The sequence below is a fragment of the Thamnophis elegans genome, chromosome 3 (genome assembly GCF_009769535.1).
Source record: "Thamnophis elegans isolate rThaEle1 chromosome 3, rThaEle1.pri, whole genome shotgun sequence".
Taxonomy (NCBI): domain Eukaryota; kingdom Metazoa; phylum Chordata; class Lepidosauria; order Squamata; family Colubridae; genus Thamnophis; species Thamnophis elegans.
This window is the reverse complement of record NC_045543.1, coordinates 59,018,272-59,090,360: the sequence shown is the minus strand read 5'-3', so window position 1 is coordinate 59,090,360 and position 72,089 is coordinate 59,018,272. Positions and strand designations below refer to the sequence as shown.

The 72,089-nt window shown below is 42.8% G+C and overlaps 1 long non-coding RNA gene across 1 annotated transcript; it reads right to left on the bottom strand.

Annotated features, from left to right (window-relative positions):
- Positions 1 to 56,941: 56,941 nt before the first annotated feature.
- On the bottom strand, positions 56,942 to 67,512 carry LOC116506645. Its single transcript, XR_004255058.1, has 3 exons — positions 67,385 to 67,512; positions 66,007 to 66,069; positions 56,942 to 57,395 (listed from the first exon to the last, which is right to left on the bottom strand). It is a non-coding gene; the product is annotated as an uncharacterized LOC116506645 (long non-coding RNA).
- Positions 67,513 to 72,089: the final 4,577 nt, after the last annotated feature.

Here is a 72,089-nt window from a genome sequence, read left to right as displayed (position 1 = left end):
CCATTCCCACCCCACTCCAGGGGAAGGTTACTGCAAAATCCCCATTTCCTCCCGATCAGCTGGGACTCAGGAGGCAGAGAATAGATGGGATCAGAGATGGTATTTACCGGTTCTCCGAACTACTCAAAATGTCTGCTACTGGTTCTCCAGAACATGACCATTGCAGCAGCAGCATCCCCATGGTCATGTGATCAAAATTCAGACACTTGACAAGAGACTCATATTTATGACAGTTACAGTGTCCTGGGGACATATGATCCCTTTTAGCAACCTTCTGAAAAGCAAAATCTGAAAAGCAGGAAAGCCAGATTCATTTAACAACCATATGACTCACTTAGCAACTGCAGTGATTCACTTAACAACTGTGGCCAGAAAAGTTGTAAAATGCAATGATTCACTTAAGAAACGTCTCATGTAGCAACAGAAAGTTTGGGCTCAATCATGGTCATAAGTCGAGGACTATCTGTATTGCCTCCAACAATTTAGGCCCTCATTTTACCCACCTTTGAAGGATGAAAGGCTGAGTCAACTTTGAGCCAGTCAGGATTGAATTCCTGGCTGTGGGCAGAATTAGTCTGCAATATGGCATTCTAACCACTGTGCCATCAGGGCTCCTATGTCTGTGACTTTACCACTCATTCAACAGTTCAGTTTTTATAGTTACTTCTCCATAAGCCCACCCACCCCCTTATGTCACCCTATGACCTTATCCATATGACTTGAATTCAGCCAATATTGCTTAGACTAGCAACAGCATGTTCTAGCAGCATTCAACACATTTGTCCCTAATTTCTAGTAACATTTAGCATATTAGTTCCTCTTTTTCCAAGTTGTTGCCTTGTCCTATGACATACCTGGGGTTTCACTTGAGCAAGCATTCTCAGATTATTTTTGCTTTTGTAAGCATTCTTAACCATTCTTACATGCTAGCAGGTTACTAAATATAAAGCCCTAAATCAGTGAGTCTCAACCTTTCTAATGCCGTGACCCTTTAATACAGTTCCTCATGTTGTGGTGACCTGCAACCATAAAATTATTTTATGTTTTCTGTATTTTTTTCAAAAATATGTGTTTTCTGATGGTCTTAGGCAACCCCTGTGAAAGGATCGTTTGACCCCCCAAAAGGGTCCCGACCCACAGGTTGCGAACCACTGCCCTAAATGCTCCTAAAATTTAGCATCTTCATATAAAGATATTTCCATTCAAATTGACAGTTGAAAAAACTCAGCAGCTACTAAGACATCAGCACCCTGACAGAAATTAACCTGCTTCTGTCCATTTAGTTTTTCCCCTCAAAATTTTAAGTTGCCAGTGGCTGCTCTACAGGTAGTCCTTGACTTACAACAGTTCATTTAGTGACCATTCAAAGTTACAATGGCACTGAAAAAATGACTTATGACTGTTTTTCACAGTTATGACCCTTGCAGCATCCCCATGAGCATGGGATCAAAATTTGGAGGCTTGGCAATTAGTTCATATTTATGACCCTTGCTGTGTTCCAACCTTTGTGTGATCCCCTTTTGTGACCTTCTGACAAGCAACGTCAATGGGGAAACCAGATTCACTTATTACTAACTAATCAACTGCAATGATTCACTTAACAACTGTGTCAAGAGAGGTCATAAAATGGGGCAAAACTCACTTAACAACATAAATTTTGGACTCAGTTGTGGTCATAACTCGAAGACTAATTGTAACTGATTGCAAAAATCCATAAAATAAATAGGGGACAGCAGAGGGTTTAGATTTCTAGAATCTCTCTACTTCCATCCACCAGTAAGAAGTTATCACGATGTTTTAAGCTCAGATATGGTAGTTTTTATATAGTGAAGCCCCTATTTCTGTGGCTTTACTGTGTGAGAAATGTTACTTGACCCTTTTTGTCAGTGCTGTTTAAAGTTAAACTTCTGCGCCCTTCCTCCCCGATCACCAGTAAGACTACTGAGGATCATTGACAGAAGGGAAACTCCATCAGAGGCCCACCCTTTGCTCAAGATTTGGCATTAGCTTTTTCTTCCTTTTTTTTGAAGAGATGAGAATCTATTAAAGAATAATTTTGTTTCAGAATTAAAGGAAGTACAAATTTGTCTACTTTATAAGAAGATGCTTAATTTTTTTTCATTACCATCTGTAAAAGAAGGAAATATGCTTCTCATCTTCTTTTTTCTTCTCCTTTCCTTTCCTTTTTTAAAATAGCTATATATATATATGAATATATATATGGTTTGGGCCTTAGAGCCATTCTGGCTGTGTTTTTCGGTAACATTAAAATTCTACCAAATTACATATACTGTACAGACAGAAAAAAAAACTAGTGTGCCTCAGATATGTACTGTCAATTCAGCACAATGCCATAGAACCGACATTAGGAGCATCCTGTAAAAACATATTTCCCTTTCTTTTCTTTCTTCTCATGGAGACTTCCTTTTCTACTTCCTATTTTCATTAACTTGTGACATTTGTGCTGCAGTCTGTTACAACCTGAAGGGGTACATTTCTTATTCTTCATTGCTGAACTATAAATACCCCCCCCAATATGCAGTTATGTTCTATTTAAATCTCAGTATAAAATACAGTTGGGCGATGATAATTTGAGAAACTAAAATAATAATTTAAAATAGCAGAGGAGAGATAATATTTGATAAAGATTATCAAAGCCTCACAATATTTTGAAGCTTCAAAGGAAGCAAATTCTGCAAAAAAAAAAGTGATAGAAGGAGGCCAGGGAAAATGCAGCAGTGTGCATGCATACAAGAGATTATTTGGGAAGGATAAATAATGGGACCATCATGTTTTCTACAGCGTGTTCAAAACAAAGATGTTGCTATTGTATAACAAATCTGCAGGAAGAAAATTGAGGGTGCAATGGGGAAAAAATATCCCAATAGCTACACTGAATTACATATTGCACAAATGCTGGTAAGTATGGAAAAGAACTGATGGAGCTTGTGGCTTTGGTAGGCTACATGCAACATTCTTTATAGCATTACAACATTGAATTGATCTTGCTGTTTGTGGCCAATACATGTGGTTGAAAAGGTAGGCAATTATGAGGCTGTTATACAGAAGTTTTTACTTTTTTTATATAAACGTTTCCTTTGAGATAATTCCAGAGTCGTTCTTTGCACTTCTGGTGTACATTACATTTTTTGTGCTGTAACAGCTTTCTTCTAACATGGTGTGAACTTGTAGACTTGGTGTGAACTTGTAGAGAGGCTTACCCTGATACCTGCATCCTGAGCACTTGGCTCACTCCCACTAACAACTCATTAGCAATGACATTAGCCTGTTCCTTGACTATGTGCCAGGATTCTTTCTCTGAACAGGCTTGTCCTTTGAAGTTTTCTTTCATTCTGGTAAATCTAGACAAGACGAATTATTGTACTTTTCAAATGTCCCATATTGTTAGAATAATCTCAGGATGTTAGTTGCTCCTAGGATCCAAATACATTTACTTCTGGTTTCCTTGCAGTTCAAGTGCAACACAGCTCGTCTTTTTCTCTCGAAACGCTGTGCTTCAACGGAGCTTGTGGAGAAGGCCATTCCCCACTGGCTCAATCTCTCATCTCACCTCTCCTTTCCTTTTAATGCTCTACATAACATTGTGCTTCAGTATTATTGTGGAAAGGTGATCTGGGACTGGCATCTAAATGCTCTGAGTATCTAGGCAACGGAAATGTTGATGATGTGGAAGTGCCGTAAGAGCTGCCATTCTGTAAACTCTCATTGTATGGCCTTGACTTGTGCTTGTGCTGAGCAATACAGATAGTTCTCGACTTACGACCACAATTGAGCCCAAAATGTCCTTTGCTAAGTGAAACATTTGTTAATTTTACAATTACATTTTACAACCTTTCTTGCCACATTTGTTAAGTGAATTACTTAAAGTAGTAAATTAGTAACACATTTGTTAAGTGAATCTGGCTTCCCCATTGACTTGGCTTGTCAGGAGCTCACAAAAGGGGATCACATGATTTTAGGACACTGCAGCTGTCATAAATATGAGTCAGTTGTCAACGGTCTGAATTTTGATCATGCACAGAGATGCTGCAACGGTCATAAGTGTGAAAAACAGACATAAGTCACTTCTCAGTGCTGCTGCAATTTTCAACAGTCAGTAAATGAACTGTTGTAAGTCAAGGACTATCTAGTAGGTTTCAGAGAAGTACAAAGAAGTATTAGAGATGAAATAGTTTTTCTGACAAATTTGTTATTATCAAATGCAATCAACTGATGTTTCTGCTATAAACTTATTTTGGTTCTTCAAAAAGACTTTTTTTTTTGAGTTGAGCATATGCATCTGTTTGTGTTTTTCCTGAACATGTCTCTGGCCATATCAGGGAAGGTTTGGAATTCTTTTTTCTTGCTTTACCAACATCAAAGTGCGTCTATAGTACACTTTTAAAAAATCTACAGCTTTGTAGGAAAAGTCTTATATTGTGTATCAACTTTTAAAAGGTTTGATTACCACTTGAAGGCAGGTCTTCCTATATTGATAGATGAAAATGTCATCTTGTGAATGTTGTATAACAGCATAATCATTCTGAGGGCTGATAATGTTTGCAGAAGGATCCTTCTGATGTCATTGCTATAAGGAAGATCAGGAATAGTTTTTTTTATAAAAGATTTTGCCATAGAACATTAGGCAAAATCATTGTTTATATATTTAAAGAATGCAGCCTCCTAATACTCTTTTTTCTACGCATTTCTTCTCCTCCTTACCCATTTTACTAACTTAAGGAAGAGATCTACTATTCTTGCAATAAAAAGCTTGAGAATAAATCACACTGTGTACCACAAAACAGTATTTCATATTAAGAGTTTAAATATAGCCTCATGTATTTTTTTGTTATCTTTTTGAAGGCTGAGCAGAGAGAGAGAGAGAAAAAAGCGGTTGTGATAGACTACAACACAGATGTCACAGCTAACGAAAGTAGGAAGAGAAAAGGAAATCCACATGAGAGGGGAAAGGTGGCCAGTTGGTCATTCCTTTTTAGAGCATTAGTAGCTACTGTTATTTATGACACATCACTAATGTGTCAGAAAAATGAAACATAGACAAGCTTGTTTAGAGGAACAGTGCTGGCATGCAGTCAAGAACATGTAGAAACATTCCTGTCCATGTGCTGTTAGTGGGACTGAATTAAATATTAAGGTTGAAGGTTAACAGGGTAAGCTTTTGAGCAGGAGGTGTTTCTTTTTCTTCAGCATGAATGCCATTAACTTTCGTTGGAGTGAAGCAACCGGCTGAATCTAAGTAACCTAAATTTAGTGAGACAAAAGGCCTCAATGAGACGAAACAGTTGTGAGCAATGTAAGAGTAAGTCATAAGCCAGAATCCCTGAATTATGCTTGATCCTGACTAGAGGTGGGTTGCTCCTGGTTTGGCCTGGATCGGGTGAACTGGTAGTAGCGGTGGCAGGAGGCTCCACCCACCTGCCCTCATGCGCAGAAGTGTCACGCACGAGCCCGAACTGGTAGTAAAAAAATTAGCAACCCACCACTGATCCTGATTGCCCCTTTCTCGTCATCATTTGCCAATTCCTGCTCAATTCACTTTTTGCTTTCTTCTCAGTAGGGATTCCATCTCTTAACAGGACAGTCAGTTAATCAGCAGACTTCCTGTAGTGATCTCCTATAACAGGGGTGTCAAACTTGCAGCGTCACAGAGGCGTCATGTGACTAATCGGGACTTTCCTACCCTTCGCTAAACCGGGTGGGGATGGGGCCAGCACGCGATGCATCTGGCCCATGGGCCGTGAGTTTAACACCCTTGTCCTATAGCTAGTATAGCTAAATGATTAATTAGAATATCCCAACTTCCAAGTTTGTCACTATAAGTAAGACTATGAAGCCATTGAAGGAAATGAATTTCTTGGTTTAAAAAAGTGCTTGCATAACTGCCCAGTTGTCTGCCCTGCCCTGGAAGATTTGTGTGTTTCAGGTTGGGTAAAGCTCTTGCAATAAATATACTGAAGCAACTAGGTTATTTTAGGCCACAGAATTAATTAGGGAAGAGCCACAGACAGCTATGTGTATTCATTCAGTTGCAGTATGCATGGCGAGCATTTCTCTTTCCATCTGATTCATTCATTCACTCATTCATTCAGGTAATATTTGCTTAAGCCTTTCCATTAAAAAATTTCAAAGTGAATTAGCAGAGTCAGTTAAAACAATTAATAAAAACGAATTGCAACATGCTTTCATATTCCCACTGGGTTATATTTTTGCTTGCCAGCCTAATAATTTTTCCTTCTTTGGTAAGTATCACATTTTATATTCACTTATGGCACCATGTTGACCACAGGAACAAAATGGCACTTGTTTCTGTTTATCTAATATGAAATTTGCTTAAGAATAAATGAACTGTATAAAATAAAGGCATCTGTTTCCAGATGGGTAGTGAGTATTTTGTTATATTGTATTACAGTACAATATTGTATAGTATATTGAATTATAGTTTATTTTTGGTACCGTAATTATTTGCTTGCTTGCTTGCTTGCTTATTATTTATTTATTTATTTATTTATTTATTTATTATTTATTTATTATTTATTTATTTATTTAATGCTGCCCTGAGCTGCATCCTAAGTGGACAGACTTCTATAATGAATTCCATTTGTGGTAGCCTTGAAGGCTATCCAGGAACTTCAACTGGTTCAAAATATGGCAGTGTGACCAATGATGGGAGTGCTTAGATTGCCCGTGTAATATCTCTGCTTTGCAAGCTGCACTGGTTGCCTTTTACTTCTGGGTATAATTCAAGGAATTGGTTGTTACCTTTAGGCCAATGATGGGATTCAATTTTTTTTACTGCCGGTTCTGTGGGCGTGGCTTGGTGGGTGTGGTGTCGCTTGGTAGGGAAGGATACTGTAAAATCTCGAATCCCTCCCGATCGCTAGGACTCAGGAGGCAGAGAATAGATGGGGGCGGAGCCAGTCAAAGGTGGTATTTATCGGTACTCTGAACTACTTAAAGTTTCCGCTACCGGTTCTCCAGAACTGATCAGAACCTGCTGAGTACCACCTCTGTATTAGCCCAGCCTGATCTAGCATGTTTAGCACATTCTGGATTTCTTTACGTAAGTAATGCCATTGATTGGGGCCCTAGAAGTGCATTTATTTTCTGTAATACTTTTTTGGCCTATGAAATAAGATTTCCTCCTGAGATCCAGATAGCCCTTTCCATGCTGTTGGTTTGAAGGGGCCTTAAGACCTGGCTCTTTATCTAAGCGTTTAATAAAGATGACTGAAGGCTTCTTTTAATCTACGTTGTTTCCTTTTGTTTTTACTCAGTTTGTTGTTCTGACATTTGTACCTTTTTTTGTTTCTTGTTGTTTTTATTTATAAACTGCCCAGAGTCATTGGAAGTCAAGTAGCATATACATTTGGTAAATAGTAATAAAAGTAGTAAATAAAAATGTGTTAAACATCCCCTTCAAATGGGGTTACATCTGATTGTTAAGTAAGCTAATGTTGTTTGGACTTATTATTGAGTGAATTAAAGATGCTTATTATATAAATATTTTAAGCACTTTGCTCTTGTGTGAGCTCCTCTGAATCATACAATTTGTCTTCCAGCTTAGAAAATGAACAAACAGATGAATAAATGTATGCATGATAACAGCAGAAATGGTAATCAAGAGCATTCCTGGTAGCGGAATGTGGTGGCGCAGTGGTTAAATGCAGCACTGCAGGCTACTGCTAGATCAGCAGGTCAGCGGTTCAAATCTCACCGGCTCAGGGTTGACTCAGCCTTCCATCCTTCCGAGGTGGGTAAAATGAGGACCCAGATTGTTGGGGGCAATATGCTGACTCTCTGTAAACCGCTTAGAGAGGCCTGAAAGGCCTATGAAGCGGTATATAAGTCTACTGCTATTGCTATATTGCTATTGCTATTGGTAGCTTGAAATCACAAAATCACAAAAAGCATAAATTGTCAAAACATAGATTGCCTACTCTTTAGAAGGTATAGTGGCAACATCTGAAGGCAAGAACTGTTAAGAGCTATGTCAAATGTTCTCAATGATATTCTCTGTAGATGTGTTGATTTATAACTCTCTTAACTCCTGTCAATTCTCGCTCTTAAATTTTGAAGATTTTATTTTTTAAATACATTTTTATTAATAATTTTAACAACAATAGTAAGAACCTTCAATTTTCTCTTCCATAAAGTGTCAGCTTTGCCTTGGGAAAACCTTTGCCTGCATAATATGTCATGGCATATGAATATATTTTCCAAGACCTTCATTGCTACTCCATTGTGTGCTACTCTATAGCATATTTCTGGACTTCTGGTTCCTTTACTGTTGATGGTTGATCCGAAAAGGAAGAAGCTATCCACCACTTCAGTATCTTTTTCAATTCTAAAGCTGGTTATTGATTGTCATTATTTTGATCTTTGACTTTCAATACCGGACAATGCCGGCTGGTGGCTCCTCGGAGGAGGGCCTTCTCTGTAACTGCTCCAACCCTGTGGAATGACCTACCCGTAGAGATCCGGACCCTCCCCACTCTCTCGGCCTTCCGAAAAGCCACTAAAACCTGGCTATTCCAGCAGGCCTGGGGCTGTTGACTTCATGAATGAGGTCCAGCCCCACCCAGATTGAGTGTATGGTGCGTTGTTTTAAATTGTTTCTTTTTAAATTGTTTCTTTATTTTAACTCCTTATTTTAACTTGCTTCTGTAAGCCGCCTGGAGTCCTACGGGATTGGGCGGCATATAAATTTATTAAAAGTTAAAGTTAATACCAGAACTTTTTTTTTTAAGTAATCTTTATTAGTTATACATTTTTTAAAGAGTAAAACATACAAATACAATTTTAAACATACAACCCCCCCCTCCCCCCTGCGGTGACAGTCATTCACAGCCCAACTTTTTTTTCCTTCCTCATTGTTAGGTCTCTAAGCCACATCTTCTCATTACAAAATTCAGGGATCTATTACAATACCCATGTTCACTTTTAACTTTCCCCGTTTTAAGTCCCTGCTGTTCTCCTTGTCGCCCACATATACCATAAGTTCCAGCTAAGGTAATGTTCCGTTTCTCCTTTGTCCCTCAGCCAATCCGTCATTCTGTCTATTTCTGCACATTCATAGATCTTTTTAATTATAGCATCTTCCGACGGTATGGTAGTGGATTTTCAAAATTGTGCATAAGTTATTCTTGCGGCCACAATTATATGTAGGCTCAAATGCCATATTGAATTGCTCATGTTTTCTGGTTTAATGCTTAGTAGAAGGTTCTCGGGTCTCCATTCCATGCTTGCCCCGGTAACCTCTTTTAGCCATTTTTTAATCCTTTTCCAGTATTTCGTGGCCTCAGTACAGGACCACCAAATATGGTAGAATGTGCCATCCTTTCTTCCACATTTCCAACACAATGGAGATAACCCAGGAAACATTTTGGCTAACCTCGTTGGGGGGAAGTGCCACCTATAAACCATCTTGTATATGTTTTCTTTGAATGCTGTAGATATTGTAAGTTTAATGGTCTTACTCCATAGATCCCACCATTTGCCCATTTCAATCTCATAGCCAAAGTTTCTCTCCCATGCTATTAGAAGGCTTTTATCCATCTCTTCATTAGCATCTTGGCAGGTCAAAAATTGATAAATCTTCGTTAACATTCTCTTGTCTCCGCCAAACAAAATCTTATCTAGCCCCTGAGGGTTTGGGTAGATCCCAAACCATACCTTATCGCTTTTAAACCTGTTTCTAACCTGTAAATATTCCCACCATTCCAGATTCCTGCCCTGCTGCTCTAATTCCATCTTTGTTTTCATGTTGCCTTCTTCTGTCATGATGTCTTTATATGTTATGTTTCTTGTCCAATTAAATACACTGGGATGCGTTAAGGCCTCTAACGATGCCAACCAGCACGGAACCCTAAGATAGTATTTTTTCCTCATCTTTTCCCAGACCCCCATCAAAATCTTCTGAATATAATGTCCCATGAAGTACCTATGGGGGGTGTCTCTTTCTTGCCAGAGGGAGGCATGCCATCCCTGAGGGAGGTCATGTCCCTCTATAGCCAATAGGCGCCTTCTACTCAACATCACCCAATCCTTCACCCATGTCATAATTGCTGCATTATAATATGCTTCCCAGTTGGGTACTCCGAAGCCTCCCAGTTCTCTACGTTTTTGCAATATTTGGGCTTTCATTCGTGCTTTCTTGCCTTGCCATATAAATCGAGCCACTATTGTCTCCAAAGATTTTTTAAAAAAATTGTCCAATTTAGTTGGTGCCGTTTGAAACAGAAACAAAAATTTTGGTAATACATATGTCTTAACTGTCGCAATCCTGCCCATCAAAGACAGTTGTTTATCACTCCAATTAGTCATATCTTTAGATACCTGCTGTAGCAATTTCATATAGTTATCTACCTTGATAGAGGAACATCTCTCCGTGAGCCAAATTCCCAAGTATTGTATTTTATGGGCCATGTTAATCCCTAACAGGCTTTGTACTTCCCTTTTCTGGTTCAGAGTCATATTCTTAATTAACAGTTTTGTCTTCTCTTTGTTTATACGTAGCCCCGCTATCCTACCGTACTCCTCTATTTTACATAAAAGTTGTATCCCAGAAGCCATAGGATCCTCCAGGATAAAAACAAGGTCATCGACGAAAGCCTGGACCTTAAATTCCTGAGCTTTAGCTCGTAACCCTTTAATTTGTGTGTCACTCCTCACTATTCTAAGAAGGGGTTCTAATGTGAGGATAAACAGTAGCGGGGATAACGGGCATCCTTGTCTTGTGCCTTTACCAATCTCAATATCACCCGCCTCTTCTCCATTTACCAATAATGTCGCGGTTTGTCATACATAAATTGCCCGAATTGCATTTAAGAAGTTTTCTCCAAACTTCATATTTTCTAATTGTGACAACATAAACTTCCAATTTACCCGATCAAAAGCCTTTTGTGTGTCAAGAAACATAAAGGCCACTTGTTTATCCGGCTGAGCTTCATAATATTCTAAGGCATCCAAAATAATTCTAACATTATCTTTCAAATGCCTTGACGGCAGGAAGCCGTTCTGATCAGGGTGTATAAATTTATTAAGGAAGAATTTAAGTCTATCTGCCAGTATAGCTGCAAAGATTTTATAATCCACATTCAAAAGTGAAATGGGCCTATAGTTTTTAATTTGGGTACGGTCAGCTCCAGCTTTAGGCAAAAGGGTTATATAGGCCTCAGCCCATGATTTCGGTGCGATAGAATCCGTCAAGACAGCATTAAATATTACTATCATCTCTTGTCCTAAGATTTCCAAAAAAGATTTATAGATTTCAACTGGCAAACCATCCATGCCAGGAGTTTTGTTGTTTTCCATTTTTTTGACTGCCTTTTCTAATTCATCTATTGTTATCTTTTGGTTCAGTACCCCTTTTGCTTCATTTGAGATCTTGGGTAGATTTGCATTATCTAAAAATTCCTTAATTTGGTCCTCAGAAATTTCTTCCCTACTATATAGTTGCTGAAAAATACCTTGGATAATTTCCTGTTTCTCCCCCTTGGTTTCTACTAATTCCCCTTTACTATTCTGCAGTTGAGCTATACGTCTGCTCTCTCTTTCTTTTCAAAGTCTATAAGAGAGCCAACGACCCGGTTTGTTAGCATGCTCAAAAAAGTTTTGCTTAATCTCCCTAAGTTTCTGAGCAACATCCTCCTGGTCTAGAAGAGAGATCTCGTGCTTAATTCTAGCCATTTCTTCTTTTTTCCTATCATCTAGTGGGTTCTGTTGCAAGGCTTTTTCTACCACCTCCAATTTAGCTACCCATTTTGCCCTCTCTTCTAATTTTTTCCTCTGTATGCCTGTTGTATATTTAATAGCTAGGCCTCTCATATAAGCCTTGGCCGTATCCCAAAGTATTTGTGGAGTTACTCCCTTCCTATTTTCTTCAAAAAAAACCCTCATTTCCCTTTTAAACATTTGCTGAAATTCTTGTTCTTTCACTATCTCTGTATTCATCAACCACCTTCTCTTCCTCCCCTGCCTTACTCCTTTCCACACCAATAAGAGTGGATTATGATTGGCCCAGGTATTAACCTCAATTGCTGCTTCCTTAATCAAGTCCCCAATTTCTGGTGTCAACCAGGCCATGTCGATCCTAGAACAGGATTGATGTCTATGTGAAAAGAAAGTAAATTGTTGTTTCTGTGCGTGGAGTTCACGCCATACATCCTTTAATTCATATTCCTCCCTCATGTCTTCAAAAGTTTTGGGGAGAACTCTCCTCCTTTCTCTTAATTTCCCCCCCTTTTGGATGTTTCCTGGGTTATAATCTATTGTCCTATCTGCCTCCGCGTTATAATCACCCACCACACATATGTGGTAATAGCCTAACTCTGCAATTTTTAGATGCAACTTTCTAAAGAAAGTACTTTGGTTGTCATTCGGTGCGTATATGGCCACCAGCAAAATTTTATATCGACCAAATTTCAATTCAACCATTAAAAGTCTCCCATCCCCATCAGTATACACCAATTTAGTATCGATATGGTTTTTAACATACGACACAATGCCCCTTTTCTTTTCATCTGCTAAACTTGTATACATTATACCCAGCCGGGGGTAATACAACACATTTTGCTGGTGGTTCACTATATGTACTTCTTGCAGGCATGTCAAATCACAATTCTTTTTCCGTAGAGCATTCAGTATTTTATTTCTCTTTCTTAGTGAATTCAAACCATTTATATTTAATGAAATTAAGTGGAGTTCATCCGCCATGTTTATTTGTGTAAGGCTTTGGCTTTTGTTGTCTGCCTCGTTTGCGGTCTCTCATCTCTGCTTTGTTTCTCATTTCCCCCTTTCTCGTCTCCCGGGACACTATTCTTTCACTCCTCTCCTCGGCTCTTGTTGTCCAATTCTCCATCGTTATTCTGAGTTCCCCTTTTCAACTGGCTTTCCATAAAGTTTTGTGCATCTTGCAATGATTCAGTACAAAACCTCTGACCTTGCCAGAGAAAAGATATCCCTATACATCACCTGAAGTTTCCTCAATTGTGTTGTTAGGTCCTGATATTTCTGCCTCCTTTCCCTCACTCTTCTTGGTATCTGTTTTAGTACTATCACCATTTCCCCCGCATACATGGTATTCTGGTCACGTGCCTTCTGGTAAATTTCTTCTCTCAGGGATCGTTTAGTAAACCTCACGTGCACTTCACGTGGCAGTTTCTGTCTCCTAGTATAGGAAGTATAGACCCTATATACGTCATCAATGTCACTCTGTATCGACAGCTTATCTATCTCAACCATAATTTCTTTCAGTTTCTCCCCTCTTTCCTCTGGAATATTTTGAAATCTGAGAAAGAAGGCTGACTTTTCTAATTCCAACATAGCAATCTCATCTTCCAACCTTCTATTAATATGTAGCTGCCTCATCTCTCACCTCGCCATATTCCCTTCACTTTCCTTCATTTTTACTCCTAAATCTTGAATTTGACCCTCCTGTTTCTCCATTTTTGCCCAGATCTCCTTTTGCTGTGAATACAGCTGTTTCATTTCACCCCTCATGTCTCCCATTTCATTTTTAATGTCGGCCAGGGGCAAATACATCAACACAAAAAAAAGGAATCAAACCTCAAAGAGAAGAGAACAAAAAGAAGGGAAGTTCAGCTCAAAATATTCCCCTTTCAAGTGTCCAACTCCAGCTCCAAAAAAAGAGAGAAAACAATGCGCACAGTAGATATAATATTGACTGTCTCAAATGGAGCCTTAAACCTCCTATAGCAGGTTGGAAAACAACCTGCTATAGGAAAACAAATGTTTTCCAAAAATCTTGGGAGCAGGCAGGGCAAGTCCGCTGATTACTATCAGCTATGCCTCAGGGTAAAGACTCCACTCTCCTGTTTCCACCACCTAGGCCGCCTTCGACGACTCTTTATGATGTAAATCCTTCTTCAATTGTTAATTCATTTGCTCCTGTTTGTCTTAATTGCCGCTAAAAGTCCCATCAAAGAGGGGGAAAAAGATTGCCAGAGATGCAGTAACCAAATAGTAAATCCAACTTGCTCTTCAAGAAAGTTTAGGGCATCCAGATTCACACCAAAAATCCTATGCCAAACAAAAGTGCTGTGTCATGGCTTTGGGACCACCGTGCGTCCCTCTTCAGACGTCTGGGATCAGGGCTAAGCCTTTGCTTTGCTGAGGAGATCGCACTTCCCCCCGCCTGCAGAGAAGCACCTCTGTTCTTCGCTGAGTCCCTCCGAGACCAGCAAACGGCTGCTCTTTATGCCGCCAGACCCCTGGTTTGTCAGCTAGGCTTCAGAGCTATCTCCAAGCCTGCTGCCATAGCCAATGACATCACCGGAAGTTCCGTTAATACCAGAACTTTTAAATCAAATACAAATCAGTTGTCAAGAGTGGTGTCATCAACACAACACAGGTTACAGATAGTTTATTCCTCCACTTGAAAAAAAAACATTCATGTTTTCATCTTCCCATCAATTCAGCATATAGATTGAATAAATTAAAAGAGAATAGTTATTTTATTATAGCCTTGTCTCACTCCTCACTTATTTAGAGTCTTTTTTCTCATGTTCTGGCTTTTGTGTGGGTTTATTTTGGGAATAATAAGATATTCTGGGATTCCCATTTTCCTGAGAACATTTCATGGAATAACAGAAGGACAGAGTTGGAAGGGAGGTCTTCCTCAGGCAGTAAGCCCTATACCATTTCAAGTGGTTGCCCAATCTCACTGTGTTGGGTCACCTGCAAAAGCCATGGAATCAATTATAAACCAATCCATTACCCTCCACTTAGAGACAAACAACCTTAGAGACAAACAACCTAATCTCTAACAAGCAGTTTGGTTTCAGAAAAAAATTGTCCTGTAATCTACAACTCCTACACTGCAGAAATATTTGGACTACACAACTTGACCAGGGTAAAGCAATAGATGCGCTTTACATAGATTTCTGCAAAGTCTTTGACTCAGTGGTACACTACAAACTACTGTTAAAATTAAGCTCTTACGGCATTTCCGGATCCCTGCACAAGTGGATAGCTGCATTCCCGCCAAACAGGCAACAAGTAGTCAAAATAGGGAGCATCCTATTGTTGTTAGGTTAAGTTGTTAACCTAATTTTGCAAAGCTTCTTCGCCGGTAACATTGTACTGCAAACTAGGGCACACAAAACCTTTGCTAGACCAATTCTCGAATGAAGTTCATCTGTCTGGAATCCATACTACATATTGGACATTAATACAATTGAGCCAGTCAGAGGTATTTCACAAGAAGAGTACTCCACTCCTCTGCTCACAATAGAATATCTTATGCCACCAGGCTTGAAATGTTGGGCTTGGACAACCTAGAATTATGCCGCCTACGATCTGACTTAAACTTAGTACACAAAATTGTCTGCTACAACATCCAACCTGTCAATTACTACTTCAGCTTCAACCGCAATAATACATGGACAAACAATAGATATAAACTCAAGGTAAACCACTCCAAACTCGATTGCAGAAAATATGACTTCAGCAACGGAGTGGTCAATGCCTGGAATGCTCTACCTGACTCTGTTGTTACAGCCTCAAACCCCTATAATTTTAACCTTAAACTCTCTACCATGAAGTTCATTCCATTCCTAAGAGGTCTATAAGGGAGCATGCATAAGCACACCAGCGTGCTTACCGTCCCTGTCCTACTGTCCCCATTTATTTGTACTCATTTCCTTTGTTCATGTCCATGTTTATACTTATATCTGTTATCTCGTACATGTTTGATAAAATAAATAAATAAACAAATCTCTTCTTAAAAACTTCTAGTATTGGAGCATTCACAACTTCTGGAGGCAAGTTCAAATTAATTGTTCCACTGAACAATTGTTCTAACTGTTAAGATATGTCTCCTTAGTTCTCTAGATTCGTCTTCTTTTTCATTTTTTTTTAAATTTCTCAGTTATCCAGGGTACAACAGCAATAACATATTTTGTTCCTTGGCATTTTCTAAATCATCTTTGAATATTTGGATCTCCCTTTCTGTGTAGAGCAGAATTTGCATTAGTGAGATTTGAACCCAAAGCATTATTTTGCCAGCACATGAAACTAACAATGCTGTACAAGTCTCTTTTCATTGGTAGTGGCATGTAGGCTAACATCTTCAGAATTGAAAAATATGTTATGGAAAAGAAACAATCTTGGCTCTGAGGAGGTTTTCTGCTTGTAAATTACTGTAAATGTGGCTTTAGTACCAAACAAATCTAAATTGAAATTTATTACAGTAAAGTAGATTAGATACACCATAAAAATCTTCAGGAGCAGCTCTGAACTGCTCTATTTATTTGGCAACAAGTGCAGCTAACTTATTCCTATAGCTGCGTGTTTAAGAAATGAACAATTAAAAAGCTGAAATAACACAGCTATTGAATATGTACGTTCAATCATTTGTATTTTAATCTGATATTGAGACATTGTTCTGGTGCCAGTGAGACATGGCCAAGCATCAGTATCTGCAATGACCCCATTTTTGTTGTTGCAGTATTGGAATCATCATGCTATCTTCCTCAATTTAATTAATTAAATTTAATTTACATTTATTTTTTTATATTTCATCTTTCTAAAGAGGCTCAGCTATAATACCATACAGTATGTTTTGCATGCCTATTAATGTATAGACTCCTAGCTTTCGAATCCCTTTAAAGATTATCATACTGGATTTCAATGGAAGATTATGTCTGATCACATCATCTTTCAATTGCATGTCAGTTTGAACAATAAGCTTATTTGCGTAAAGCAAATTCCATTAAATTAATGGGATTTAATTACCTATGTTTCTTCTAGGTTGAAGTCTCAGAGATACAAGCGTTTCTTTGCATCAGGAACTCTGTGTGTGTGTGCGAGTGTGTATGTGGTTTGATAACTAGTAGAATCCTATTAAGAAAGGACAAGAAATCAACTCTCTGTTGCTGTGCTTTTGAGAAAAACCATTGTATGAAAAATGCAATTTGTGCTGGAAGGAAAATGTCTGTGGGTGAGTGTGTACAACTTTGCCTAATACAACTTCTACTTTAAAAGAAACAAAAAGTTAATGTCCTCATTAGCAAGAAATATAGTACAAGCTGCATTTTTTAAAAGTGCATCTTTCATGCAAATAAAAGTTATTTAATGTAATATAATTCAAAATTGTCCAGATTTTAATGGACTCCAGCTGTTCTCATACCCAGTCTGCTTGGCTATTTATTAAAGAAGTTGGAAGATATAGTCCAATTACTGGTGGTCAGTTAATTCCTCATCTCTGCTATATTGTTTGGCTCTCACTGGATTTGATTCAGTATCTGTATCATGAAGACGGATATTCCCACTTAATGGAATAATGAAAGCCTGAATGACTCTTAACAGTCTAACAACTTTTACAAAGAACTCCGATTTTGAACAAAGTAGCGCTCAAATTTATTATGTTTGCAGGACCTGTTTGTTTTCCTGCACACTGCTTAGAGAGTCCAAGTTGTGGGTTATTTCAGTCTGGTTGCCCTGAAACTGAGGAAAGACTTTTCCTTGGCCACGCCTCCAGGCGTGCCTAATCCCCAGAAATTTTCCTCAGTTTGGCCCGTTTGGAAGCTGTTTTGGGAGCTCCAGCTGAAATAGTGCTTTGCTTGGACTCTCTTTATTTCCTCTGACTTTACCTGCTGAGTACATTTTTCCCCTTAGGCATTCTTGCCTTTCTCTTTGTCGTTCCTTCACTAATTGCTGTATTCAAGCCTCCAGGAGGCAGGAGGTAAGCGTTTGGCTGGGGGAAGGGCCTCCTTTGTCGATCTCCTCAGGCCGATCTCGGAGGCTTGCTGTGCCTTTTAAAACGGCACGAGCGGTGGCAGGAAGGCTCCAGGAACCTGATTAACCCTTCGGGTTCCCTTTTTATTGTTTTCTTGTGAGTTCTTCGTTTTTTCAAGCCCCTCGCTTATAGGAACTGCCGCGGAGGCGCGAGTGCGATCACCCAGGGCTAGGGCGATCACCTCATGGCCCTTACTATTCCCTCATGGTGCGGCGGCCACTTTAGGCACGAATTTGCCGTTTAGGCCCAGCTGCAGGCCGCGCAGCCACGCTACAGCAGGGATCGCTGAGGGGCAGTAGGCCAGCAAGGGTTTCGGCCCTCTGGCCTTTGCCTCTCCTCTGTCTACTTATTTTTCGCCATTCCTGGGCGAGCGGAGCTGGTGCCTTGGCCTAATCAAAGACCTTCGCCCAGCCTGGGAGAACTACAGTAATCCTGACCTTCTCAAGGCCCAAGCCTCCCCTCATCCCTGCCAGGCCTGTCTATCACTGACTATATGCCTGATGTTAATAAACTCCAACTCAGGCACCTTTCTGCTCTTCGCTCTTTATTACATTATACTTTATATTTGCATATGGCCTGTTTACTGACTTTTCTCTCTTATCCTTTGTTACAGAGCAGAATATCATCTACTGCAGTTCTCTCTCATTTGGCCTGCGCTTGCTTGCTCGTGCAACCTAGGCATGGAGAAATCGGGACCTCTGTCCAGTAGACCGGTACCCTCCCAGGGCCTGGATCAGGTTCCTTCTATATCTTTGGGTGGGGGGGCTAGTGGAGACAAGACTCCCTCCCAGACCCCTCCCCTCAGAACTCCATCTGCTGCTGAGGCTAGGGACACTGCCAGGTGCCAAAGAGTGCTTGACAAGCAATTCGAAAAAGCTCATCGCAGAGCGGCTAAGGAGACTCCCTCAGGGGATTCCTTTGTCCTCCCTCTTCCCAGAAGGGATTTGACAGCCATTATGGCAGAAGAGGTTGACTCTCAAAATCTGTCCCCTGACCGGTCTTTTTCTGAACCTCCCTTACCTGCCAATTCTTGGTTCCCTGAACAAGAACCAGCCCGGGAAGCTGTTCCCCAGGAGGATTTTCCTTCCCAGGGGAAGGAGCCTTTGGGCGCTGATGGTGACTCGGACCAGGATCCCGAGCTGTCTCCTAGGATGCAGGTGATAGTGGAAAGTGCCATAGCCAAGGACATAGCCGACGCCATGCGGGCACGGGATAGGCAGGCGGCTCCTTCGATTCCCAAGAATCAGGGCGGTCCTCCCCCGGCCAAACGGGTGTGCCATCCATCCCTGGAGTCCTCCGTTGTGAGCGAGGCCTCGGACTTGGAGGCAGCGGATCCCATAGAGCAGGATCTGTCCAAGGACGAGGACCTCTCCCCGGATACCCCTTCTTACTCCGGCCTATTCAAGCCCACCTTGTTTAAGTCGGTCCTCCGCAAGGTGAAGGCCACCATTATGGTGGGCATCAAACCAAAGCCCACTACCACTCAGACTGATTCGGCCCCAGTAAGCCCGAATGCGGTCATGTTCGACGCTCCAACTTCCCAACAAGAGTTGGTCCCCATTCCCGGGTTGTTTCTAGACCTTATCCAGCATCAGTGGGTTCAGCCAGCCACCTTGTCCTCACCTAGCAGGGTAGACAAGAGACTGTACACAATGGAGCCTGTCCTGGAAGACCTCCTGGCTCTCCCGGCAGTGGATCCTCCCATTACGGCCCTTACTTCTAACGCCTCCCTACCTGCGGACCTGTCTGAAGGCCTCAAGGCGGAGGACAGAAAGGCTGAGAAAGTTTGTCACAAGACTCACCTGGTGGCTGCCTGGGCCATTAGGGCCTTTTTTAGTAGAGTGGCTGTAATCTGGTCACGCGACATCATAAATAAGATTCCCCCAGGGGACGCCCGGCTTCATCAGGACGTGACCAAGCTCATCGCGGCATCCCAGTACGCCGCTGATGCGGCCCTTAATGCCACTAAATTCGCTTCTAGGGCCCTAGCCGCGAATGTCACCTCCCACAGATTGCTCTGGCTTCGACATTGGCAGGAGGACCAGAAGCATAAATGGAAATTGGCTTCTGCCCCCTTCAAGGGGTCCAAATTATTTGGTGAGGTCTTGGATTCTTTCCTGATCGAATCAAAGGATAAAAGAAAGATCCTTCCCTCAACATCCAAGAAACAGGACCGCAAGTCCACCCCTTAGGCGAGACGGCAGTCCTTTCGGCCCTCAGAGCCCTCCACGTCTTCTTCCTTCTACCCCTCTAACAGAAACTCTGGGCAGCAGGGGGAGAGGGCTCAGGACAGGTCTTCCTTTCGAGACCATGGTAGGCAACAGTTTGGCTTCCGTAAGTTCAATCGAGGAGGTGCCTCCAACAGGCCCTTCCGGAAGTCCAAGTGACTCCCTGAGCTCATCTCCAATTGGGGGTCGACTGCAGCTGTTCGCCTCCCACTGGGCCCAGACGCCTCACGATGCCTGGGTCTTACAGGTGGTCAGGGAGGGTCTATCCCTAGAATTCCTATCCTCTCCTCCCAGAAACTTTATCAGGTGCCCCACTCCCTCATGTCCCACCAAGAGGGAGCAGATGAACCAGGAGGTCCTCCACCTCCTGGAGATCAATGCCATCGAGCAGGTGCCCCCGGACCAGGAGGGGAGAGGGTTCTACTCTTCTCTTCCTGGTCCCCAAGAACTCGGTGGGGGTGGAGGGCCATCTTGGACCTCAAGAACCTCAACAGGCACATTGCCTATCGGAGGTTCAAGATGCAGTCCCTCCAGTCCATTTTGGCGGGGATCCGCCAGGGAGACTTCCTCACCCCCATAGATCTGCGGGAGGCTTACCTACACATCCCAATTCACCCCGGACATCGGAAGTTCCTGCGCTTCTTTTATGCAGGCCGCCACTTCCAGTACAGGGCCCTTCCATTCGGCCTGTCCTCGGTCCCCAGGACCTTCACCAAGGTTCTGGCGGTAGTGGCGGCCCACCTCCGTTGCAGGCCCATAAGGCTCAAATGCTACCTAGACGACATCATTATTCAGTCGTCGTCCAGGCGGCAGGCCTTGCAGGATCTCCAGATAACCATGAGGACCCTCAGGCATCACGGGTTATCCCTAAATCTCAAAAAAAGTCACCTTACCCCAACCACTAAGATCAATCACTTGGGGGCGGTGATAGACACCATCTCCTGCAAGGTATTCCTTTCCCAAGGCAGGTTAGAGGCCCTCAGGTCCATGACCCTCTCTGTATGGCAAGCAAGGCAGGTTCCGATTGTCCTCCTTTCACAACTACTGGGGAAGATGATCTCCTGTCTGTCGATCGTCCCTTGGGCTCGTCTCCACTCCAGAGCCCTGCAGTGGCTGCTTCTTCCTCATCAGAGGGCCAACAGGAGCAACTCACCAAGACTGATTCCAGTACCTCAGTCAGTCAAGAGGTCCCTCCGGTGGTGGACTTCTCCAGCTCTGACCAAGGGACACCTGTTCAAGGAGCCCGACCAGCTGGTTATCACCACCGACGCCAATCTCGCAGGCTGGGGAGCGCACATGGATCATCTCGTGGTCCAAGGCAGGTGGTCCCCGGTGGAATCGCGTTGCAGCATCAACCTTCTGGAGCTGCGAGCTGCGAGGTTGGCCCTCCGTCATTTCCACCATCACATACGCCACCGTCATGTCCTATTGATGACGGACAACGTCGCCACGAAGGCGCACATCAACCGCCAGGGCGGCACCAGGTAAAAAAGGCTGATGGCAGAGGCGGAGGCCTTGGGACTATGGGCGGAGCAGCATCTGGAATCGATCCGCTCTGACCACATCTCCGGCGTGGACAACACCCAGGCGGACTGGCTGAGCAGGACCACCATAGACTCCGCGGAATGGCGTCTGGATCCTGCTCTGTTTCAACAACTTTCTCGCCGGTTCAGCCTACCGATGATAGACCTGTTTGCGACAAAAGCCAACACACACCTTCCGCGCTTTTTCTCCCGTTTCCATTGTCCGGGAGCGGAAGGAACGGATGCTCTTCGCTGCAGCTGGCCTCACGGCCTCCTCTATGCATTTCCTCCTCTTCCACTCCTTCCCCGTCTTCTAATCAAGATCATAGAAGAGGGGGCGGAAGTTCTACTCGTGGTGCCCCACTGGCCCCGGAGGTCATGGTTCGCTGACTTCGTAAGCCTGTCGGTGTCCCCGCCGTGGCGGATTCCCCCAGATCAGGTCTCCCTCAGCCAAGGGGCCATTGTCCATCCGGAGCCCCGATGGCTGCAGCTGGCCGTTTGGCACTTGAGGGGGACCTGCTAAGGGCTGAAGGTCTGTCAGATGATGTCGTCCACACTATTCAAGCGGCTCGGCGTCCGTCGACGACTCGGATTTACGACTCCACTTGGGCTACCTTCGCCCATTGGTGTGAGGACTCAGGACTTGATCCCATCACTGCTCCAGTGGCAAGGGTGCTGGACTTTCTGCAGGGGGGCCTTGAGGGGGGTCTCGCTCCGGCCACTCTTCGTCGCCAGGTGGCGGCCTTGTCCGGCGACCCTTCTCTTCCTCTCAACAAGCTTCCCAGGGTGTGCTGCTTTCTCAAGGGCGCCTCTAACATCCGGCCTCCCACGGTCCACCGTTATCCGACATGGCAACTTTCTGTGGTGCTACAGGCTCTCACGGGTCCACCATTTGAACCTCTCCAGACAGCGTCTCTCAAGCAACTTTCACTAAAGACTTCTTTTCTCATCGCCATCACCTCCGCCTGTTGGATCTCGGAGCTGGCGGCTCTGTCTATGCGCCAGGACTTATGCGTTGTCCATTCCGACAGGGTCGTTTTGCGGCTTGATCCGACCTTTCTCACCAAGGTCAACTCCTGGTACCACAGGGCGCAGGAGGTTGTGTTGCCTAACTTTTGCACGCATCCTTCGCATCCGAGCGAGCGCAAGTGGCACAAGCTTGATGTGCGACGAGCACTAAAAATCTACATCCATCGCACCTCCAATTTCCGGAAGTCCGAGGCTCTCTTTATATCTTTCCAGCCCGGATCGCTAGGGAAGAAAGTCTCTTCGTCCACGATTGGCAGATGGCTCAGAGCCTGTATTGCATCTGCGTACGAATTACAGTCGAGAGCGGTTCCTATCCGAATTACGGCTCACTCGATGCGCAGTGTGGTGACTTCTGCAGCTTGGGCCACGCAGGCGCCGATCGAGGAGATCTGCAGGGCAGCCGCGTGGTCTACACCGTCTCCGTTCATCAGACACTATAAGTTAGACACGTTTGCTTCAGCTGAGGCAGCCTTTGGCAGGCGGGTGCTGCAGGCAGTGACTACTTCTGTCGTAACCCGTGACTCTGATTCTGCCCGCCCAGATGGACATTAACTTGGGTATGTCCCACAACTTGGACTCTCTAATCAGTGTGAAGGAAAATGACCATTGGTCTTACCTGAAAGGTCCTTTTCTGCACACTGCGAGAGAGTCCAACCCACCCTGGTCTGTCCGGGGTTACGGATCGTCGTGTCAACACGGTTCCATTCTAAGGTTATCTCCAGCTGCATCTCCACGGCCAAAGTGTCTCAAATTTCTGGGGATTAGGCACGCCTGGAGGCGTGGCCAAGGAAAAGTCTTTCCTCAGTTTCAGGGCAACCAGACTGAAATAACCCACAACTTGGACTCTCTCGCAGTGTGCAGAAAAGGACCCTTCAGGTAAGACCAATGGTCATTTTCTGAATTCTAATTTAGGAAAGTTGGACACTTTCTACTTTGACGATTGTCAGTACAGGCCATTAACTTTATCTTGAGTGCAGAAATGGATGACACTGCCTTTAATTCCTAGCCCATAGCAAACACATTTCATTATTTGCAATCTTGAGTCAAAACTGCTTTTTCTGACACAAGCCATCTTTTGCCTTTCAAAGGAGACAATCTAATTCTGTTCTAGGGTAGTAACAGCCCCGGATGCATTCAAAAATGCATCACAAATACCATTGACTGGTGCCAATGGTTGTCAATGGTATTTGTGATGCATTTTTGTATGTTCTTTTGATCGAGGTTCATGTTTAATGAATAACGTTTATTATTATTATACAATTGTATCACAGCGGCCAGATTTAGCATTGGTTACTAGTCGGGCCCCCAGGGGCCTAGGACGTCGTAACGTATTTTCGTAATATGCGTGCAGATCCAAGCAGTGGGGCTTTTTGCATTTGACTGATGGTGATTTTGTCAATTTTTAACTGTTTTAAGTGTAATTCCAGTGCTTTTGGAATAGCACCCAGTGTGCCAATTACCACTGGAATTACCACTGCTGGTTTGTGCCATAGTCATTGAATTTCGATTTTTAAGTCCTGGTATTTTGCAATTTTTTCATGTTCCTTCTCGGCGACACTGCTATCACCTGGAATTGCGATGTCTATGATTGTGACCTTATTTTTCTCAACCAGTGTGATGTCCGGTGTATTATGTGCCAGTATTTTGTCCGTTTGTATACGTAAATCCCACAAGATCTTAACCATCTGATTTTTGGTGACTTTTTCAGGCAGTTTGTTGCTGTTTTAATATTATAATTTTTGCACAAATTCCAATGGATCAAGTATTTGTAGGCTTCATTTTTGTTGCATTTAATTAATTGGCCATTGGGCATTTCAATTCCCTCACATGCAGTGATTTTGCCCCTTTTTATGGATACAGTGGCACATTTTTCCATGCCAAACTGCATTGAAATATCGGTGCTGAATATTCGGACTGTTTTTGTCAATGATTGGATTTCTATTTCTGACTTTCCATAGAGTTTCAAATCATCCATATATAGTAAATGCGAAATTTTTTCAACTTCTTTGGCTGTTTGGTAGCCTAATTTCATTTTTTTAAGATTACTGATAGTGGGATCATTGCGATGATGAAGAGAAGAGGTGAAAGTGAATCACCCTGGAAAATTCCTCGCTTGATATTAACCATTCCGTAGATCTCATTCCCTACTGCCAACTCAGTTCTCCATTGTTTCATCACCTTTTCAGTAAACGTTGTAATATTTTTGCTAATGCCAGTTGTTTCTAAGCATTTTATGATCCAACTATGTGGCAGTGAGTCAAATGCCTTTTTGTAATCAATCCAGACCATATTCAAGTTCGTTTTTCTGTTCTTACAATTTTCTAATATCATTTTATCAATTAGGAGCTGATCTTTTGCGCCCCTGCTCCTTCTTTTGTTGCCTTTTTGCTCTACTGGCAAGATGTTGTTTGTTTCCAAATAATCCATCATGTTATCTGCAATAATGCCTGTGAGTAATTTGAAGGTTGTTGGCAAGCATGTTATTGGTCTGTAGTTTTCAGGTGTTGTTCCTTTAGTTGCATCTTTCTGAATCAAGTATGTTTTTCCAGTTGTCAACCATTCATCAATTTGGCCCTTTTGTAAAATTCCATTCAGTTGCCTGGCCAATATTGCGTGTACACTGGTCAGATATTTGAGCCAGAAACCATGTAATTGGTCCTTTCCAGGTGATGTCCAATTCTTTACCTTTTTAACTCGATTTTTGACCATCTCAGTTGTTATTTCTAATACTTGCATTTGTTTGTTGCCAATGCTTTTCTCAAAGTCATGTATCCACTTTGCTTCCTTGTTGTAGTCCTTTGCATTTTCCCACAATTCTTTCCAGAATTCAACTGTGGCCTGTTTTTCTGGTTTTTCACTTTTGGTGTCACCATTCACATTAAGACTTTGATAAAAACGCCATTGGTCTGATCGAAATTGCTGATTTGGTTTATATTGGTTGATTTGTGCCTCATATCTTTCAATTTTTCTAGCTGTTGCTGTTATCTGCTGTTTTACAATCTCTACAGCTTCATTGATGTTTCTTGTATCCAATCTATATCTTCTCATTAGCCGATCTATGATTTTATTGTTTTTAAGCCGTTGCTCATGCATGTTCTTTAAGTTATTAGCATCTGCCCTTAATTTTTTGACTTTTTGTTCTAATCGGATTTTCCACTTTGGCTTTGATGCTTTTTCTGTTGTGTCTTGAATATCAGTTATTTCTGCTTGTGATATTGTTTTTTTGGTTTTGCAATTTGCCTGAATTTCCTCAAGTTCAACTTCACTAAACACTTTATTCCGTATAATAAATCACCTTTGATCTGCTAGTCGTTGTTCACTAACATTTGAATCTGGATATTGTTTTTTCCATAATTCATACATTCGCTTTAAATAACTTCTTTTTTCTGGCTCTGAGTTGTAGTAACAGGCCATTATGGCACGGTTTTCATCTGCACTATATTTTTGTCGTTTTCTTGGCTGGTCCACTTGTAGCCCACTTGTCGACAGATGTCCAGGGACCCCAACATCCACTGTGGCCCTTGTTAATCCGCGCGACGACCGATGCGGTATAAAATTTTTATTCGTTTCTTTCACCATATTGTATGGGTTGGCGGGGTTTTTTTATGGGGCCAGTTGCCAACCTGACCCCAACCCTCCTCCTTTCTCATCCGGGCTTGGGACCGGCAACAGCAGAGTTGTTGTTGTTGTTGTTATTATTATACAATTGTATCACAGCGGCCAGTTGTTTCGCCGGATTTGGCATTGGTTACTAGTCGGACCCCACCCAGGGGCCTAGGATGTCGTAACGTATTTTCGTAATATGTGTGCAGATCCAAGCAGTGGGGCTTTTTGCATTTGACTGATGGTGATTTTATCAATTTTTAACTGTTTTAAATGTAATTCCAGTGCTTTTGGTATAGCACCCAGTGTGCCAATTACCACTGGAATTATCACTGCTGGTTTGTGCCATAGTCGTTGAATTTCGATTTTTAAGTCCTGGTATCTTGCGATTTTTTCATGTTCCTTATCGGCGACCCTGCTATCACCTGGTATTGCGATGTCTATGATTGTGACCTTATTTTTCTCAACCAGTGTGATGTCTGGTGTATTATGCACCAGTATTTTGTCAGTTTGTATACGTAAATCCCACAAGATCTTGACCATCTGATTTTCGGTGACTTTTTCAGGCTGATGTTCCCACCAGTTTGTTGCTGTTTTAATATTATAATTTTTGCACAAATTCCAATGGATCATTTGTGCTACTGAATTGTGCCGCAATTTATACTCAGTCTGCACAATTTTTTTACAGCAGCTGAGTATGTGATCAACAGTTTCATCAGCTTCGCGGGCCTCCGGGGCGGGACCTTGCTGATGGCGGCGGCTTAACTGAGCTGCCCCCGGGTTTTGGGTTGCGTTATCTGCCTAAATACCTGGTAGATACCTCATTCTTCAGGCAAAGAAGAGTGAGAGAGAGATCCAGCTGGTAAGAGCTTTTCTTTGAAGTTTGCAGCCTTCTTTTCTGCTACGAATAGAAGGGGGGGGGCAACCAAGGCTGAATCATATCTCCGTACCATAAATCTCGGCTGTTTTCATTACAGTGCAAAGTAAGGAACCTCCTCTTAGGACAATTTTTGAGATATTTATCTGGAATTAATACAAGCAGAGTCCGTACCTGAGAACCTTATCTGCTTTTCCTTAAAAAAAAATCCTAGCTTCATTTTTACAAGAGCTTCCTTCGTGCAATTGGTTTTTTCTCTAAAAAAATAAGCTCCTAAAATGGCGATTGTGCAGTCTCCGTAATTGTAACAATGCTACATTCCTAACTCTTCAGCAAAGAACAGTGATAAAAAAGATCAAAGGAACAGCCAGTCAGCAGCTTCTTACTAATTAGTTTCACTTCTCTGAAGAGCTTACAAGACTTTTTTCTTATCAACCTTTAAAAGTTTTAAAAGACTCTTTGCTAATATAGAGACATTCCAAACAGAGGTGAATATGCTGAACTGTTTTGGTATAATGCTAATCTTTTAAAACCTTCTGCAAACTTTCTGCAAAAAGGGAGGAACAGTTTGCTAGCAGTATCTTATTAATTAGCTTCACTTCTCTGAAGAGTTTACAAGACTTTCCTCTTATTAACTTTGCTAATATATATTTTTGATATAGAGAAGTCTAAAATGGCGCTGAATATGCCGAGCTGCTTTGTTACAACACCCTTTTCTGAAAACTTTTGAAAAACCCCCAAGAACAAATAAAGAGGTGACCTAAATTTTTTTTTTGTAAGTTGCACAACGGGCCAGCAGAGTTTGATTAATTGCTTGAAGAAAAGACATAATGGCATCAAAATTAAATCCTGGGAAATTACCTCCTAGGAGTACGTCCCCCATACCTGGCACAAAGTTGCAGCCTCCACCCTCTATGCCCCCTAGTGGAGACTTGCTAACGAAAGAGCTTTTTTTGGAAACGTTTAGAGAATTTAGAGAGCAGAATTTAGAAACTTTCAGAGAATTCAGAGAGGAAATAAAGAATGAGATGAAAGACTTAAATGATAAGTTTGATACTAGGATTGCCAAAATAAATGATGATATGGTGGGACTTGTAAATGTACTGACAGAATATGTTTCTGGAATGGAAGATAAGTTAGAGGTTCTTAATGAAGCCAACACTAATTTGACATCCAAAACTGAAGTGGTGCAACAAAAAGTTGAAAACGCTGAAAAACAAATTATTATGATACAGTACAGACAGATGGAGCTTGCATTAAGAGTCAGGGGGCTGCGCGAAGACAAACAGGAGAACTTGAAGCAGATTTTTTCAGAGGCTTTTGACCGTCTGGTGGAAAGACTGGGGTCCAACTTTGACTGGCAGATCGATAAAATTTATCGCGTTAACTCTTGGGCAGCAAAACAGAAGCAACTCCCCCGAGATGTAGTTATATACTTTGCTACAAGAGAGTTCAGAAACATGATACTACAAGAGTCCTATAACACCAGGCTTCAAATTGGCGGACAGGATTTGATTGTCTTGAAAGAAATACCACCTCAAATGCTAAGAGCCAGGAGAGATTATGCTTTTCTAGTGGAAGAACTCAGAAACCGTCAGATACAGTATAGATGGGATGTGCCATTTGGTATTATAATTACATTTGACAAGCAAAGATATCGTCTCAACTCTGTATGGAAAGCTCGAGATTTCTATCACAAGATTCTGAAGGTGGGACACCCTGAATCATCTGGATCTGGAGAAAGACCACGAGAAGGACAAGATAAACAGCAAACCACACAACTACCAGACAAAACGCACCATCTCCTCCTCCCGGAAGGGCAAGGGATCATGGAATAAAGACCTAGCCGTATGACTACCAGACAAATGGAAAAACAAGCTACAATGCAACAACCTCAACAATCACCAGCCATTGATCAAGGAGTTACAGCAACAAGCTCAGAAGCCGTGGGAGGAGCTAGGCCAAAGGTTAAACAGGCCATGCAAGAGGCTCTAAAAAAGCTTCAGGCAACCAAAAATGACAACTAAGATTTTGACATGGAATGTCAATGGACTGAACTCTCCACAGAAGAGAAAGAAAATATTTCACTATCTCAAACAGTTCAAGAATGATATAATTTGTCTGCAAGAAACTCATATCAAATCAACTGATCAAAAATATTTGTTTAACCCCAAACTTGGTCAACATTTTGTGACCTCTGCTATGGAAAAGAAAAATGGCATAGTTGTATACTTAAGAAAAGACATTAAGGCTGAACTAATTGAAGCAGATCCCTTTGGAAGATATATTGCACTAGACCTAATCTTAGAAGGGAAAAAGACATTACTTTTGGGAATTTATGCTCCTAATCAACAGCAAGATGGATTTTATAGAAATCTTCATGCTAAATTATTACAGTGGGACTTTAAGTCTTGTATACTATTGGGTGACTGGAACGGCATGATTGACACTAAAAGAGATAAGAAGACCTCTCGCCCAAATACTAAAATCCGAGCTAAGTTACCCAAATCTTTTTTTAACATGATGGACGACTTCGAATTGAGAGATGTTTGGCGAGAAAGAAATGCAGAGTAATATGACTTCACCTTTTTTCTGATAGACATCAATCCCTTTCAAGGATTGATTTTATACTAATCACTAATGATTTACTTTCTAGGGTGAAGAAGACAAAGATTGCGGCAAGGGTTCTTTCGGATCATAACCCAGTTTGGATGGAATTGGGAAGGGTAGTGCAGGCAAGAAGGTCTTGGAGGTTGAATGAAAACCTCCAATTTATTAAACGTAGCTTTAATTTTTGTTGATGCCCAGAAAGCCTTTGATAACTTAGATTGGAACTTCTTAATCACACAATTGAAAATGATGAAATTTGGCGATAATTTTATAAAGATCATAGAAGCTATATATTCACAGCAATCTGCAAGTATCATAATTAATGGAGAATTAACAGAGAGGGTACAAATTGGAAAAGGTGTTAGACAAGGGTGTCCGCTCTCCCCATTACTATTCATTATGTCCTTAGAAATTCTCCTAAGTCGGATAAGATTAAACCAGGAAATTAGGGGGCTGACTATAAAAAAAGAACAGTATAAAACACAGGCCTTCGCGGACGACATGGTCTTTATTGTGGAAGACCCACTAACCTCAGGACCATACTTGATGAAGGAAATTGAGAACTTTGGGCATGTGGCCGGATTAAAAATTAATAAGGAAAAAACTAAAATGATTATAAAGAACTTTCCCAAAAATCAGATTGGAGAACTAGAGAAAATAATGGAAATAAAGGTAACCAAAAAAATTAAATACTTAGGGATTTGGCTGACTGCGAAATGCTCTTCCATAAAAGAAGATAATTATGATAAACTATTACAAAATATCCAAAAAGATTTAAAAAACTGGTCGAAACTACAAATATCATTGATGGGAAGAGTCGCAGTAATCAAGATGAATGTTTTGCCAAAAATCCTCTACCTATTTCAAACGGCACCGGTCAAATTAGGGGAAAAATTCTATAATGAGTTAGACAAAATGGCACGAAATTTTGTATGGAATGGTAAAAAGCCCAGGATAAAATATAAACATCTTCAGGATAGAAGGGCACAAGGGGGAATGGGCTTACCAGAGTGGAAAACATATCATCAAGCAACAATAACTATGTGGACAAAAGAGTGGGTAATGTTAGCCAACAAAAGAATCTTAATGATAGAGGGCCATGACCTGCAATATGGGTGGCACAACTACCTATGGTGCGAGGGAAATAAAATCCATAATTATTTTGGTAGACACCATTTAAGAGGGGTATTAATCAAGAACTGGCTGGAAATCAGAAGGAAATTTTACACCCAACTTCCCAAATGGATATCTCCGACGGAAGCTCTGATATACCCGAATTTGATAAACTTTGATAAAATCGTTATTTACCAACAGTTGCTAGATGATCAAAATAGACTAAACTCTAGGGAAAATCTGGCCGAAAGGGGAATAAACATTGATTGGTGGCCATACCTTCAAATTCAAAATAAACATAGATCAGACTTAACACAATTTGGCTTCCAGAACAAGGACCAGGAACTGGACAAAATTTTAATTGGACCAGATGAGAACGTAATCTCGAAATTATACAACTGCTTCCTGATTCGAAAAATGGAAGCAGAAAGAGTAAAAGAAGTCATGGTAACCTGGGCCCAAAACATCGGCCACACGATAGATCTAGATGATTGGGAAAGGGTTTGGGAGTGGAATTTGAAATTGACAAAATCGACGGCCTATAAAGAAAATATATACAAAATGTTCTACCGTTGGCATCTTCCTCCGACAAGACTGGCAAAAATCTCCCCCAAAGCATCGGCCAAATGCTGGAAATGTAAAACAATGCTGGGCACGTACTACCACATGTGGTGGATGTGTCCGGTTGCCAAAACGTATTGGAAGCAAATACTAAGATGGCTGAACGGAATCTTGTCAATGAAATTATGTCTTAACCCGGAAACCTTCCTATTAGGGATAACAGATCAAAAAATATGTAAAATCAATCAATACCTTCTCGTCCATATTTTGACAGCGGCAAGGATTGCTTACGCACAGTGCTGGAAGAGTGAAAATGCCCCCACCAGCACTATGGTGATGAATAAAATCCTAGAATTAGCAGAAATGAACAAATTGACAATGCGGATTAACGATAAAGAAGATACAGACTTTTACAAAGTCTGGGAGAAACTGTACAAATGGCTTGATGAGACAGTGAAGATGTAAACTTAAAAGGAGATAGCTGACTAACTTAACACGATTCAAGTAACAACCCTAATGAACAACAAACAAAGGCTGAGAGATAAGTGAGGGGAGAAAAGTATTAGAGGTGAGGATTCACCGTTGACCAACTCTGCTAGACCACGACATCGGGAAAACCTGTAAAGCTGATAGGTAATCTGCCACAACTACCTGCATGGAATTAGCAACCAAGTTTTATTCTAGGTAAGGCGAGATGAGCAATGGGAGATGAAAATAATGCTTCATCTTGCTTCTTGTAAAGCTTGCCTTTTTTAAATAAGGAAAGAGAACCGGGCCGTCCTCAGTAGAGGAAAATATGTAAATGCAACAAAGGTTAGATTGGAGGGAGAGAGGGGTAGTAGGAAGGACAGGATGGAGAGGAGAAAGGAGCGAAACAGGAAAAAGGGAAAGGCAGAAGAAGGGGGGAAGGTTAAAAAGGAGGAAGAGAAAGGAGAGAAGGGAAGGGAGAGGTGGAAAGAAGAAAGGAGAGAAGAAAGAGAAGAAAGTGGGATAGGAAGGAGAGAGGGAAGAAGGCAGGGAAGCAAGGAGGGAATGAGGGAGGGAAGGAAGGAGAGAAGGAGAGTAGATAGGAAGGAGGGAAGGAGGGAAGAAAAGGAGGGAACTCAAGAGAAGAGAATGGAAGGAGGGAAGGAGGAAAGGAGGGAGGGAAGATATGAGAGAAGGAGGGGGGAAGAAGAGAGGAAAGGGAAGGGGAAGGAAAGGAGGAAGGGAAAAGAAAGGAGGGAAGGAAGGAGGGAAGGAGAGAAGGAGGGAGGGAAGGAAGGGGAGTGGGAAAGAAGAAACAAGGTAAGGAAAGAGGGAGGGAGGGGAGAAGATACCCAACCTTTGATGCCTATAAGGATTTTGATATTATGGGAATGTCTTGAAACACAGTCAAATGTAAAGTGAAACAGTGGATGTTGTATTGTCTTTTACCAGTTATTGGTTGTTGTATTTTTCTTTTACTAATAAAAATACTTTAATAAAAAAAAGAAAACTTATTTAGATATGAAAAGTACATTAATGATTGTAAAAAATTGTTATCTGAATACTTTGTTCTGAATATGAATAAGGGTACATCTATGGAATTTGTATGGGATGCAAGCAAAGCGTATATGAGAGGAGTACTGATGAATATAAACAAAATACATAGATATAAACAAGGGCAAAAACGAAAAGAATTGGAAGAGGAAATTAAAGGGAAAGAGTTGGAACTCCAGGCGATACAAAGGCTAAGGAAGCAATCACCATATTAAAATCCTAATTTGATATGTTGATCTCTGACCAGGTAACCACTAGTTTATTATATGCAAAACACAACACTTTTTGTAACGCAAAGAAACCCGACAGATGGTTGGCTTATCAGATTAGGAAAAAAAGAAAAATTCGAAATGTATCCAAATTGTGTTATAGAGGGAAGGAGGTGTTTCAACAGGAGGAGATTCAAAAGGCATTTCGGGAATTTTTTACAGAATTGTACAAAGGGGACAAAATTAAGGGTTTAGACATAGACAAATACTTAGATAAAGAGAAAATACCCCTAGTTAGAGAAGAGTACAGGCAAAAGTTGAACCAAACAATAACCTCTGGGGAAATCCTGCAGGTAATCAAACAACTAAAGTTAGGGAAAGCGCCAGGCACAGATGGCCTGACAGCGGTTTACTATAAAAACTTACAGTTAGAAATGGTAGAACCTCTTAGAGAACTATTTAATAAAATTCAAACGGAAGGTAAAGTGCCCCCATCATGGAAGACAGCGTTTATATCGTTGATACCCAAAGAAGATGTCATTGATGTTGTTGTTGTTGTTGTTGTTGTTATTATTATTATTATTATTATTATTATGTTAATCTTTGGTGAGATTCACAGCCTTTGAGGCTGGTTGGTAGCTCAACAGCTCGAGTCCTAACCAAGGACCTAGGAACTGTTAAGGTAACGTCAGAGGATATGAACTGTAGAGATTGTAAAACAGCAGATAACAGCAACAGCTAGAAAAATTGAAAGATATGAGGCACGAATCATCCAATATAAACAAAATCAGCAATTTCGATCAGACCAATGGCGTTTTTATCAAAGTCTTAATGTGAATGGTGACACCAAAAGTGAAAAACCAGAAAAACAGGCCACAGTTGAATTCTGGAAAGAATTGTGGGAAAATGCAAAGGACTACAACAAGGAAGCAAAGTGGATACATGACTTTGAGAAAAGCATTGGCAACAAACAAATGCAAGTATTAGAAATAACAACTGAGATGGTCAAAAATCGAGTTAAAAAGGTAAAGAATTGGACATCACCTGGAAAGGACCAATTACATGGTTTCTGGCTCAAATATCTGACCAGTTTACATGCAATATTGGCCAGGCAACTGAATGAAATTTTACAAAAGGGCCAAATTGATGAATGGTTGACAACTGGAAAAACATATTTGATTCAGAAAGATGCAACTAAAGGAACAACACCTGAAAACTACAGACCAATAACATGCTTGCCAACAACCTTCAAATTACTCACAGGCATTATTGCAGATAACATGATGGATTATTTGGAAACAAACAACATCTTGCCAGTAGAGCAAAAAGGCAACGAAAGAAGGAGCAGGGGCACAAAAGATCAGCTCCTAATTGATAAAATGATATTAGAAAATTGTAAGAACAGAAAAACGAACTTGAATATGGTCTGGATTGATTACAAAAAGGCATTTGACTCACTGCCACATAGTTGGATCATAAAATGCTTAGAAACAACTGGCATTAGCAAAAATATTACATCCTTTACTGAAAAGGCGATGAAACAATGGAGAACTGAGTTGGCAGTAGGGAATGAGATCTACGGAATGGTTAATATCAAGCGAGGAATTTTCCAGGGTGATTCACTTTCACCTCTTCTCTTCATCATCGCAATGATCCCACTATCAGTAATCTTAAAAAAAATGAAATTAGGCTACCAAACAGCCAAAGAAGCTGAAAAAAATTTCGCATTTACTATATATGGATGATTTGAAACTCTATGGAAAGTCAGAAATAGAAATCCAATCAATGACAAACACAGTCCGAGTATTCAGCACCGATATTTCAATGCAGATTGGCATGGAAAAATGCGCCACTGTATCCATAAAAAGGGGCAAAATCACTGCATGTGAGGGAATTGAAATGCCCAATGGCCAATTAATTAAAGGCAAAGAAAATGAAGCCTACAAATACTTAGGCATTCTGCAGTTGGATAACATCAAGCATGGAGAAGTAAAAACTATTGTCAGGCGAGAGTACACCAACAGAGTTAGGAAAATTTTGAAATCTAAATTGAATGGTGGAAATACAATCAAGGCCATAAATACCTGGGCAATACCGGTTATAAGATACACAGCTGGTATAGTTAACTGGACACAAACTGATTTGGACCTTTTGGACCAAAAAACCAGGAAACTAATGACAATGCACTACAGTTTACATCCACGTGGTGATACTGATAGACTTTACCTGCCCCGAAAATCAGGTGGCAGAGGATTATTACAAGTGAAGCAAACAGTTGAAGAAGAAAAACATGCACTGGCTGATTATTTAAAAGAAAGTCAAGAACATCTATTAATCAAAGTAAAGAACAAAAATCTACTGAAGGCCCAACAGACGAAACAAGAATACAGAAAAGATGTGATAAAATCAAGAATGGAGAGTTGGCAGAACAAAGCACTGCATGGCCAATTTCTGGAAAAAATAAAAGATAAAGTGGACAGTGAACAAACCCAGATTGTTGGGGGCAATATGCAGACTCTGCAAACTGTTTAGAGAGGGCTGTAAAGCACTATGAAGTACCATGTAAGCCTAAGCGCTATTGTTTTCTTTTGCATAAGTTCCTGTAACTCTACTCATTTCTTTAAATCGCGGCTCTTAATTTTAAAGGAAGTTCCTCAGTTTTAAAAATACTTGTAATATACATTAAAAGCAAAGTTCAAATCTTACATTTGAAATTTCACAATAATCTCTTTTGAATCACAGAGCCAGTCGATTATTTTTAATGCTTCCTCAATCATAGAAACAGCACATTATGTTAAGATTTTTTCATTATCTCTGTTCAGTTGTCATCCAAAAATAGTTTCGACTGGAATAGACAAGGCATCTGTTGCCCAATATTCTGTTTGTCTTAACTAAACTGAAACTTAGCAAAGCTGAAATGCAAGAAAATATAGTGGAAAGGATTTTTTAGAACAGGAATTATTATCTCATTTTCTCATCATAGTATCAAACTTACTTGGTTTTGCAAATGAATGAGGCATAACCTAAGGCTTTTAGACATTACTTTTTTTTTGGGATGAAATAGCTTTTTCCAATCTGGTGCTTTTTATAAGGAATGAAAGAAGATGGTGGGAACTGAAACCAGCCCCTGTTGCGGGGCACCAGACTGGAAAAAAACGTAGTAGGAAAAGAAATTAAAAGAAAAAATGATCAGATGTGTAATATTTCTTCTTTTTAAGATATTTCTTCTTTATGCTAATAGTTGTCCCTTCTTTATATGATCCTTTGAGTCAAGTCCATGTAGTTTTTGGGTAACATTTACCAGAAATGGCTTGCTGAAATCTTTTTCCAAGGGCTGAGTAAAATAGTGACTATCCTATACTCAGCCAGTTGACTTTTGTGCCTAAGCAAGATTAGAACTCACAGTCTCCTATTTTCTAAATTATGCCTTTAACTACAGCACTAAACTGGTTGCCAGTAGCAGTGTGAATAATACTTTTTTAAAGCAAGGTTCAAATCTCTAATTAAAAGCTAAATTTTGTATTTTTTACTATGTAATGACTTCTTAGTAAAGTTTAATGTGTTTAGAGCAGAAACTTGTAAAATTAGAAATAAGCAATGGAGCATGTTTTCAAGTAACTCCAATTTTCAGGATTGCAATCAAAGGACTTTTGTAACGTGTTATTGCCTGTATTTTATGATGAAAAAGGAAAGTACAGACAACAAAAAAGGAGAATCTGTGTGCCTAAGTGCAAACTGACATTTACTGTATAGACTTAGATGTGGCTGGAGTTTGAGTCATTGGCATTTTGCTGTATGGGCTAAAATTATTTTAGCCCATTTACTAATGAAATTAGTTTTAATGTCCCTCCTTTCCTATATCATCATCATGAAGATACCCAATGTGTTCAATATGATTGAACACATCTAATATTGAAGTACATCATCCAATTTTGTCTATACATCTTTTTTTCTTTTGTGAGAAATACAGTGATTGCACAAATGCATACCGTATCAATATTTAATCCCTCTTCCTCCTCTGCCATTTTGAAGATGAAATGGATTCAGTCAATTATATTATATAATTGTTCAGTGCTGTAGAATGCAGTGAGTTTAGTTGGAAAAAGTTAGATTTTATTCCTCTGTTCCTATTTTGCTTATGGTGAATGTGCTATGTGTAACTGTCATGCCTCTTATTGGAATCTGAATCTGCGGGGGAAGATGAAATGGGAGCAGAGGAGCAGAGACCGAGAGAGTGGTTGATGCTGAATGCAGCAGTATTTAATCTAGATCAGCAAATAAAAAGGATCTTGAAAATCCTGGCTTTCTTAGAAGCTCCTTTCTTTGAAATATTTTACATGAGAGACATTTTCTCTTGTAATTCTGTAAAGAATTTAGTCTTGTGGGTCAGGGAGTTGCTAGGGAAAGGATACCTTAGGTCAGTGTAGGAATCATGTTGCAATCCAACATAGCTGGGTGGGAATGATAAGAAAAAAAAATCCAACCAAGATGGCACCAGAAAAACAATGGGAGTCATTGACTAATGATTCTGGGTAGAAGATTTCCCTGTCTACTCTACATATTTTGATTATATTTCTCATTGGAGAAATGCTTTACTGTATTTTACTTACATTTTAAAAATGTAAAAAGAGATTAAGAAAGAACAATCTTTAAAATAGCACACCTTCTTAATTAAAACCCAGTGCTTGCAGACAAATATAAAACAGAGTTCAAAAATTATAAGAATCTACTTTGGTTGGTAATAGTATTTAAAATCAATTTCTGTGTAAAGAGAGATCGAAATGTGCTATTAGTGAGCTGTAAACAGTCAATTAATGATGTCCATGTAACAAGGTGGGGAAAAGTACACAACTGTTGCCAAATATTTCTAATTATGACTCTTATCTACCATTTATGACAAGTTATCTAGAAATAAATACACCGAAGTGAGGAGCAGAGGGAAAGAAGAGGGAGGGGTAGAGAGGGTGGGAGAGAGGATCGGAAGGAGGGTGAGATGGAAGGGAGGGGGAGAAAGGAGTGATAGAGGGGGAGGGGAAGTAGGAGAGGGGAATGTTGAGGGGAGAAAGGAAAAAAACTAATAGAAATAAACTATACACTATATCTTTAGAGTGACTCCTTATAATTTCTACAAATATACTTATCAATTATAGGAAACAATCAATTGGTCTAGATGCCAAATGAACACTAATCAGATGTACCCAGCCAAGTTGACTTGGAGGACAAAGATTAATTTACATACTCCAAGCAACTGGGGACACGAACAGAATAAGTAGTGTTGCATACCAGCACGTAACCATCAGAAAAGCATCCTGGATCAAATTATGCTAATTCATTTGATGATTCCTACTCAACTATGGTAAAAAGACCAGAGAATGGCCCTGTTCTTAGTTACTTATTATGGCTTATGTTTGAAAAAAAGGATTTTTAGATTTCTCTGGCTTTGTTTCTCTGCCTGCCAATGGATTGGGGGGGAGGGGAAATCAGCAATCACTCTTGCTTAGAACAGAGGGTTTAGCCACCTATCAAATTATGCCAAATAATAAAAGCTGAGGGTCACGTGGGATGAAGCAGCAGCAATTTCTCCCAATGTTTCTGACAGTGCCTCCTCATGCCTCTTGTCAGTTGGGCTGTTTTTGAACACAGAATATACTGCTGATCCCATATTCAAGTAAAAGGCATGGTAGAAGACACCGGCTGAAACACGATGGAGCAAGTGATAACAAGGGAGCTATGTGCTCAACTATTACTCCAAGGACATGACGCTGCCTACGTGAGTGATCAAGAATTCCAGTTCTGAATTGATAGATGGCAATATCTGGAAGGAGTTGTGGATGGCCATGAATAAAATGCAATTTTGATTGGCCCATGCGTAATATTAACAATCATCAGTATAACATTTAGTGTTGCAAAAGGCAGAATGAGATGGGCAAAATGACCCTGCAATGTTTTCAGGGTGACTTAAGTAATTGTGGTACATTGCACAATAGGAACTGCAGCTGCATGATACTGATCCTTTGGAACATTGACAAATCAAAGCAACAGTTCTATTGTTTGGGCAAAAAACCTCATAAATAATAAAAGGAGTAAAAATGGGAAGCATAAACATCTTATTTGTAGAATCAGTGGAAAACTCTAGTGATATAATTAGTACTATGTAGCTGATAGAAAGCTGTTTTCTTTCTCCATTCAAATCAACCATCTGTGCAGTGTAAAAGGCTTTTAAGAAAACATGAAATCCACATTTAAAAATCAGGTATAAGCTTTCAGTGGAGCACTAACCCTGTAATTATAAGGTCTGTACTCTTAAAGATCTGATAAGCATTATGAAAAACAACCGGCAAGAATTATGCAGGCAAATGCCCCTGGAAATCAGGTTGTGGTCATGCCTGAAGTGGAACTCAAAATGGCCATGAGGGACAGTGTTCAGTGAAGGAAAGGAAAGGGCTATGCTCAGAGCAGCCTAAAGTGACCCATGCAACTTTGTCACATTTCAAAATCTGACTGCATCAGAGGTGGTATTCATAAGGTGACCAGACGTCCCGATTTCAGCGGGACAATCAAGCTTTATAACAATTTATCCCGTGTCCCGGGGTGTTTTAAAAAAGTCCCAATTTTCTGGCTTCATGTTGAAAGCCCAGTGGATTTGCTTAAGAAATCCTAACCGGGGCAAGACAAAAAACACCCTGTCTAACCCCTCTCTCTGTCTCAGTACTTTCATTGAAGATATTAAAAACGTTAAAGCAACAAAACGGACCCCCCCGCGCCCCTTTTACTCACTTTTATAAGAAAAAATGACCAAGTATCATAGAGCTGCAGGAAACACTTTGCCTAGAGTAGTTATCTAGCAACTGTTACTTCCTGGATTTCCCGGGAGGGGCACGGAGGTTGGAGGTAGGCTTTAGCCCTGGTGAGGCACTTTTTAGACTTGTGGACTTCAACTCCCAGAATTCCACAGCCAGGCATGCTCAGTTCTGATTTAAAGCGACAGCATTTTCCCCCTTGCAAAATAAGTTTTCCCATTCTTTTTCTTCTCCCTCCCCCTCCTTCCTCCCTCCCTCTCTCCCTCCCTCTCTCCCTCCCTCCCCCCTCTCTCAAACAAACACACGGACACAGAGAACTTCGATCCCTCTCTCATTCACTCACTCTCAAACACAAACACAGAAGTTGGATTGGATATATTTTCCAAAGGCTTGAAAGCAGCTCCTCTGCCATACCCCCCCTTCCCCTGCTGCCTTCCGATCAAACTTTTTGAATTCCTCCCCCCTCCCCACACACACCTTTTCCAGCTGTTTCAGAGACGATTTCAACTCTGCTTCTCCCTGCCCTGCCCTGCCCTCCCCTCTTGAAAAGCCAGAGCTCTGTCAGACTGAGCTAGTTGCTCCCAGAGAACTCTAAAAAGCCTCTAAAAATGCCCTCTACAGGAGGCGAGAGAATACGTGCCTCATTTGCATAAGGAATTCTTTGCTTGTTAACCCTTGCTTAACTCTTAAAAGGCGAAAAATTCCTTATGCAAAAGAAGCCCCTAGTTCTCTTGCCTCCTCCTAGTTAATACTGAGAGCAGACACCAAGCCACTGTGACTTGAAATCTGGTAGCAACTACCCTGGCTTTAATTATTTTAAGAAAATTATTTAAAATCCTTTCCTTTCCCTGAGGAGACTGGTGAGGCCCCGCCTCCCTTGCCTCTAGTGACTGCACGTCCCTGGATTCACTTATGTTACTAACTTATCAGCTGCAGTTATTCACTTAAGAACTGTGGCAAGAAAGGTGACCAAAGTTACAATGGCATTGAAAAAAGTGACTGATGACCATTTTTCACACTTAGCGACCATTTTCACACTTAGCGACCATTGCAGCATCCTCATGGTCACGTGATCAAAATTTTGATGTTTGGCAACAGTTACAATTTATATTTGTAAATTGTAGTTATGTTGAAATAAAAAAAATTACAATACTATTTTTGCATTGTATGAAAATTTTTGTTGCTCCGTATAAAATTTTTAATCAAGCCCCCCCCCCCCCGGTCAAAGGTGTCCCTCTTTACCAATCTGAAAATCTGGTCACCTTAGGTATTCAGCAAGTTCTGGAGAACTGGTAGCGGAAATTTTGAGTAGTTCACTAAATACCAAACCTCTGACTGGCCCCGCCCCCATCTATTCTCTGCCTCCAGAGTCCCAGCTGATTGGGAGGGAATGGACATTTTATAGTATCCTTCCCCTGCCACACCACACTCCCACCAAGCCACGCCCACAGAACCAGTAGTAAAAAAAATTAAATCCCACCATTGGACTGCATTATCAATCACATCCTTAATGAAACATTTGGATGTTCCCACTGAAAAAGTTACTTCAGAAGAAGGCAAACGTTTAACTTAGCTTAAGAGTAAAGCTAAGAACTTGAAGGTTATTTTAAAACTATGGGCTGGTTTGAAAGTCATAAGCCTATGGCATAAAAAATACCAAGGAATGTTTACCACCACATTAGAGGGAAATGGGGAGGAGCCCTGTGGCCCCATAAATCCAGAGTTTGGAGAAAACCATCTGCTTATAGAAATATCAACAAGCTTCTAAACGAGTAGTCATTCACTCACTTCTGTCATTGACATTATAGATTGATGTAGGTTTTTTTAACCAATAAATAGTTATTTGATGATAACTAACAATTAGGTTATTTAACTAATCATTGACATTGTAAGTTGATGTAGGTTATTTAACTGATACCTACATTATTATATTACTAGTGTGGGAAGTTATCATCCAGCCCTCTCCCAGAAAAATGAAATATCCTAGGAAATATTGAAAAGGCAGAATATTTCTCTGGATGTGAAAAGAAACGACCATTGGTCTTACCTGAAGGGTCCTTCTCTGCACACTGCGGGAGAGTCCAAGCTGTGGGTAATTTCAGTCTGGTTGCCCTGGAACTGAGGAAAAGACTTTTCCTTGGCCACGCCTCCAGGCATGCCTAATCCCCAGAAATTTGAGACACTTTGGCCATGGAGATGCAGCTGAAGACGACCGTAGAATGGAATCGTGTTGACACGACGATTCGTAACCCTGGACAGACCAGGGTGGGTTGGACTCTCCCGCAGTGTGCAGACAAGGACCCTTCAGGTAAGACCAATGGTCGTTCTCCTGCACACTGCTTGGAGAGTCCAAGCTGTGGGACATACCCAAGTTAATGTCCATCTGGGTGGGCAGAATCAGAGTCACGGGGTATGACAGAAGAAGTCACTGCCTGCAGCACCCGCCTGCCAAAGGCCGCCTCAGCCGAAGCAAACTTGTTTAGCTTATAGTGTCTAATGAACGGAGACGGTGTAGACCACGCGGCTGCCCTGCAGATCTCCTTGATCGGAGCTTGCGTGGCCCAAGCTGCAGAACTCGCCGCACTGCGCGTCGAGTGAGCCGTTATTCGAAGGGGCACCGCTCTTGACTGTAGTTCGTACGCAGATGCGATACAGGCTCTGAGCCATCTGCCAATCGTGGATGAAGAGACCTTCATTCCCAGCGATCCGGGCTGGAAGGATATAAATAGAGCCTCGGACTTCCGGAAATCGGAGGTGCGATGGACGTAGATTTTCAATGCTTGTCGCACATCAAGTTTGTGCCACTTGCACTCGCTCGGATGGGAAGGACGCGGGCAAAAGGTCGGCAAGACAACCTCCTGCGCCCTGTGGTACCAGGAGTTGACCTTGGTGAGAAAGGTCGGATCAAGCCGCAAAACGACCCTGTCGGAATGGAGGACGCATAAGTCCTGGCGCATAGACAGAGCCGCCAGCTCCGAGATCCGACGGGCGGAGGTGATGGCGATAAGAAAGGAAGTCTTTAGTGAAAGGTGCTTGAGAGAGGCCATCTGGCGAGGCTCAAACGGTGGCCCCGTGAGGGCCTGTAGCACCACAGAAAGTTGCCATGTCGGGTAACGGTGGACCGTGGGAGGCTGGATGTTAGAGGCGCCCTTGAGGAAGCAGCGCACCCTGGGAACCTTGTTGAGAGGAAGAGAAGGGTCGCCGGTAGACAAAGCCGCCACCTGGCGACGAAGCATGGCCGGAGCGAGGCACCTCCCAAGGCTCCCCTGTAGAAAGTCCAGCACCTTTGTCACTGGAGCAGTGACAGGGCCGAGACCTGAGTCCTCACACAACTGGGCAAAGGTAGCCCAAGTGGAGTCGTAAATTCTAGTCATCGACGGACACCGAGCTGCTTGAATGGTGTGGACAACGTCATCTGACAGACCCTCAGCCCTTAGCAGGTTCCCATCAAGTACCAAACAGCCAGCTGCAGCCACTGGGGCTCCGGATGGACAATGGCCCCTTGGCTGAGGGAGACCTGTTCCGGGGGAATCCGCTGACCAAGTCGGCGAACCACGACCTCCGGGGCCAATGGGGCGACACGAGTAGCACTTCCGCCCCCTCTTCTATGATCTTGATTAGAAGATGGGGAAGGAGTGGAAGAGGAGGAAACGCATAGAGGAGGCCGCGAGGCCAGCTGCAGCGAAGAGCGTCCATTCCTTCCGCTCCCGGACAATGGAAGCGCGAGAAGAAGTGCGGAAGGTACGTGTTGGTTTTTGTCGCAAACAGGTCTACCAGCGGAAGACCAAACCTGTGGGACAGTTGTTGAAACAGAGCAGGATCCAGCCGCCATTCCGCAGAGTTGATGGTGGTCCTGCTCAGCCAGTCCGCCTGGGTGTTGTCCACGCCGGAGATGTGGTCGGAGCGGATCGATTCCAGGTGCTGCTCTGCCCAAAGTCCCAAGGCTTCCGCCTCTGCCATCAGTCTTTTGGACTTGGTGCCGCCCTGGCGGTTGATGTGCGCCTTCGTGGCGACGTTGTCCGTCATCAATAGGACATGACGGTGACGTATGTGATGGTGGAAATGACGGAGGGCTAACCTTGCAGCTCGCAGCTCCAGAAGGTTGATGCTGCAACGCGACTCCGCCGGGGACCACCTGCCTTGTACCACGAGATGATCCATATGCGCTCCCCAACCTATGAGACTGGCGTCAGTGGTGATGACCAGTCGGTCGGGCTCCTTGAACAGGTGTCCCTTGGTCAGAGCTGGAGATGTCCACCACCGGAGGGATCTCCTGACTGACTGAGGTATTGGAATCAGTCTTGGTGAGTTGCTCCTGTTGGCCCTCTGATGAGGTAGGAGCAGCCACTGCAGGGCTCTGGAGTGGAGACGTGTCCAAGGGACGATCGAAATGGTGTCTATCACCACCCCCAAGTGCTTGATCTTGGTGGTGGGGGTAAGGTGACTTTTTTCGCGATTCAGGGAAAACCCGTGATGCCTGAGGGTCCTCATGGTTATCTGGAGGTCCCGCAAGGCCTGCCGCCTGGACGACGACTGGATGATGATGTCGTCCAGGTAGCATTGGAGCCTTATGGGCCTGCGGCGGAGATGGGCCGCCACTACTGCCAGAACCTTGGTGAAGGTCCTGGGGGCCGAGGACAAGCTGAATGGAAGGGCCCTGTACTGGAAGTGGCGGCCTGCATAAAAGAAGCGCAGGAACTTCCGATGTCGGGGGTGAATGGGGATGTGTCAGTAAGCCTTCCGCAGATCTATGGAGGTGAGGAGGTCTGCCTGGTGGATCCCCGCCAAGATGGACTGAAGGGACTGCATCTTGAACCTCCGATAGGCAAACCGACCAGGTGGTTCCGCCCCAGGTGACTTATGGACCCCTTGAGGTTCCAGACGGAGCTTGGGGTTATTCCTGATACTCTCGCCCACAGTCCGGTGGAGACTCTGGTTGCTGCCTGGAACTCGGCAGCGTCGGAGTCTCTTGACCGGATTGCGCCACTACGGCCGCTCCGAGGCAGTGGATCCAGGAGGCCTCCTTGGTTTAGAGCACCTATGGAGGTCCAACAAATCCGAATCGAGCCGAGCACTTCTAACATCGTGCATCAAGGAATACATCAGGGCAATTAGGACGGCAAAAAGAGCTTATATTGCCACCTTGATCGCCTCTGGTGAGTCGCGCCCAGCCGCCCTGTTTAGGATAACCCGTTCCCTCCTAAATAGGAGGGTTACGGAGGATCCCCTGCAGGGTAGGGCTGAGGACTACGTCCAGTTCTTAGCGGACAAAGTTGCTCGGTTTCGGTCGAAGTTGGACTCCGATTCTGCAGATCCAGCCGAGGCACAAGGGGATAATCTGGTAGACCATCCCTGGGTTGAGTTTCAGGATGTTGCCCCTGGGGACGTGGACAAGGCCATGACAGCTGTGAGTGCCTCCACATGTGTACTGGACCCGTGCCCCTCCTGGCTGGTTGCTAACAGCAGGGAGGTGACACGGGGCTGGATCCAGGCGGTTGTTACTGCCTCCCTTCGGGAGGGGATCTTTCCCCCCGCACTTAAAGCGGTGGTGGTGAGACCCCTCCTGAAGAAACCATCTTTGGATCCAGCCGTTCTTAACAATTATCGTCCAGTCTCCAACCTCCCCTTTGTGGGGAAGGTTGTTGAGAAGGTGGTGGCCTTTCAGCTCCAGCGGTCCTTGGAGGAAGCTAGCTATCTTGACCCATTCCAGTCTGGCTTCAGGCCTGGTTACAGCACAGAAACCGCTTTGGTCGCATTGACCGATGACCTCTGGAGAGCCAGGGACGGAGGCTACGCCTCCATCCTGGTTCTCCTTGACCTCTCAGCGGCTTTCGATACCATCGACCACGACTGCGGGAGGTGGGGGTGGGAGGCACTGTTTTGCGGTGGTTCTCCTCTTACCTCTCGGACAGGTCGCAGTCGGTGTTAGTTGGAGGGCAGAGATCGACCCCTAGGCCCCTAACATATGGGGTGCCGCAGGGCTCGGTCCTGTCCCCCCTTCTTTTCAACATCTACATGAAACCGCTGGGCGAGATCATTCGGCGGCACGGGATAAAATACCACCAGTATGCGGATGATACCCAGTTGTATCTGTCCGCCCCGTGCCAACTCAATGAAGCGGTGGAAGTGATGAACCAGGGACTTGAAGCTGTTAGTGACTGGATGAGGGCTAACAAACTCGTACTCAACCCAGATAAGACCGAGTGGCTGTTGTGTTTCCCTCCCACCAATTTGGCTAGTATTCCATCTCTCAGGCTGGGGGGTCAAACACTACGCCCCTCAGACAGGGTCCGCAACTTGGGAGTCCTCCTGGACCCACAGCTGACTTTCGAACATCACTTGTCAGCTGTGACCAGGGGGGCATTTGCCCAGGTTCGCCTGGTCCACCAGTTGCGCCCCTACCTGAACCTGGAGGCTCTCACAACAGTCACTCGTGCCCTTGTGACCTCTAGGCTGGAATACTGCAATGTGCTCTACATGGGGCTGCCCTTGAAGAGTATTCGGCGACTTCAGCTAGTCCAGAATGCGGCCGCGCGAGCGATTGTGGGTGCACCTCGTTTCACCCACATAACACCTATCCTCCGCGAGCTGCACTGGCTACCTGTCGATCTCCGGGTACGCTTCAAGGTGCTACTTGCCACCCATAAAGCCCTCCATGGTAGTGGATCTGGATACTTGAGAGACCGCCTACTGCCAATTACCTCCACACGACCTATTAGATCTCACCGGTTAGGCCTCCTCCGAGTCCCATCTGCCGGTCAATGTCGACTGGCAACTACGCGGAGGAGAGCCTTCTCGGTGGCAGCTCCGACCCTGTGGAACGATCTCCCCGTGGAAATTCGTACCCTCACCACCCTCCAGACCTTCCGCACAGCCCTCAGAACCTGGCTATCCCGTCAGGCCTGGGGTTAAGACTACAACCCGCCCGAATAGTATGAATGTTGTGTTTTAATTATGTATTTGTCTTATATGTTAAAAGTTTGTTTCCCCCCCCCCCTTTTAAGTTGTAAGCCGCCCTGAGTCCCCCCAGGGAAAAGGGCGGCATATAAATAAACTTTAAATCTAAATCTAAAATCTAAAATATGCCTGTTGAAGTTCTTGAGGTCCAAGATGGCCCTCCACCCCCCCTGAGTTCTTTGGGACCAGGAAGAGAATGGAGTAGAAACCGCTCCCTTCCTGGTCCGGGGGCACCTGTTCGATGGCATTGATCTCCAAGAGGTGGAGAACCTCCTGGTTCATCTGCTCCCTCTTGGTGGGACATGAGGATAGGGACATGAGTGGGATACCTGATAAAGTTTCTGGGAGGGGAGGATAGGAATTCTAGGGATAGACCCTCCCTGACCACCTGTAAGACCCAGGCATCGTGAGCTGTCTGGGCCCAGTGGGAGGCAAACAGCTGCAGTTGACCCCCAATTGGAGATGAGCTCGGGGAGTCACTTGGACTTCCAGTTGGAGGCGCCTCCACGATTGAACTTACGGAAGCCAAACTGCTGCCTACCGCGGTCTCGAAAGGAAGACCTGTCCTGAGCCCTCTCCCCCTGCTGCCCAGTGGTTCTGTTAGAGGGGTAGAAAGAGGTAGACATGGAGGGCTCTGAAGGCCGAAAGGACTGCCGCCTCGCATAGGGCGTGGACTTGCGGTCCTGTTTTTTGGACGTCGAGGGAAGGATCTTTCTTTTATCCTTTGATTCAATAAGGAAAGAATCCAAAACCTCACCAAATAATTTGGACCCCTTGAAGGGGGCAGAAGCCAATTTAGATTTGTGCTTCTGGTCCGCTTGCCAATGTCGGAGCCAGAGCAGACGGTGGGAGGTGACATTCGTGGCTAGAGCCCTAGAAGCGAATTTGGTGGCGTTAAGGGCCACGTCAGCAGCGTATTGCGAAGCCACGATAAGCTTGGTCACGTCCTGATGAAGCCGGGCGTTCCCTGCGGGAATCTTATTTAGGATGTCACGTGACCAGATTAGAGCAGCCCTACTGAAAAAGGAGGCGGAAGATGAGGCCCTAATGGCCCAGGCCGCCGCCAGGTGAGTCTTGTGACAGACTTTCTCAGCCTTTCTGTCCTCTGCCTTGAGGCCTTCAGACAGGTCCGCAGGCAAGGAGGCATTAGAAGTAAGGGCAGTAATGGGAGGATCTACGGCCGGAAGAGCCAAGAGATCTTCCAGGACAAGCTCCATTGTGTACAGTTTCCTGTCCACCCCGCTAGGTGAGGACAAGGTGGCTGGCTGAACCCACTGACGCTGGATAAGGTCCAGGAACAACCCCGGAATGGGAACCAACTCTTGCTGGGAAGTTGGGGCATTGAACATGACCGCATTCGGGTTTACTGGGGCCGAATCAGTCTGAGTTGGAGTGGGCTTTGGCTTAATGCCTACCATGGTGGTGGCCTTCACTTTGCGGAGGACCGACTTAAACAAGCTGGGCTTGAATAGGCCAGAGAAAGGAGTGTCTGGGGAGAGGTCCTCATCCTCGGACAGACCCTGCTCTATGGGATCCGCTGCCTCCACGGCCGAGGCCTCGCTAACAACGGAGGATTCCAGGGATGGATGACACACCCGCTTGGCCGGGGGAGGGCCACCCTGAGCCTGGGGAACTGAAGGGGCCACCTGCTTATCCTGTGCCCGCATGGCATCAGCTATGCCCTTCGCTATGGCACGTTACACTATCGCCTGCATCCTAGGGGACAGCTTGGGATCCTGGTCCGAGTCACCATCAGCACCCAAGGGTTCCTCCCCCTGGGAAGGTGGATCTTCTGGGGGAACAGCTTCCTGGGCTGGTTTTTGTTCAGGGAACCAAGAATTAGCAAGGGAAGGAGGCTCAGAAAAGGACCGGTCCAGGGACAGGTTTTGAGAGTCAACTTCTTCTGCCATAATGGCTGTCAAAAATCCCTTCTGGGAAGTGGCAGGACAAAGGAATCCCCGGAGGGAGTCTCCTTAGCTGCCTGGCGATGGGCCTTTTCAAATTGCTTGTCAAGCACCCGTTGGCGCCTTGCAGCGTCCCTAGCTTCAGCAGCAGATGGAGTTCTGAGGGGAGGGGTCTGGGGGGGAACCCTGTCTCCACTAGCCCCCCCCCCCGCCTAAAGATAAAGAAGGAACCTGATCCAGGCCCTGGGAGGGTCCCGGTCTACTGGACAGAGGTCCCGATTTATCCATGCCAAGATTGCACAAGCAAGCAAGCGCAGGACGAATAAGGGAGAGCTGCAGTAGATGGTAGGCTGCTCTGTAACAAAGGACAAGAGAGAGGTTGTCATTAATCAGGCCACATGCAAATGGAAAACATAACATAATAGATAACAGAAGTCAGAAAGGTGCCTAAACTGGAAGTTTCTTGTCATCAGGCCTATAGTCAGTGATAGACTGGCCTAGCAGGTTTTGAGGGGAGGTTTGGGCCTTTGAGAAAGGCTAAGATTACAATAGGCCTCCCAAGGCCGGGCGATGGCCTTTGATTAGACCAAGGCGCCAGCTCCGCTCGCCCAGGAATGGCGAAAAATGCACGTTGACAGAGGAGAGGCAAAGGCCAGAGGGCCCCACCCCTTGCTGGCCTACTGCCTCTCAGCGGTCCCTGCTGTAGCGTGGCTGCGCGGCCTGCAGCTGGGCCTAAACGGCATAATTCGCGCCTAAAATGGCCACCGCGCCATGAGGGAATTGAAAGAGCCATGCGGTGATCGCCCTAGCCTTTGGGCGATCGCGCACGCGCCTCCGCGGCAGTTCCTATGAGCGAGGGGCTTGAAAAAGCGAAGAAACTCGCAAGAAAACAATAAAATGGAATCACGGGGGGAAAACAGGCTCCTGGAGCCTTCCTGCCGCAGCTCGCACCGTTTTAAAGGCGCGGCAAGCCTCCGAGATCGGCCTGAGGAGATCGAAGAGGGAGGCCCTTCCCCCAGCCAAAATGCTTACCTCCTGCCTCCTAGAGGCTTGAAGACAACTGAGAGTGATAGTAGAATAAAAGAAAAAGGCAAGAATGCCTAAGGGGAAAGATATACTCAGTAGGAAAAGTCAGAAGAATTAAAGAGAGTCCAAGCAAAGCACTATTTCAGCTGGAGCTCCCAAAACAGCTTCCAAACGGGCCAAACTGAGGAAAATTTCTGGGGATTAGGCACGCCTGGAGGCGTGGCCAAGGAAAAGTCTTTTCCTCAGTTCCAGGGCAACCAGACTGAAATAACCCACAGCTTGGACTCGCCCAGCAGTGTGCAGGAGAAGAAACATGTTTTAAAAGACAGAATAGTTGCATGTAGCTTTCTGCCCATCCCCAGTTAATGGGCCATTGAGATGGTCAGGCTAGCTCACTTTACATAATAAAGACTTCTCCTCACTGCAGCTGTAGGGGGAAGGGATATTACTCAACTCTCCACATGGCATCTGAGAACTCATCTATACCTGGACTCATCACAGCCTAGAGAGTAGCCCCCTGCATGGCACCATGGGAGTCTGACAACCAATCAGAATACATTTCTTACACAGGAACAGGAAACACAGAGGGACTAAACAGGGTATAAAAAGCCTAGCAAGCCCCTTCCTCAGTCCTTCTCTTCTTCTCCATGAACATTGAAACATGTGATCACCTTTTCTGTACAGGGCTCAAGCCATGTGGCCCTGTCCAACAATAAACCATCTTTCCAAGCAGCCTCCATGTCTCCAGTGTCTTCTTCCCCACTTGGAGCTGAACCCAGAAGGACATTTCTTTCAACACTAGCATTGGCTTTACAACCCTTTACCACCCACAAATTACTTCCTTCTTCTATATCATGCACACTGCTGTTTTTGAGTATGTCCCTATATTAGAATCTATATAATCTATTTCTTTGAAATCTACACTCTTGAGTCTCAGGCTCAGGCACTCATAGGGACTTAACAAGGAATTTACATAGTGTAAAAACTGTAATTTATTATTCTATTTAATTCCATTTAACTTGCCTCTGGTAAATCAGTGGCATAAGACATTCTTCTGGGGGCAGCATAGCCAATTGCCCCTTCCAAAGTGAGTATTAAGATGATCAGAGGAGGGTTTTTGAAGATAACAGCTTTAGCTGTATTTGAAAATAAGAAGCTGGAAATGATTTTTTAAAAATCACCAAACTATCACATGAAACATGTGATACTTCTATTACATGTGGAATTAGCAAATGCCTGAGACTGAAGAATTTGTATTACAGTGCACCACTGAGCATGTTAACCCTGAAAAACAGAGCAGCCAAATTTGGCAGAGCTGCCCCCAAATTTGACAAGGTGATGGAACAGTCTTCAGCAGTAAACTTTAGGAAGTTCAATGTAACAGTGAGGAAGACTCCTTATGATCTCCAGTTAGAGCTGTATAATCTGCTGATGAACTAGCTTGCTGACCTCGAGTGTGGGGGAAGCACTATTCAGTTCAGTTCAGTTCAGTTCAGTTCAGTTTATTACATTTATATGCTGCCCTTTCCCCCCGAAGGGGACTCAGGGCGGCTCACAACTCAACCAGGGAAGGGGAATACAGACCCAAAAAAAAAAAAAAAAAAATTTTTTTTTAAAAACAAAGCATAACAATGCATAATTTAAAAACATACAACAGTCATACCATTCGAGACGGGGGCAACAGCTCTTTAGCCCCAGGCCTGTCGGAACAGCCAGGTTTTAAGGGCCTTGCGGAAGGCCTGGAGGGTGGTGAGGGTTCGAATCTCCATGGGGAGTTCGTTCCAGAGGGTCGGAGCAGCCACAGAGAAGGCTCTCCTCCGAGTAGTCGCCAGTCGACACTGGCCGGCGGATGGAATTCGGAGGAGGCCTAATCTGTGGGATCTGATCGGTCTAGTGGAGGTAATTGGCAGCAGGCAGTCTCTCAAGTACCCAGGTCCAATACCATGAAGGGCTTTATAAGTGACGACTAGCACCTTGAAGCGTATCTGGAGACCAATAGGCAGCCAGTGCAGCTCGCGGAGGATAGGTGTTACGTGTGTTGCTAACAACACAGCAAGAACCACCTCCCTATCTAATCAGCTTCTGGAGATGTAACAGGAGAAGGCTATTTTCTCTTTGACTTGACAAAACAAAATGTCTTGAGCTAGCTCTACCCACAGCTTTTAGATGCTTCTGTTTGGATAAATTTGGCTATTTTATCGAAACTAATTTGTACATCTGATAGTAGTAATTCATTGGCCACATGCAAGATGGTTGTTACCTTAATGGAAGTATTGAAGTAATTTGTTCTAAAAACAAAACAAAGGAAAACAAGATAGCTTGGCAGACAGCAAAAATACTACAATGCTGTGTTTCGGAAAGACATGTACTACTCCTACTTGTAAAACAGACTTGTAAAAACACTTTTAAGATGCATGCAATATTATCCAGTCTATTAGCATGGTTTTTGGTTTTTTTTAAAATAAATGTACAGTGTAAGGCTGAATAATAGGATGTTTATGATTTTTGTAGAAGAAAGTCAAACAACCTTTGGTATAAGAAGAATTAATCTTGAGGCACTTGAGTTGAATGCTTATTTGGGGTATGGTTTGTGGTTTTGCCTAGTGAAAAGATTCTTGGAAAGAAATAAAAAGGATTGTGGTTGTTAAGTGAGATGATCATGTGGACATGTCACTTAACAGCTATCATGACTTATGACTGAAATTGTCTTACATTAAATATTTATGTTGGCTAGTTTAAACCAGCTTTTTAAAAGGGGGAAGTAAAATAAATGTTGAAATAAGACTTGTTTAATAATAATTGGTATTATAATTAATAATATTATATCTTCAACACAAGAGATCCCTTCCATGTTGTCCAGTGTTGTCCATGTTTAGTAACACGTCCCACTCACATCAGGACAATTCTAGAGTTTAGAGAGTTTAGAGTTTAGAGTAATTTATTTATATGCCGCCCTTTTCCCTGGGGGGACTCAGGGCGGCTTACAACTCGAAAAGGGAGGGAAACAAACAATTGACACATAAGACAATACATCATTAAAAGCTAGACTCTTCAAAGAGGGTCCCAAAGCACATATGGCTCTCTAAACCATTGGTTGAGGCCTCAGCATTTCTTCCCAAAATTTTCCCCAAATCCTAATTTTAATTTGTATTACAAATGATTGCATCACAAATTAGAAGTAGAAGTGAAAGATTAAGTATGTCATGAGTAATCACCGATGGTGGGATTTAATTTTTTTTTACTACTGGTTCTGTGGGGTGGCTTGGTGGGCATGGTGTGGCTCAGTGGGCATGGCTTGGTGGGTGTGGTAGGGGAAGGATACTATAAAATCTCCATTCCCTCCTCACTGCAGGGGAAGGTTACTGCAAAATCTCCATTTCCTCCTGATCAGCTGGGACTTGAGAGGCAGAGAATAGATGGGGGCAGGGCCAGTCAGAGGTGGTATTTACTGTTCTCCGAACTACTCAAAATTTCCGCTACCGGTTCTCCAGAACTGGTCAGAACCTGCTGAATACCACCTCTGGTAACTTAAATTAAATTAAGTTACTTATTATTTTAGTTCAAATTCAAGTTGCCATAGTTAATTTTAAGCTGGCCATAAGTACACTTATACTTGGTTACTCACAGTTAAGTATGTCATTTTTATATTCTCTCTTGAGTGGATGAACACACTTGAATAGTACAATCCACATCCTTTGTCTCCCCCTCCTCCCCCCATGTCACAAACATTTAAATTCTATATCTAGATTTCCTGGAGTATTTGGCCATCTACGTAGTAAGTTACCTTTTCTTTCTGACTTCCTTAAGCATTGTTCAGAATACTGATTTTTGTTTTGGGGAGGTTATTTTTGTATTTGTTTAATTAGAGATCATTCTTTGGTTAGATGTCCTTTAATTATTGCCTGAAGAGATTTTACAGTCACTAGACTTTTCTATTTTGAGTTTAGGCTGTTTTGTTTCTTACTTAATGGTATTTGAGACATAGTCACTGTATCTTAATAAAGAATTCTTTTCTACATCTTTCTAATGTTTTTGGATTAGACTAGTATTAGAGAGGAAATAATTTTTGGGTTGAAGTTTATAATATTTACATCCCTTTGTTTCTAAGGTGTAGTCAAGGTCATCTGCAGTTCACCAACTGGGATTAATGTCTGTATTACGTACATATCACATTCTGAATGTAGACAATTTTTAATATATTGGTCATAATATTTGCTCATACAAGTGGAGCTTTATTTGTTTGAAGTTTAAAGTAATTTTAAACCATTATTGAAATTATGGAAACTGTTCTTCATATTTTAGGTTATGAGTAGGCAGTTGCCAGGTCCAAGAGCCATGACGGTGAATCTATGGCATGCATGCCATAGGTGGCACATGGAGCCATTTGTTAGGGCATGCACGGCATTGTCCTGTCAGCTCTAGTGCACATGCGAGCACTGCCCAGCTAACTTTGGCCTTTGTTTTCGGCCTTCATTTTGGCTATCATTTTCAGCCGTTCTTTGCCCTCCGGAGGCTTCCCTGAAGTCTCCGGAGGGCAGAAAACAACTCAACGCACAAACTGGAAGTTTGGGAACAAATTTCCGGTTTGCGCATTGGACTATTTTTTCCTTCCGGAGGCTTCAGGGAAGCCTCCTGACGCCACTGGAGGGCCTCTGGCTCCCCCTGCTTTTGGCATGCAATGGCAAAAAGTTTAGCTATCACTGCCCAAGAGGCTTCATCCAATTTTTGAATATTAGGTGATAGAGAAGTGTCATGGTATTAATGAATGAAATTAATTATCCTGATGTTTTTCAAGGTGGCTTCTAGTCAAGGCTCAGGGCTTATATTTTTTGATCACCATGGTTAATATTCTTGATAAAAGGAGAAAATAGAGAATCCCTTCTGAACCTTTTATATTCTTGATTATTTTAGTTATCAATTGACTATTACCATGGCTGATTTCTAACATATCTCATGCCTGGGCATAAATCTGTAAATTCTGAATTCCAGGTTTAGCAAGCTATGGATGGGAATTATACTGAAATTGCATCATTATTTAATAATAACTGCAGCTCGTAATTCTCAATAACACAACTTTCTCCAATTTTTCCACATTTTGAAAGTTTTCAGAAAGTGAAGGCGAAGAGGGAGATACAGAGTTACATATGCTTTTTTTAAGAGGCTTTAGTTAGTTTTTTTCCAATAGGGGATCAGTCTGATCGTCTCTGCTTTTTGATTTTAATCCATATTATAAATATTTCTTTAAATAATAGACAATGAAAGTATATTGAGATCAACAGTTTGGGAGGCTGGCTATGCCAAGATAATGATTTTATATATATCCATGATATATACACACTTTCCTTCAGTATGTTTTTTTGGTTGATACATCTTTGGAAGACTGTATTAGGTAAAGATGATAAACTGGGAAATTGAAAAAAAAACATATTGCAGAAGACAATAGCAAATGGCTTACATATTGTTACCAAGAAAACTACATGGACATGTAGACCTTAAGAGTATTAGTGTAATCTCTAAAATATATTGTAGTAGTTTTATGTCATCCTTACAGACATATATATCTGCAAAAATATTGAGAAATAGGTTTTCAACATTTGGAAGTGACACCTGTGCTTTGAAGTTTAGAAATCACAGTTTGATTTCTAATCCATTCTTGGCAGGACTGTACTCTTTTAATATGAAAAAAAATGTCCTGAGATAATTTAGCCACATGAGCAAGTAAAGACTCATTGTTGAAGTTGTTCAAATAAGGTTATTGGTCAAATATAGGCATATTATAATTCATTGTTATTTCATAAAATATAGGTTGGACCAAGAGTTTAGAAGGAAGTTATTGGAGCTCATGTTTTCTACAGTTCATCATGCAGTAAACTAATGACCTAATTTTAATTGGGATCTTATTTTGAATCAAATCAGAATTGGGAGGGGGCTTCAGTTTTGTGTTGCCTGAGTTGGTTCTGCTTCATCAAAAGTAAATTGAAAACTATATATTAATTGCATCAAACCAAGGTTTGTTTAATCATGAATCAAATAAACCACTCTTCTTCTTCATCCAGCATTTTCATACGAGTGAAGCATCCACTTTTCAGATCAATAGAATAGAATAGAATAGAATAGAATAGAATAACAGAGTTGGAAGTGACCTTGAAGGACTTCTAATCCATCCTTCTGCTTAGGCAAGAAACCCTATACCACTTCAGACAAATGGTCATCCAATATCTTCTTAATGAGTAAATTAACATTTGAAATTAGAGAACAAGAAGATGAACAATTTTATAAGATCTGGGACCTGTTCTATCAATAGATACAATGATCACAATCTTGAATTGTAATAATAGAATGTGAAAGGAGATACCATAAAGACATATTACTATCATATAGTTTATATAGATTTATAACAATGTAATGGAAAATTGGTATATATATGAATTGAATATTTAGAATATCTTGTTTAAAATGAAGAAATAATAATTGTAGTTTGAATATATGAGACACGATAAAGATGTATTTATATACATTTGATAGATATTTTATGATTTTACATACAATTGAAAGTAATGATACATAAATATAAAATGTTGGTGAAAAATATATATATATATATATATATGTATGTATGTATGTATGTATATATATATATATATATATATATATATATATATATATATATATATATATATATATATATATTGCAAGAAATACCAGAATATGATCGGTGATACTATAAAGATATGTTATTATTAAATAGATTTATAATGATGTAACAGATAGTTGGCATATATATGAACTTAATTCTTAGAATACATGTCTAAAATGAAGGAATTATAAGAGTAAATTTAACTTATGATTTACAATGATAACAATGTACTCCGAAAGCCCTGCCGCTGTGTCCGACATAGGGCGGCTTTTGCCCGCTTGCCTCACCAGCCATAAACCTCACCGCACGTCACTGGTTGGAAGGGCCCTTGGAGGACTTCTAATCCAACCCCCTGCTTAGGCAGGGAGATTTACACCATATCAGACCAATGGTTGTCCAATCTCTTCTTAAAAACTTCCAGTGTTGGAGCATTCACAACTTCTGAAGGCGAGTTGTTCCACTGATTAATTGTTCTAACTGTCAGGAAATTTCTCCTTATTTCTAGGTTGCTTCTCTCCTTGCTTAGTTTCCACCCATTGCTTCTTGTCCTGCCTTCAGGTGTTTTGGAGAACAGCTTGACTCCCTCTACTTTGTGGCAATCCCTGATATTTGGAACACTGACTACTATCATGTCACTGTTTTTTCTATTCCTAATGCCTTCTTCTCCACAAAAGTTAGAAGGCTTTAGGTCCCCAGCTGTGACAAAAAAGAAAATATATGTGTACATGAACTCTTTTGCAGTATATACTTGCTGCTGCTGAAGCAATGTCTTTTTCATATTATAAAAGTGCATACATACTGTACCCTGTTTATTGCATAGACACTACAGTAATGTCCCAGTTTCCTCAATTTCTAGATGCAACTTTGAATTTTGGAGATGTTTCTACATCTCAGTTTTGGGAATATAAAATGACTTCACGATCTTGCAACACCTCTTTTCCCAAAGCTTGCTGATGCATCAAAATGTGACCGCTACCTATGGGAGTGATGCTGCACAAACAACCTTCTTTATGCAATCCTAAAAAAAAAAAAAGAAATTGCATTTCTTGTGTATTTTGTGTACATACTTATCATGGGATTTGTTTTCTTGAAGCAGATTCACCCTTGTGGAGGAGGCAGAGAAAACTTGTAGCCCCATTTATAGTTGCATCAGTTTCAGTTGACAAATTGCAATTATTAGTAAGAACAGATTGTAGAGACTAAGTACTTCAGTTTGCCTGGATAGCATGGACTTCTTACTTCTTACATAGTTAGAGCAACAGAGAGCAATCACCAAAATGGCAGAAAACTTACAATTAACATATCCTAAGCCTTACCCATGAAGTTTAGCAACAAGGATTAGTTGGAATCAAAGTGCTTCTGAGGTTATGTAAAGCAACTTTGTTTTGTAAATACTATTCTGGCATTTGGAATTGCAGAAGATACTAGATAGAAAATCCAATCCTTTACTCACCAGTCCTAGAGAAATAATCTCTCTGGAACAGCCTTGGAGATGCCAGAGGTAAAGAATCCACATAGCCATAAATACACATAAAGCAGTGGTGAAATTCAGCAGGTTCTGACAGGTTCTGGAGAACCAGTAGCAGACATTTTAAATAATTGTGAGAACCAGCAAATACCACTTTTGGCTAGCCCCAGAGTGGGATAGGAATGGAGATTTTGCAGTATCCTTCCCCTGCTATGCCCACCAAGCCATGCTTACCTGGTAGTAAAAAAATTTGAATTTCACCACTGACATAAAGTGAGAGGAGACCAGGGGATAGGAAAGGCTCTGGCCTATGAGGTCTGCAGAGGGTTCTTCACTTTCAGAGCTTTAGGAATGATGTCATATTATTTACATTTGGTTAGAAAAATGATCTTATGTTATGAGACATAACATTTTACATTTCTATTAACGATTTTTTAAATAAATAGCAATAATTTATTTTTGAATTGCTTGTTGCTACTATTTAGCTAAAATAGAGATTGAATGTGAATAAGCTATCTTTAATTAAAGAATTCTTCAAGGCTTGCTTCTGCTGTGTTAACAACAGATTTTAAGAACTGAATAATTACGTTCTTATACTGAGAAATAAGTGGCATTCCAGAATATTTTGCCCCATAACTCCCTGGGTTTAATATGAAAGTGGAATATCCTTTTTTTGTGATTCTTGTTGTTAGAAATATAACTACTCTTTCTTGAATACTGATTGTGGAAGGTAGTTCTAGAAACATCAGCTGATAATCAGTGTCCCTTATAGCAGTGGTCTCCAACCTTGGCAATTTTAAGACCTGTGGACTTCAACTCCCAGAGTTCCTCAGCCAGCTTTGCTGGTTGAGGAACTCTGGGAGTTGAAGTCTACAGGTCTTAAAGTTGCCAAGGTTGGAGACCACTGCCTTATAGGAGTCTAATTAAAGAGTGAAGGATGAAAACATCCTTTCATCTGCCAGTCATTGGGATATTTTGATGGAAATAGACAGCACTCAAAATATATTTGAGTAATCATTTCTGATTAGCTGTGCAATTTACAGAAGTCCATAGATCGGCAATTAGAAATAGGTACCCTATTATAGGGTAAATTATATGGAAACGTTGCAAGTATGGATGTTTACTGCCAGTTGTTTTCCTAGACGAATACATTCCAGATTAAACATTGCATTGAAGATTTCAGTATCATGTATTTCTATCAACTCCATCTACCATAATATTAAATTAAACTTGCTGGTGATGGTGGTGAGAAACTATCAAAGTATTGCTTGGAAGGCATATGAGAAATGGAAAGGCTATAAAACAATGACGAATTGCCTTGGCAGTTTTGCAACTACATGCAGATGGAACTAAAATCATGCTTCAGAGTAAAATCATATAAAAATCATCCAATAATTAATAGCAACTCAAAGCTCTTTATTTTAACATGCACTCTTTTGCCAAGCTCATTCCTTTAAGTGGCACATCATAACTTAAATTTCAGCAGGGGTTAGGGAGGTTGGCCATTTTTGAATTATATTATTAAAATAGTTATTCTTAAAAAAATAAGTCCAATTAGCTTAGCTGTGTTTGAATATGTGCCCCCCCAAACACACATATTCAGACTTGCAAGACTCTGTTACAGTAACTTTATAATAAAAGTAGTATTAGTATTCATACCTTTGGTTTCCTAGTCTGATCTACTTTGAAGGGTTGACACCTTCACCTACATTTCTACTAAAAACCCTGTGCTGCTATTTTCATGGGGAGAGTCACGTGCAATGCTTTTCAAATGATCATTCTGGCCTGGATTCAGGTTTCTATAACCACTGTCTTGGTTGCAATTTTTCCTTCTGTTTCTCTTCTGCCCATTACAGGTGGGGGAATAGGTAGAATTCCTTTGTAGGGGAAAATCATGTTTGCCTGTTGCACAGTTAGAAAGGAGAGGCAATAAAGCAAATATGTTTGCTGTATCTAGATTTCTTCATGTTTTGTGCTATGCCTTTTGGATCAAATATTTGCATATTTTGGAACAATGGTTCTGAATAACATCACTTGACTAAGCCCTGCTGAAATGAGCAGGAATTGCTCAAGAGAACAGGTGTGTATTTGAGTAAACAGCATTCAGCTTGGTGGAGCCTTGTGCAACAGAGCTTTTAAGCTGATTGTGCTGATAGAAGAAAAGAATATTGTTAAGCTGATAGAAGAGAAACAATAATTCAGTAAAATGGTTATTCTTGGGATGCAATGGCATTTTACATTTCATTGATCAAACAAATACATGTTATGCAGAATTCTGTATTTAAAAAAAGATATTTCAGAACATTCAGGAACACGAACGCAACAGCTGACTTCAACTCTTTTTCAGATTTTCAATTTTGTTTTGCAGAATTGCACAGCAGTATAAATTATAAAATAGTAATTTATTTCAGTGTTTGTACTTCTTGGTTGGCTGGGTGTGGACTTTGTACGCAGAAAAATCCATAATGTTGACTGAAAACCTGCAGCAAGTGTTTGATAAATTGTATGGTGCAATAAAAAAGAATATATTGATTTTTCAATCCAAAGAAGATGATAGTTGTAATAGAATTTTCTGAGCCTAGGAATAACAATGAACAATTACAGAATATTGCAGAACCAGAACAGATGTTCATTCTTTCTTCTAGAGTCAAATGGAGAGCAATATCTCCCACTGTATCAAGAGGCAATTAGGAACAACATCACAGGCATTGAAGAGGCCCTGTTTACCATGCTCAGTGAAAAATATGGTTAAAATACACATACGCAGTTTCCAAGATTGTATAACGTAATCAACCTTTCCTTGTAATATATCTGGTTTTGTAGACCCACAACCTTCTACCACCCTATCTGCAGAAGATTTAATGAACAAATGCTTTCTGAACAGACAGAACACATCACTCTTAGCCCTGGGATTACATGTTATTTTCAAGCATAGGATCCTATACACCCCCACACACTACATAACAGAATACCCTCACCCAACCCAAACCTTAATTCATGAAACAAAACAGAACACATACTGAAGCTAACTTCATTATTCTAGCTTGTACTTCAGATCGTTTGGATCCATCCCTGTTATTGGCTGAAGATTTTCACTCCCACACGGCTTCTGTTTTTTTGTCTCTCCCAGTCATAAATATTCTAACACAATTGAAATGGAATTTCCCACATTCATTATAGTTGAATAAAAGATCATGCTTCTTAAGAAACTCTTGTGACCATCATTTTGACTTTCATACAGGTTTACACACAAAAGAGGTGCAGGGTCATGATTTCCATCCTGACTTTTAGAAAAATCTCTCACAGGAGATGCTACTGGAACTTTTGCTCACTTTGGTATATGGAATGAGGGTTAAGTATGTTATGAAACACATAAAAGTAAATTGAATGTCATGGAAGAGAATGTAGGATCAAGAATGAATGAATGCTGAATGAATTATTAAAGGTGCCCTTTTTTGCTGCTGTTTAAAAAGATGCCTAAATGGTGAATAGCTTTTGGAATAGTTGTCCTATAAATGGGTGGATTAACAGGGATGCCTTCAGTTATAATTTAAAAGAAAGCAATATGGGGAAAGAGTTGGACAACTGGAGTGGGAATGCTGAAAAGCCTCTATTCCATCATTATATAAACCAAACCAACTACTGGGACTATGAAAATAAGACCTTCCTGGATAATAAGTCTAATCGGGCTTTTGAGTGCCCCCTGCACCTCAGAAATATTAAGACCTTCCCAAAAATAAGGCCAAGCGCTTATTTCGGGGGGGAGGAGAAAGAAAATAAGACCCTGTCTTATTTTTGGGGAAACACTAGGGTGACCAGACATCCCGCATTTGGCGGGACAGGCACGACCTTTCATAAATTTTCCCGCATCCCGCGCCATTCTTAAAAAAACACGCTTTTTTTGGCGCTCGCAGCTCCCTCGCTCCCTCGCCCATCAGCTGCTAGCTCGCTGGGCTGGCTCATCATTCTGTTCTATCCTACAAATTTAAGCCAGCCCAGCCTGCCGCTCACTGATTGGATTGGCCTGGACTCCAGCCAATCAGTGAGCTGGCTGGGATGGAAAATTTTCAACACGCCGCGTGCTGAAAATTTTCCATCCCAACCAGCTCACTGATTGGCTGGACTCCGCTTAGCTGAGCACGCCTGCGTGAGTCTCCATTTCATTTCATCTTTTGGGGTTGCAGCTGTGCTTACTCACTGGTGAGTAATCATGTTATGGATTGGTACCGGTGGGAATCGGGAGGCGCTGGGGGGAGGAGACAGCCCTCCTCTCCTCCTTCTCCCCCTTTGCGGAGTTCATTTCACCTCCTCGTGTCACAGCCAGCCCCTGTGCTGCGCCGCCACAGGCCGCAGAAGCTCCATGACCGAGTGGAAGTTCTCTGCGTGAGTGAAACAGCTGCCGCCGCTCGCACAAAAAACTTCCACTCGGTCACGGACTCACGGAGCTTCTGCCGGCATGGCGGTGCCTGTGCTGCGCGGTTCCCAGCGACCACGCTGCGAGTCCGCGAGGTGTGGTCGCGTCCCGCCGCCCTCCCCTGCAGCTCTCCTGCGGCATTTCAGTTGCGCAGAGAACTTCCACTCAGTTCCGGGGCTTCTGCCGGGCGGCGGCAGCCCCAGAACCGAGTGGAAGTTCTCTGCGCGAGGTGAAACGGCATGCCGCCGCCTCGCTCTCCTGCCGCGGCGTCCATTTCAGTCGCGCAGAGAACTTCCACTCGCTTCTGGGGCTGCCGCCGCCCGGCAGAAGCCCCGGAACCGAGTGGAAGTTCTCTGCGCGAAGTGAAACGGCAGGCTGCCGCCTTGCTCTCCTGCCGCGGTGTCTGTTTCAGTAGCTTCCCTCGTCCGTCTCGATTGCTGGAAGCAGTAACAAACGGAGCACCATCAGCGCCCTGACAGCCACCCCAGCTGGCGGCTACCGGGCCTCGCTGGAGTCAATTGCAAAACCGCGATCAGCGCTTTGAGGACCTGAGGCATATTGGGAAATGCAGTTCCCTATCGGAAAGAATGGAGTAGCTGCGAATTTGTAAGAACAACAGAAGATAATAACTTGGTGCTTCGCAGGTTACAAAAATCTCGTTTGATTTGCACACTATTTTTTTAAAGTTAGATAAAGAAATTATGCTGTGAAAACGACTAGAAAGCCCCCCCTCCCCTTCCTGTGTGAGAAAGGGAAGGAGAGGAAGGAAGGAGGGAGGGGGGAAGAAAAAGAAGAAGGGAGGGAGGGAGGGAGAAGATAGAAGGAGAAAAGATGGATGGAAGGAGAAAGAATGGAAGGAGAAGGAGGAAGATGGAAGAAGAAAGGAAGAAAAAGAAGAAGGGAGGGAGAAAAGAGGGAAGGAGGTAGGAAGAAAAGGGGAAGAGAGGGAAAGAGCAGAAAGACAAAGAGGATGAAGTTGATAGGCAAGAGGAAGGAGGAAGGAAGGAAAAAAAGAAAAAGAGGGAAACAGGAAAGAAGAAAGGATGGAACTAGAAAGGAAAGAAGGGAGGGAGGGAGGAAAGGGGAAGACAGGGAAAGAGCAGAAAGACAGAGAAGGTGAAGGTAGATAGGCAGAAGGGAGGAAGAAGGAAGAAATAGGAAAGGAGGGAAGGAGGAAGGAACAGAAGCGAAGAGGAAGAGAGAAATGGAAAGAGCAGAAAGACAAAGAAGGTAGATAGGCAAAAGAAATGAAGCTGAAAGAATGGAAGGAGGAAGGAAGAGCAAAGGAGGAAGGGAGTGAGTGAGGAAAGAAGAGAGGATGGAAGGAGAAAGGAAGGAAGAGAGGGAAAGAGCAGAAGACGGATAAGGTGAAGGTAGATAAGCAAGAGGAATGAAGGAAGAAGTGAGGTGTCTCGAGGAGGGGGAAAACATTTAGTGACCAAAGTTACAATGGCATTGAAAAAAGTGACTGATGACCATGTTTCACACTTAGCGACTGTTGCAGCATCCTCATGGTCACGTGATCAAAATTTTGTTTGGCAACAGATTCGTATTTATGCTGGTTTCAGTGTCCTGGGGTGACCTTTTGACAAAAAATAAAAATTTTAATCAATCCAGGGTCCAGTGGGTGAGTAGGGGAGGGGCTGCTGCTGGCTTGAAAAGCAGCTCTGCTGCTAGCTTGTAAAGTAGTTCTTTAAAAATGCTTTAAAAACAGCCTTTCAGGATGTTTTTCACAGCCATATGATCCAGGGCCGGTGGGTGAGTACAGGAGGGGCAAGTATAGCAAGGACAAAAACAAAATGGACTGCTAAATTGGCCATGCCCACCCAGTCACATGACAGCCTAATCACGCCCACCCAGCTGGTCCAGCCCCCCAACTGTGAATCGGCCCCCTGCTTAAAAAGTTTGAGGAGCCCTGTTTCATGAGAACCAGTTGTGTAGCATACAAGTGGGTGATCTCACGATTTCTCCTTTTTCTAGAAATTCTTAGCGAATGAGAATTTGCCATCTAGCTGCTGATCGATGTATAAAAGGGAGCAAGAAAAGGCTCTGAAGATTCTGTTATTATACTGTACAATAATAATAGCAATAGCGCTTAGACTTAGATACCACTTCACAGTGCTTTACAGCCCTCACTAAATGGTTTACAGAGTCAGCATATTGCCCCCAACAATCCGGGTCCTCATTTTAACTGACCTAGGAAGGAAGGAAGGCTGAGTCAACCTTGAGCCAGTGAGAATCAAACTATGGCAGTCAGCAGAATTAGCCTGCAATTCTGCATTCTAACCACTGTGCCACCACGGTTCTAAAATAACATTCCTGTTGTGTTATCTCTTTCCCGACTTGACCTATTGCAAAAGGTTGACACATAGAATATATTGTATTCATGCAATAATGAAATTGTTAGGAACAAGTCACTGAAGCTAAGCTTTTCCAGTACAGATATATTCATAACTGAAGTACCAACAGCAGGAGTTGCAAGCCACCAATGCCAATAGTAACTGGAATCAAGGAGAGACTCTCAAATATACATCTTTGCATTTGGGGAAAGTTACCCTGAACCTCTGGTTCACCTATCCATACTATCTACATTTAATCTGTATTTGGTTTCAGTATTTTAATCTTTATCCAATCCATTGTGCAACTAATGAATCTAGATTCTAGAATCAGGTGCCAAACAGAGATGGAGTTGAAGGTCACACTCCAAACATCTGGATGACTTCCACAAGTAATGTAAACATTGAATGTTGAAGGAGATCTTGGAACCTGGTGGCAAGAACAGAAATTTTCCTCTGGTGGGGATTTTGCAGATGGAATTGAGTCCCCATTATGCAGTGCCCGGTAAATTGCTCTTAACAATATCTCACAATCAGTGGTATCAAAGACTACTGAAAGATCCAGGAGAATCAGCTTTCGAAGTAAGGACACTTATGACAACCAAGGCTGTCCTATATCCAGTCCTGAACTCATGTATACATGCATTTATACAATGGACTTTTTTCAAGCATGCTTATAAATGCATCATTTATAATAGAAAAAGATATTTGCAACTAAACGATAGAATTGTCTCAAACGTTAAAGTTTTGAGTACCTTGCCTATCATCAAGGAAAGCTATCCGAGCAATCCACTGAGGATGTATTGATGTGAACAAATAGGCTCTCTTTACCATGATTCTGCAACACAGCAGGCTGATTGTGTACTCTGTTCTGTGCACATATTTGCTGAGAGATTATTTCAGTAAACCCAGGGCATTTCTGGACAGGATATCTGGGTGTGTCTGAGGATTTCCTCAGAGCATTCAGTCATCCCTTCAATCCCATATATCTATAAGAGTGAAATATATTCATTAGCCCTCTACTCTTGCAAAAAATCAATTTAAATCTCCTCAGAAAATGCCCAAGACAGGGTGATTGTTTGATCATTTGCTTTCAGACATTTCATTACCCAACTAAGTAACATCAGCAGTGCAAGTGAGTATGGGGTTTGTTCTCTGTTTATATACAGAAACTTGTCTTGCCACTGCTGTTGGGGGTGTAGTTTTCTCTTTGGTAGTTCCTTAATGAGGGCATTGTTTTCTGCTTAAACTTTCTGTTCTGCTTTGTTTGGTATTAATCCCTGCTTATCTGGATGTTGCTTGTTGGACACGATGTGTTCTAGTCTTTTAATTTGTTTCTTAGCTGGTGCAAGAAGAGGAAACACCAGCTGAACAAGTGGAAACTATAAGAAAACAATATGAAAAAACCCACCTGTTTTGGCAATTTCTTACTCTGTTGTGAAACAAAGAAGGAATTTGTCCACCTGCAACATTTCTATTGAGAAAGGAAAAACCACTTATCAGATTAAAGAAACTTGTGCTATACAGTAGATATAATGCATGCAGCCTTACAAGGCCCTCACAGTGAGGATCTCCTCTGACATTTGCAGAAGTGTGAGTAATTTATACAGTGATTGCTAGATTCTTTATCAATCTGAGAACCAACTGTTACATTTATTTTCTAATTTGCTAATGAGTTAACATAGACACATTTTGTTATTAAGTGGCTGTATGAAATAGAAATGGGCTGTGGGTGGTTGAGCTGGGAACAAAATTGCCCAACTCAGATAGTCTGATAGACTTTTCTAAATTGGTTGTATTCCAGGGAGATAACTTCGAAGAGTTGTGTCCCATCAGAATAATTACAGAATATTATTTGAGTGCTCCAACTGTAGGAAATAGTATCCTGTTTCCCTGAAAATAAGACCTCTCCGGATAATAAGCCCAATTGGGCTTTTGAGTGCATGTACTAAATAAGCCTTCCCCAAAAATAAGCCCTCCCTGAAAATATTGCAACACAGCAGCAGCCATGAGGTAACCACGCTTGCCACCTCCTGCATCTCAAAAATAATAAGACCTCCCCAAAAATAAGGCCAAGTGCTTATTTCAGGGGTCAAAAGAAAAGAAGACCCTGTCTTATTTTAGGGGAAACTGGTATGTAATCAGAACCAGCCCCTTGTTCCCTTGCTTTGCACCCTGAGCTACAAGAGTAGGTAAACAAAGCGACAATTATCTCTCTCTCCCTCTCCCCCCCTCTCTCTCTCCCCCCCCCATGGAAAACCATTATGAAATCATAGCTAAAATAATCAATTAATAGTTAATTTAAGATTTGTTATCAGTAGCTCAGTCAAAAAATAAATTCAGTAGAGCACATTTCATGGCATTTTGAATGATTTTAAAATCAGCTAAATAAAGCTTATTTCTCTTCAGTATTATTGTAATTAGCAGTAATTATCACAAAGTGGAGAATTTGAGTCAGCATTCCCCCCCTCCCCCAGGGCAGGAATAATGCAATATTGCCAGTTTTATTCTGTTGGGTTTGCTGTTTTTAATATTTTTTTAAAAATTAATAATTGTATTGTCAAATGCTGCCTGCTTTTCCTAAACTGTTGCACGGCCATAAAACACAGATTCCCAACAATAAAAACAGCGCACTCCACTATTGTCTCAACGTTTAGCAAACAAAATGTAAATCCATCCTGAAAAGCTCTAATCAGTAGAAAAGAGCAATGTCACACGTATACAGCTGAACGAGCAAAAATTAAATGAAAGAGCAGCACAGGACAAAAGAGAAAAAAAAGCTCACTCACACCCCAAGAGTCTTCAGCTCTAGGTACTTTTAAATGCCCTCTGAACACACACAGAATGTGTTTCTCCTGTCAAAGCAGCCCAAATAAAAGAGGCTCTCCATTTTCAAATGCACTTTGGAGGTGTTTTACAAAATGTACCCATCCCAGAACAAAACAAATCAGCCTAGAGGAACATTTCCATGTTTAAGTGTACTCTGGAACAGCAACAAGGCCTAAGAGCCAAAGTACATTCTACCCATTTACCAATCACAATATTGCTGAATGCCACTTTACCTCTGCTGATACTATAGCTACAGAAACACAACTCAGTGTAAGACAGTGTTAGCGTGGCACCATAAACCATATCTTTGTGGTAGATTATGGACAAGGGCTGTCTGTACCCTGAAAGACAAGTTAAATTCTTAGTTCCAATCACTTCCATCTGAAAACTGGAAGTACATTAGTGCAATATTGGTTCCCACTAGTGGCTTTTTTCTTCAAATTAATATGGGGGTACGCTAAGTACCTTTTTATGAGGAGTTGAATGTGACTCCTTTTATTTTGGGGGAAAATATTTATATCACAGCCATTATGCTGTGGACATAGATATAAAAATATTCCAATGGTGCCTCAATTGTTGGCTACTGCTATTAAATGTTGGGTTGCAGCGGTGGGTTTCAGCTGGTATTACTGCTGGTTCGCTCATGCACGCACAGTTCAATGGGGATTATTCTGCGCATGCGCAGAACTCCAAAGAAAGATGGCAATGGTGGTGACCGGGGAACCGGTTCAGGGGCGTGGCCAGCCTGGATTGCTGCTGGTTCCGTGGCCCAGGCCAGCACACCACTACCAGTTCGGCCCAGCTCAGAGGAGCCCACTTCTGTTGGGTTGGTATATTATAAATTCATCCTCATCAGTGATATGATCTTAGGCCTGAACCAGTCAACCATGACTTGTATCAACAAGACCAGCACGGGCCTAGGGGCAGATGTGCAGAGAATATGGGAGATTTTGCAGATGTGCTCACCCAGGTTTCAAATGTTATGCTACCTGTGGACCTGGAACTAGGAGGGATAAGGGGAGAGTTGTCATTCAGGAAACTGTTAATAGCTTGTGGAAGGTCTGTGGCATATAAGAGTCCTTATGACTCTTGTCCTTATGAACCAGGGTCTTGAGGCCGTTAAGAACTGGATGAGCGCTAACAAACTGGTACTCAACCCGGACAAGACCGAGTGGCTGTTGTGTTTCCCTCCCAACAATTTGGCCGATATTCCAACACTCAGGCTGGGGGGTCAAATTTTATACCCCTCAGATAGGGTCCGTAACCTAGGAGTCCTCCTGGATCCACAGCTGACTTTTGACCATCAGTTGTCGGCTGCGACCAGGGGGGCATTTGCCCAGGTTCGCCTGGTCCGTCAGTTACGGCCCTACCTGAACCGGGAGGCTCTCGCAACAGTCACTCGAGCCCTTGTGATCTCTAGGCTGGAATACTGCAATGGGCTCTACATGGGGTTGCCCTTGAAGTGCATCCGGCGACTGCAGTTAGTCCAGAATGCAGCCGCGCGAGTGATAGTGGGCGCACCGCGGTTCGCCCACATTACACCCATCCTCCGCGAGCTGCACTGGCTACCTGTCGATCTCCGGGTGCGCTTCAGGGTATTGATGACCACCTTTAAAGCACTCCATGGTAGTGGATCTGGGTACTTGAGAGACCGCCTTCTGCCGATTACCTCCCTCCGACCGATTAGATCGCACAGACTGGGCCTCCTCCGGATCCCATCTACCAGTCAATGTCAACTGGCGACTACACGGAGGAGAGCCTTTTCTGTTGCAGCTCCGACCCTGTGGAACGATCTCCCCGTCGAGATTCGTACCCTCACCACCATCCAGACCTTCCGCACGGCCCTTAAGATCTGGCTCTCCCAGCAGGCCTGGGGATAGGCTCTTAATTTACCCGCCCGAGTGTTGACTGTTGAATGCAAGTTGTGTTTTATTATTTTATTTTGTTCGCTCACTGTTTGTCTTTTGGTATTGTACCCCTTTCCCTGTGATTGTAAGCCGCCCTGAGTCCCCTCAGGGAGAAGGGCGGCCTATAAATCTTAATAAAATGTCTAAAAAAAAAATGTCTTATAACTGAAGTGGACCTCCAGGGGAGCAGTTGGGGTTTTTTGTTGTTGTATTGGCCTCCCTGCTGTGCAGTGACATTCCTAGCTAAGTTGCTGCATTCTGTTGCTGAGCTAACAGTCAAGTCCCTGAGGCTGATGACCTCAGGGCTTTCTTAATGCATGGGCCTGATGGGCACTTGCCCATAGGCTCCACGAGCATAGGGGCCCCACATTAATCTTTGTATGTTAATCCTTCAATGCACCTTGTATGATATAAATGCACCAACATATTTATTACATGTTACTGCGTTTTTAAATTAATACTAACATGCATTAATAGAAATCAACACCAATAAAATTGATAAATATATCTTTAATTTTATTGACCATTTACATTTTTATTCCTGTGAGTAGTTGTTGTAAGGCCCCCAGTACACTGCTTTGCCCAGGGCCCATAATGCTGTTAAGACGGCCCTGGGTAACCCTTGGGGATTTAAACTTACTTTTCAATAGCATTGAGGCAGAAGTTATTAGAAGGTTCACAGCCACCATGGCAACCATGGACCTATCCCAAATTATTGAGCATCCTTTACTTATGACTGATTCCAGTTAGTATTAATAGGGGGGAAGAAATCAAGTCCTAAACTCCTGACTTGTGGGGTGCCTTAGAACTTCATGCTCTCATATCCTCAGGATTATAAATGAAAACTTCTCAGAACAGGGAGGAACAAGCATCCTAAACCTCTCAATCTTTCTAGGAAGGAACCCAAGCTTGTTCTTTTCCACCTGGATACTACAGGCTCCAGATTCAAAACCTTAACAACACAACTTGGTCGGGCAGGGGTTTAGATTGTGCAAGCAACATCAACATACTAATGATACCTGATCCACAACTGAATTTAGGTGGTTTGGGTGAGTTGCTTTTTAGTGGAGTTGATGCAAAGGCATACTTTTGGGGTTGGGTTTTTTGGGTGTGTGATTCAACCACCATACATTAGTTGTGTTTTACATGGTGTGTGTGTGTGTGTGTGTGTGTAATGTTTTTAATTTTGCAAAACCATTCAGAGATGTTAGGAAGTGGACAGATTAAAAATCTGACTGATCAATGAATAATTATAGGTACACAAGAAACAAGAACAGTCAGCACTGCTACCATTATCCTGATACAACCTGTTAAATCCCCTAGAAGGATGAGGCAGGAGGCGTCTGAGGTAAGTTAACACAACCGTTTATTAACAGAGCAGTCAAAAGCAAGAACAGTAGTAGACTGGGACCTCCTCCCTGCTTGACAGCTATTTATACGGAGCTGTCAAGCAGGGAGGCCAATAGCCGCGCGTTTGACAGCCCGTGCTCAGCCAAGGCGCGCCAGAGCCAATCAGGCGCACCTGGCTGTTGCCGGGCTGTCATTCGTAAAAGTGAGGACTAAAACACCTCTTCCCCCCCCCAGCGAGGGCGCATGCGCCAGAAGTGGCACATGAGTACTCCTGCAAGTAGGCGGGCGGACGGCGGACACGCCCAGTTGGAGAGGCGGCTCTGGAGAGGTAAGACGTCCCCATAGTAGCTCCTCCCTGGAGGGAGTGGAGCTCCGGGTGACGTCACCGCGGCCTAGTCCTGGAGGCGGAACCCTTGGGAAAGGTAGGTTGGCAGAGGGGGCGCGGCTTGGAATGGCAGATCCTTTTGAACAGGCCGGTAGGTGGCCAGGGGGTTGGAGAGGCCTGACAGTGGAAGGCCTAATTGGGCAGAACCAGGGTGAGCGAGAATGGATGGAGCAGAAGCATGGGGGTACTTAGCCCTGGCACCTGGCTAGGGAAGGCCTGACTCAGGGAATGGCATGGATGGATCATTTGGAGGTAACTGCGGCAAGCCCAGGGCCTGGCTGCAAGGCGACGGGGGCTGGCCTCAGCGTGGCAGAAGGAGTGGAGGCCTCTGGAGAGCCTCAGTTGATCCAGGTGGCGCCGCCACTCGCTGCCATCGGGTAGGTGGACCCTGTAGGAGCAGGGGCTGGTTATTTCAGTGACAGTGGCAGGCACCCACTGAGGGTCCCCTGTGTAATTCCTGGCCTACACCAAATCCTCCACCCCAAAGGATCGGGAGGGGTTCCCCAGGTTGCCAGGCTGAATCCCTGAATAGAGGGGGTGCAGTCTATCCAGGGTGGTCCGCAGGTGCCGGCCCATCAACAGCTCCACGGGGCTTTGCTGTGTAAGGGGGCAAGGAGTGGAGTGCTGAGCCAACAGGTAAGCATCCACCCTTGCCTGCCAGTCGCCATGGTCCAGGCGGCCCAAAGCCTCCTTGGCTGAGCAGACCGCCCTTTCTGCTCGGCCATTGCTGGCCGGGTGGTAAGGGGCAACCGGCACGTGGCGGATCCCTTGGGCAGCCAGGAAGGCCTGGAAAACCGTGGACGAGAATTGCGGGCCATTGTCGGACACCACGATGTCTGGCAACCCGTGTGTTTCGAACAGGCGCCGCAACGCCCGCACCATACTCTCTGCGGTGGTGGAGTGCATAAGCACCAACTCCACCCAGCGAAAGTAGGCATCCACGGCAACCAGGAAAACCTGGCCGTGGAAAGGACCCGCGAAATTGAGATGAAGGCGAGACCAGGGCCTGTGAGGCACCTCCCA